General features: G+C 43.3%; 4 protein-coding genes across 6 annotated transcripts; 2 read left to right on the top strand and 2 right to left on the bottom strand.

Moving 5' to 3' along the window:
* Positions 1 to 4,057: 4,057 nt before the first annotated feature.
* LOC115192901 (protein regulator of cytokinesis 1) lies at positions 4,058 to 15,827 on the bottom strand. 2 transcript variants are annotated; one of them, XM_029751841.1, is made up of 14 exons: positions 15,660 to 15,827; positions 14,794 to 14,926; positions 14,420 to 14,542; positions 13,763 to 13,996; positions 12,465 to 12,635; positions 10,380 to 10,529; positions 9,784 to 9,931; positions 9,331 to 9,467; positions 9,055 to 9,150; positions 8,655 to 8,801; positions 8,175 to 8,285; positions 7,702 to 7,815; positions 6,775 to 6,871; positions 4,058 to 4,882 (listed from the first exon to the last, which is right to left on the bottom strand). In XM_029751841.1, exons 1-14 carry the CDS (start codon positions 15,668 to 15,670, stop codon positions 4,854 to 4,856), a joined length of 1,701 nt encoding a protein of 566 aa, XP_029607701.1. In that variant the 5' UTR covers positions 15,671 to 15,827; the 3' UTR covers positions 4,058 to 4,853. The 2 variants fall into 2 exon arrangements, with proteins under 2 accessions (XP_029607701.1, XP_029607700.1); XM_029751840.1 differs by having other exon boundaries at positions 6,701 to 6,871.
* Positions 15,828 to 18,099: 2,272 nt separating this feature from the next.
* spi1a (Spi-1 proto-oncogene a) lies at positions 18,100 to 25,038 on the bottom strand. The gene is made up of 5 exons (XM_029751843.1): positions 24,749 to 25,038; positions 22,846 to 22,939; positions 22,375 to 22,574; positions 19,522 to 19,684; positions 18,100 to 18,609 (listed from the first exon to the last, which is right to left on the bottom strand). Exons 1-5 carry the CDS (start codon positions 24,779 to 24,781, stop codon positions 18,290 to 18,292), a joined length of 810 nt encoding a protein of 269 aa, XP_029607703.1. The 5' UTR covers positions 24,782 to 25,038; the 3' UTR covers positions 18,100 to 18,289.
* A 2,733-nt stretch (positions 25,039 to 27,771) lies between these two features.
* On the top strand, positions 27,772 to 32,108 carry tmem276a (transmembrane protein 276a). The gene is made up of 4 exons (XM_029751844.1): positions 27,772 to 28,508; positions 29,373 to 29,486; positions 30,025 to 30,162; positions 30,914 to 32,108. The coding sequence occupies exons 1-4, from the start codon at positions 28,112 to 28,114 to the stop codon at positions 31,174 to 31,176; spliced, it is 912 nt and encodes a 303-aa protein (XP_029607704.1). The 5' UTR covers positions 27,772 to 28,111; the 3' UTR covers positions 31,177 to 32,108.
* Positions 32,109 to 44,912: 12,804 nt separating this feature from the next.
* LOC115192904 (spermatid-specific protein T1-like) lies at positions 44,913 to 55,262 on the top strand. Of its 2 annotated transcripts, XM_029751845.1 has the most exons (3): positions 44,913 to 45,026; positions 46,612 to 46,683; positions 55,034 to 55,262. In XM_029751845.1, the coding sequence occupies exons 1-3, from the start codon at positions 45,012 to 45,014 to the stop codon at positions 55,229 to 55,231; spliced, it is 285 nt and encodes a 94-aa protein (XP_029607705.1). In that variant the 5' UTR covers positions 44,913 to 45,011; the 3' UTR covers positions 55,232 to 55,262. The 2 variants fall into 2 exon arrangements, 1 of the variants encoding a protein (XP_029607705.1); XR_003878009.1 differs by lacking the exon at positions 46,612 to 46,683.
* Positions 55,263 to 71,565: the final 16,303 nt, after the last annotated feature.

Consider the following 71,565-nt stretch of genomic DNA (forward strand, 5'->3'; position numbering starts at 1 on the left):
GTAATGGCTGCTCAGTGAAACGACCTGTCCTGATTTGTCATAGACACCTGCTAAAAAACTTTAATGAGCAAGCCTTCCTTCATGAACTGGCCTCTGTAAAATGGTATAGAATCAGCTTGATCCCCTCTGTCGAAGATGCTTGGACCTTATTTTTTTTATATTTTCAGTGGTATTGTTACCAAACACGCCCCCATAAAGAAAATTAGAATTAAAAACAAGTTCAGCCCCTGGTTCGACCGTGATCTTGCAGAGTTACTACCACCTCAAGAATTGCATTTGGCGAAAGGCTCGGCACACGCATACTCAGGCTGACTGGTTCTCGTTCAGGCAAATGAGAAATAAGTGCACACAGGCTATCTGGAAGGCCAAAGTTAGTTCCTTTAAGGAGCAGATCTCTCTCTGTGGGTCTAACCTCAAGAAGTTCTGGAAAACGGTTAAAGACCTAGAGAATAAACCCTCCTCCTCACAGCTGCCCATGTCCCTTAATGTTGATGATGTGGTTGTTACTGACAAGAAGCACATGGCTGAGCTCTTTAATCACCACTTCATTAAGTCAGAATTCCTACATGGCTCAGCCATGACTCCTTGCCCATCCAACATCTCCACATCCATTCTAATGCGACTATCACCGATGCTTCTCCCTCTTTTTCCCCCACTACAAAGTTTCTCCCTGCAGGCAGTCACTGAGACCGAGGGGCTAAAGGAGCTCCTCAAACTTGACCTCAAAAAACATCTTCTTTAAGGTTGCTGCCCCTATCATCGCCAAGCCTATCTCCGACCTTTTAACCAGTCTCTCCTCTCTGGGGAGGTTCCTATTGCTTGGAAGGCAGCCACGATTCATTCTTTATTTAAAGGGGGAGATCAAGCTGATCCTAACTGTTATAGGCCTATTTCTATTTTGCTCTGTTTATCAAAAGTGTTGGAAAAACCTGTCAATAATCAACTGACTGGCTTTCTTGATGTCTATAGTATTCTCTCTGATATGCAATCTGGTTTCCGCTCAGGTTATGGATGTGTCACTGCAACCTTAAAGGTCCTCAATGATGTCACCATTGCCCTTGATTCTAAGCAATGTTGTGCTGCTATTTTTATTGACTTGGCCAAAGCTTTTTATACGGTAGACCATTCCATTCTTGTGGGCCGGTTAAGGAGTATTGGTGTCTCTGAGGGGTCTTTGGCATGGTTTGCGAACTACCTCTCTCAAAGAGTGCAGTGTATAAAGTCAGAAAATCTGCTGTCTCAGCCACTGCCTGTCACCAAGGGAGTACACCAAGAATCGATCCTAGGCCCCACGCTCTTCTCAATTTACATCAACAATATAGCACAGGCAGTAGGAAGCTCTCTCATCCATTTATATGCAGATGATAGTCTTATACTCAGTTGGCCCCTCCCTGGATTTTGTGTTAAATGCTCTACAACATCTCCTGCCATGTCACTGATGTGTCGTGAAACAGTGTTGTTTGATGGAGGCATTGTCTGTATAGTTTTTTGGGCCTTTTCCCCCAGCATTGTCCCAGCCATATCTGCGGTAGCAGGAAGAATGAAGTCCTCCACAATAGTATGGGGCTTGCCTGTGCTAGCCACTCGGTAGCTCACAATATAAGATGCTTCTAGTCCCTTCTTATTAATAGTATCTGTTGCTTTTATACATGTCTTACTACTTGTCGTCTTAATTCTCGCTCAAAAAACTCCTGTGGCTTATTTTTCAAATTGCCATGTTTTGTTTCTGAATGTCTGCGCAAGAGTGAAGGTTTCATTGAGTTGTGAGATAGTACTTTTGCACATATAACACACTGTGGCTGAGGAAAGGCACTACTCCCAATATAAGTGAACCCCAAATAAATGTAGTTCTCATCATATTTGCAACTCTTCGATGGTCCAACGTCCCTGTCTGTTGTTTGGTGCTTTCCCTGGTAAGGGGGCAGTAGCTCTTCGGCTGCATCAGCTTCACAACTGTCAGTGTCCATACTAGCTGGGCTAACAACAAATGTAGAATTACTGATGCTAGCATTGGATGTGCTCGTGGAAGCAGAACAACTTGTGTCGTCGACAGGTGCAGGTGTAGCACTAGTAGCAGTACTACCAGTAGACCTGGTATGTGTCTCTATGGAAACGGGCCTTACTTTTTTTTAACCATTTATCAATTTTCAAGTAAACGGAATGAGCAGCAGCTATGTTTGGCTACATACGGACCGTTAGTGAAATTCCCGCGAGAGAGTAACGATTGTGATTGGATATTAATTGTTTGACTAGGCTACCTGTATTTGACAACACTAGTTGGTTTAATTTTATTTTTGGCAGTGAAACAAGGCTAGGCGAGAAAAAAACCTCACCCAAACATATAGCCCCGACTGTATGGACTGTTTATAAATAAATAAATAAAAATACATTATAATATTATTTTACACTTAAAAATAAATGTGAATCACATTTTTATTTGGCGTACCTCCGACGGCATTGCGTACCCCAGTTTGAGAATACCTGCTCTATTGTAATCTCTCCTCTTTCACCCCAGCTGCCAAACTAACCCTGATTCAGATGACCATCCTACCCATGCTAGATTACGGATACATAATTTATAGATTGGCAGGTAAGGGTGCTCTCGAGCGGCTAAATCTTCTTTACAATTCGGCCAATGCTCCTTATAGGACACATCACTGCACTCTATACTCCTCTGTAAACTGGTCATCTCTATATACCCGTCGCAAGACCCACTGGTTGATGCTTATTTATAAAAACCTCTTAGGCCTCACTCCCCCCTATCTGAGATATCTACTGCAGACCTCATCCTCCACCTGTTCTGCCAGTCACATTCTGTCAAAGGTCTCCAAAGCGCACACATATCTGGGTTGCTCCTCTCAGTTCGCTGCAGCTAGCGAGTGGAACGAGCTGCAACAAACACTCAAATTGGACAGTTTTATCTCAATCTCTTCATTGAATGACTCAATCATGGACACTCTTACTGACAGTTGTCGCTGCTTCGCTTGATGTATTGTTGTCTCTACCTTCTTGCCCTTTGTGCTGTTGTCTGTGCCCAATAATGTTTGTACCGTGTGGCTACCTTGCTATGTTGTCTTAGGTCTCTCTTGTCGTGATGTGTGTTTTGTCCTATATTTATATTTTTAATCCTATCCCCCGTCCCCGAAGGAGGCCGTCATTTTCAATAAGAATTTGTTCTCAACTGACTTACATTTTTTTTGTCATTTAGCAGACGCTCTTATCCAGAGCGACTTACAGTAGTGAATGCATACATTTCATACATGTATGCATTAAAGGTTAAATAATCATTTCTCCATTGAGGATCTTTATTCCAAGACTAGGCATAAACTGGGTAGGGGAAACCAGCACATAAATGCAAAATCTTGCAAACGTTAATTACATTGTTTAATGCCACTCCATAATGAATTCTTATTCCAGGCTGGTGAATTCCTGCAGCTCCTGGCTCAGTTCAATGAGATGGGCTTCCAGCAGAGTGCCATCAAAGAGGTTCTACTGGTCCACGAGAACCACAGGGAGAGGGCCCTGGAGGATCTCATGACACAGCACAACTAATGGCTGTTATACCAGAGGTTCTACTGATCCACAGGGAGAGGGCCCTGGAGGATCTCATGACACAGCACAACTAATGGCTGTTATACCAGAGGTTCTACTGATCCACAGGGAGAGGGCCCCATGACCGAACGGAGGGCTCTTTTCATTCCGAAATTCTAAATTTCAGGGCAATGTTTCCGCGTGAGCGGAGATCGCATTCACAGTAAACGCTGCAGATGTCGGCTTAATAGGAAAATACCATTAAATAGAGCCCATTATACCACTGAGAAGTTATGGAGATAAATGTGCAGCAATATAGTAACCTTTTACTGGGTCATGTTCAGTAGGGCACACCGTAGCAGAACATTTTGAAACAAAACAAGTGTGGCAGTCCGTTTATGAACACAACCATGGGTTTTACTCCATCAGAACATAGATTCAAAAGATATTATTGATTTGCAAGTAAACATTTTCACCCCATTGCCTTGACTTTTTCACTTGCATTCACAATAATACAACAGAAATAGATGCTCATTTGGAAACATTTAATCACGGTTTGCAAATCACCAACAGTCAAGGAGTATGCCTTTGTTTTTTGACAATGTGATGTCACATTGGTACCCCCCCCCCCCCCCCAAAAAATGGAAAAGGTGACTATTTAAATGTAGTGTAAAGCCAACGCTCATCATTTGCTACAAGCCCCCATAAGAATATTAAGTACCAACATGGACAATTTATTTTTTTTTATCATTGGAGTGTTATAGAAAGGATGTTAAAAGTTTAATAAACTGTTTTTCCATAGGTCTAGCAAGTCCTCCCAACATTTCATTCAGCTCATAGATCAGAGAAGCTTAAAAATCGAGAAGAATACAAATCTGACAAATGAGTATTTGAGTTCAGTACATTCAGTAGGTGTTGACATCTCCATCTAGACATGTAGAAATGGGACACAGACAATGATAAAACTGAGACTTGAGGCCAGTTCAGAGCCCTCAGAGAGATGGAGGATCACGGCAGTAGCTCAGAGCCCTCGGAGGATTCAGGATTACAGCAGTAGTTCAGAGATGGAGGATTCAGGATCACAACAAGTGAAACCTCAGCAGAGCTAGAAGAACATTTGAGCTGAGAGACGTGCAAGTTTCTGTTCTGATATCATTGCAGTTACATTCAGTAGGTGTTAACAGATTTCCTTCATCTGGACATGCAGAAATGGACCCGGACAGAAACCGTGAAACTCAGATGATTCAGGGACACGTGTGGTTCTGTCTGATCCTTCAGCTCAGAGACGAGTGTCAGTAGAGTTCAGATGTCCTGTCTTGACGTTAGATTTGGAAGCTTTTGAGAGATCTCGCTGTGGAGGAGAATAAAGATACTAATACAGAAGCATACATACTGGTCCTGCACGTTACATGAGGACAAAACACAAGAACACAGGAAGGAAAATCTGTCTTGGAGAAGGTAAGTGGAAAAATACAGATTTGTTTTGAATGGAACATCCCTTTAACTTCCCATGCAGTGTGCAAAAAAAACCCCAGAAGGTTATTATAAATGTGAAGGATAGAAGACAGAATAACATGGCTGGGTGACAATAGTTTAACCAAAAACCTTGTGTTTAAAGTCAACATGAAAACCCAGCAACACAGCCCAGTTCAACAGTGTACGTTTGATCTTCAATAAAAATTTGAATATTGTTCCTCACAAGATGGTTAGGCCAAACGAACCGGACCAGGCTCTCGGCTGCACTCCGTTAGTCAAAGCTGAAAAGTAGGCGCAACTTAGCATGGTGAGCCTCACTGTTACGATGTTAAATAAAAATGTCCATTCATACAGACCTGGTAATGGTGGTGGATTCAACGTTGGCAAAATCCTATGAGACTCCCGATCACGGCCGGTTGTGATCGAACCAGGGTCTGTAGTGACACCTCTAGCAGTGCCTTAGACTGCTGCGCCACTTATAACACTAATATGTGAGAACAAGTGTTTAATTTTGGTGTTATAATAAGGTTGGTAGAAACATTGAAAATCATTGTGGAAATCTGTTGCAGCTAAAGTCGACAACAAAATCCACAATGCAATGCTCTATGGGCTGGCTAACTAGCTAGCAAATGTAGCTACACACATTAATACCAAAGACAATATAAGCATGTAACGTAGCTAGTTAGCTGTATAATCACCGAAACAAACTGCACTATCAATTTAGGAGTCTACAATCTCACCATGTTCAAACTGCAGATCGATGCGCCTCAGAGTGGAATCTAACGTACACAACGGCATTTATACTTTGTACAACATTACAAATCTTTTCCGAGATGTGAGATAATTAACTTGCCATATGCAATATATAGCTTTGGAATCATGACATTATGTACTTTCGAGGAAAATAGGCACATTTCTAGCCATATACACTGACAATGAGATTGCGTTGACGATTAATTTAGCAACCACGTGACGCAGCATGACAACGTGAACGCGATTGGTCAGCAGTTTGCTGGGTGGGGCAGCCCGGCGGAAAAATGTGCTAGACCCTCTAAAATTACACATTGAGGTATTTTTTATTTAACTAGGCAAGTCAGTTAAGAGCCAAATTCTTATTTACAATGACGGCCTACGCTGGGCCAATTGTGCACCGCACTACGGGACTCCCAATCACGGCCGGATGTGTGACAGCCTGGATTCGAACCAGGGACTGTAGTGACACCTCTTGTACTGAGATGCAGTACATTAGACAGCTGCGCCACTCGGGAGCCCGATAAAGAATATCGCAAAAAATATATGATCAATGTCTCATTGGATAGAAGACATCTTCCCGAGGTTTGACATCAGCCAGTATTGAAATCTGACATGTATGATCGACGTTTTAACGATCTAAACGTCGTATTCCTATTAACTTCCAGTGTAGAGAGAGACTTTATCACTGTGGTACGTTAATACAGGACGGATTTCCTCCTGCTTGAACGCCAATAACTCAGATACACATGAAATGACCCAAGGAATCGATAGAACATCAACTCAGAGATGCACAAAAACAATAACATCGAAAATGGGTGAATCTTTCCTTTAAGTGTATAAGACTGGTGCAATTCTCTCACTGTACAGACATACATCTCTGACTGGATTGTGTGTTGCTGGGTTTATGATTGGCAGGTAGGTGATGACCTAGGGAAATTACCGAAAATTCCGAATAGGTGCCGGCCACAGAGTTAACGGTGATGTTACAGCGTGAGGCAGGGGTTCTTAACACACCGCTCAGAGCCGTGCCGTTCAGGTGGGAGATGTTCTCCTTGTTCCGTTCCACTGTGCGGGGAGTTCTTCCAACACGACCAGGGGTCCTCAGAGGAATCTGGGGGGAGGGGGTGTTAGTGTTCTCTGTAAGCAGACAGGTATAATAGGGTCTGTTACTTGTTTTAAGCATGTATGAGTCATGTTGTCACCATGTTCCCTTCTTCAACTGACTCAACATGGATGTTATTTAGACTGGATCCTTATGAGATGACAAGGAAAAACAAACACTGTCGGTGATGATCCTACCATGCTGACAGTCGTAGGTGGTCTGAGGACCGGGGACTAACCTTGCCGACAGTCGTAGGTGGTCTGAGGACTAACCTTGCCAACAGTCGTAGGTGGTCTGAGGACTAACCTTGCCGACAGTCGTAGGTGGTCTGAGGACCGGGGACTAACCTTGCCGACAGTCGTAGGTGGTCTGAGGACTAACCTTGCCGACAGTCGTAGGTGGTCTGAGGACTAACCTTGCCGACAGTCGTAGGTGGTCTGAGGACTAACCTTGCCGACAGTCGTAGGTGGTCTGAGGACTAACCTTGCCGACAGTCGTAGGTGGTCTGAGGACTAACCTTGCCGACAGTCGTAGGTGGTCTGAGGACTAACCTTGCCGACAGTCGTAGGTGGTCTTGAGGACCGGGGACTAACCTTGCCGGCAGACATGGGTGGTCTAAGGACCGGGGACTAACCTTGCCGGCAGACATGGGTGGTCTGAGGACCGGGGACTAACCTTGCTGGCAGACATGGGTGGTCTGAGGACCGGGGACTAACCTTGCTGGCAGACATGGGTGGTCTGAGGACCGGGGACTAACCTTGCTGGCAGACATGGGTGGTCTGAGGACCGGGGACTAACCTTGCTGGCAGACATGGGTGGTCTGAGGACCGGGGACTAACCTTGCTGGCAGACATGGGTGGTCTGAGGACCGGGGACTGGCACATGGTTCCTCCGAAGGCAGAGCGTAAAGTGCTGTTAGGAGTAGAACTGGAGATACTGCTTGTGGCATTCAGCTGGGGAAAGGAGAAAAGCACACATTGCTCCGTTTTCAACCCAGACTAGACATTATGGTTGTTGAGGAGGAACTGCCCCTCACTACCTTCAGGCTCTGCTCAAATCCTACATCCTAAGCCGATCAATCTGTTCTGCCACCTCTGGTCTCTTTGCCCTCCCACCCAGTCAGCCCAGTCCAAGCGCTTCTCTGTCTTGGCACCCCAATAGTGTAAACAGCTTCCCCCTGAAGCTAGGACAGCAGAGTCCCTGCCCATCTTCTGGAAACATCTGAAACCCTACCTCTTCAAAGAGTATCTTAAATAATACCACAGTACCCCACCCCCCTCCTTCCTCATTGGTGTCAAATCAACTGGTTTACCTTTCTTGCTTTGCCGGGCGTAGGCGTCTCTGCAAGGCGTCTTTTAGAGGGGGTTCGTTGAGCAGTACCATATAGCATGTCTTGTTCGATCTGCTGGTTCTTCTTCAGTTGCTGTTTGTTTCACAGAACACAGTCAGTATTCTCATTGGAACCAGATTCACTCTTTACTAGGAAACACTGGAAATAGTCCTTCGTAGTTAAGATTTCTGTTTGAATCGCAACCTTTTCCCCCCTCCCCACTCTTCCTAGAATAAATCACTGCTCTGATTATGACATGATTAGGGAAAGCTGTGGAGGAGACTTTGATTTCAATCTCATCAATGTCTATCTAATCAAGTGAGATCAGTGATTGCCTAAAAGGGAGGAAGGAAGCACATTAAAAGCACCCAAACAGGGCCGCCTGTCTCATCTAAAAGCATTGAAACAGGGCCGCCTGTCTCATCTAAAAGCATTGAAACAGGGCCGCCTGTCTCATCTTACTCTCTCATTCTTCTCTCTCTCCTTCTCCAGCCGCAGTAGTTCCCACTGCTCCTGTACATACTGGAGGAAGCGCTGTCCGTTAACCAGGAACTCTCTGTACTGCTCCTCCTCCCATAGGTTTATCTGGGTCTTCAGGCTCTTCTCCAACTGGAACACATGAGAGAACATGCTTCAAGTTAATGTGCCCCTCTTTAATGGATCCTGAGGTGTCACAATAAAAACACAGAAATATAGAACCAAGATAAATCCTAAAGATATAGGCTACATAAAGAAAAACAGTAAAACAGGCCAGCTATTCAGGTCAGAGAGCCTGTGGGTAGAGAAATAACCAATTAACATTACAATCAGAATTTTTTTTTTTTGTTTAAACATTTTTAAATAAAACACTACTTAGCCTCACCTTTGGCAGGCTTTTCTGCAGGTCAGCCCTCTGCTTCTCCTCTTTAAGAAGGTTCCCTCCTCGGTTGTTAAATCTAGAAGGATCCGTTGCCTTTTTCTGTGGAGAATTCAACCATGTCTTGACAAATACAGTTACTTGAGAAACACACCTGAAACTCATGAGTCAGTGGAAAAGTGAAGGGTGGGGTTCAGCGTGATGACAGATGGAAGGTGATGTCACAATATACACTAAAGATTTGAATTCATATTCCTCACAACAACAACACAAAGTGCTCACCTCCAGTTGTAGGAACAGAGTCCAGCTGTCTTGCCACCTGGTTACTCCTTCAAACAGCTCCCTGTGGTCCTCGTAGTGTTTCTTCAGACTGAGGAGCTCCTCCTGGTGTAGGTTCAGCATCTCCTCAGTGTAGTCATCTGAGGGAATAAAGTATCAGTTTATCATTTATCTAGCAATTTCAGTAGAGGACATGTGTTCACATGTTCATTAGTCACCAAAATGGAAGACAACTGACAAAGGTGGGTACTACCTGGACTATTGTCTAATAAGAAACACCATTTTGGATTTTGGGGGGGGGGGGGTTCAGTTGCACATTTTTTTCTACGATGTACCAAATGAACACCACCCAGTACATTACATTCGTAACAGGGACCAACTGTTCATGAGAAACCCAGTAGTACATTCCAAATCAAAACACATACTACGATACTGTATTTACAAACAACAACTGACCACCATAGTAGGGTGTGAAGGCTCGTCTCTGCTCCAGGCTGTAGTAACACCTCTCCCAGAACAGAGCCACCTCAGCCCTGATGTCTTCTATCACATTCCTCATGTTCTTGATCTTCAGCTGCTCCAGACGCCGGCACTCAGCTTGTAACTGGGGGAAGAAATAAAAACAAAAACTTAATGATTCATTCAATTCAGAACATTCACTCGGCTGAGTAAGATTTCCCAAAGTATTCATTACGCATGGTAAATAAAGTCGGACATAGGGTTCGTCATAGGCATTCTAAAAAGGCAGTCCTTGCAAATGCAAAACGTTTAAAAATTGTAATAAGGGGCTGGATAGGTATAGCGTAGTGCTGGAGGTTCCACCACATCGTTTCCACTTTACAGACCTACCAAACAAGAATTATGTAGGGTTGCAAAATTCCAGTAACTTTCCCATAATTCCCTAGTTCTCCAGAAATCCTGGTTGGAAGATTCCTGGAATCAGGAGGGAATAAGCAGGAAAAACCGGAATCCTCCAACCAGAATTTCTGGGAAAATGTAGAATTTTGGGAAAGTCACCAGAATTTTTTGCAACCTTAAAATGTTAAACTCACAGCATCCATGTTCTTTTTCCTGGACTGGCCCATGTGATCTGACATGCCATCTCTCTCCTCCTGGGGCACCTGCAGCCTCTCCCACAGCTCCTGGATCTTAGTGCGGTAGGAGCTACACACTAGCTCGTTCTCAGTCTTACGATCCTCCAGCTGAGAATAACAACAAAGTATGGTCAGGTGTTGTTTTGATGGAGAAATGGGCTTCTGTGTTACATCTGTAAACATTTATCTGATCGTTATGTAGATGTATCAAATACCACCCAACGAGAGTGAAAACATCCCAAGAGAAAGTTTAAACTAAAACAACACAAGCCTAAAAACAGTCAGAAATTGCTCTTACAATATCAACATTTTATTAGTCACATGCGCCGAATACAACAGGTGTAGACCTTACAGTGAAATGCTTACTTACGAGTCCCTAAACAACAATGCAGTTAAAAAAATACAGATAAGAATAAGAAATAAAAGTAACACGTAATTAAAGAGCAGCAGTAAAATAACAATAGCGAGACTATACACAGGGGGGGTACCGGTACAGAGTCAATGTGCGGGGGCACCGGTTAGTTGAGGTAATATGTACATGTAGGTAGAGTTATTAAGTGACTATGCATAGATTATAACAGAGAGTAGCAGCGGTGTAAAGGGGGGAGGGGGGGGGGGCAATGCAAATAGTTTGGGTAGCCATTTGATTAGATGTTCGGGAGTCTTATGGCTTGGGGGTAGAAGCTGTTTAGAACCTAGAATTGGCGATCCGGTACCACTTGCCATGCTGTAGCAGAGAGAACAGTCTATGAGTAGGGCGGCTGGAGTCTGACAATTTTTGGGGCCTTCCTCTGACATCACCTGGTATAGAGGTCCTGGATGGCAGGAAGCTTGGCCCCAGTGATGTACTGGGCCGTTCGCACTACCCTCTGTAGTGCCTTGCGGACGGAGACCGAGCAGTTACCATACCAGGCAGTGATGCTCTCGATGGTGCAGCTGTAGAACATTGAGGATCTGAGGACCCATGCCAAATCTTTTCAGTCTCCTGAGAGGGAATAGGTTTTGTCATGCCCTCTTCACGACTGTCTTGGTGTGCTAAGACCATGTTAGTTTGTTGGTGATATGGACACCAAGGAACTTGAAGCTCTCAACCTGCTCTACTGCAGCCCCGTCAATGAGAATGGGGGCGTGCTCAGTCCTCTTTTTCATATAGTCCACAATCATCTCCTTTGTCTTGATCACATTGAGGGAAAGGTTGTTGTCCTGGCACCACTCGGCCAGGTCTCTGACCTCCTGCCTATAGGCTGTCTCGTCGTTGATCAGGCCTACCACTGTTGTGTCATCGGCAAACTTATATGATGGCGTTGGAGTCGTGCCTGGCCATCCAGTCATGAGTGAACAGGGACTACAGGAGGGGACTGAGAACGCACCCCTGAGGGGCCGTGTTGAGGATCCCCTCGTCTTACCAGATGCCGCTGTTCTAGCTTGCCCGGTACAGCGTATAACCAGCCAGCTGTATGTTGATAGTGTCGTCATTCAGGCACAACTCCGTGAAGCATAAGATATTACAGTTTTGAATGTCCCATTGGTAGTTTAATCTTCCTCGTAGTTCATTGATTTTATTCTCCAAACATTGCACGTTTGCTAGCAGAATGGAAGGAAGTGGGGGTTTATTCGATCGCCTACAAATTCTCCAAAAGGCAGCCCGCCCTCTGGCCCCTTTTTCTCTGCCTCCTCTTCACGCAAATCATGGGGATCTGGGCCTGTTCCCGAGAAAGCAGTATATCATTCACGTCGGACTCGTTAAAGGAAAAAATGGATTCTGCTAGTCCGTGGTGAGTAATCGCAGTCCTGATGTCCAGAAGTTATTTTCGGTCATAAGAGACAGTAGCGGCAACATTACGCACAAAATAAGTAAAACAAATAAGTTAAACAATGCAAAAAAAACAACAAAAACAATAGGTTGGGGACACGTAGAACGTCAGCCTCTTCTTCTGCGCCATTGTACTCAATATGGCACATCTTTAAATAAATGAAGCATTCTGACACAAAATTACAGAAAATTGTGAATGTACATGAAAGCGCTGTATGCCCAGGTCTCACCTGTCCTAGCAGCAGTTGGAGAGCTGTGATGTTGTCGCTGGACAGACAGAAGGCCTCCTCGTCCTCACACACCACGTCCCTCTCAAAGCTGGTGTCTGGCAGCTGGTCCAGCTCCTCCATACACAAAATGATCTGACGCTTGATACCCACAAACTCACCGTGGCGACGATCCTGGAACATACAATGGAGAGCATAAATCTTAACTTACACAAAGATTGTCTGAATGAACATATAAAAGTAAAGTGTTGGTCAAGTGTTTCAAGAGCTGAAAATAAAGATCCCAGAAATGTTCCATATGCACAAAAAGCTTATTTCTCTCAAATGTTGTGCGCAAATGTATTTACATCCTTGTTAGTGAGCATTTCTCCTTTGTCAAGATAATCCATCCACCTTACAGGTGTGGCATATCAAGAAGCTGATTAAACAGCATGATCATTACACAGGTGCACCTTGTGCTGGGGACAATAAAAGGCATTTCTCCTTTGTCAAGATAATCCATCCACCATACAGGTGTGGCATATCAAGAAGCTGATTAAACAGCATGATCATTTGAGGGAGCATGCAATTGTCATGCTGACTGCAAGGAATGTCCACCAGAGCTGTTGCCAGATCATTTAATGTTAATCTCTACCATAGGCCACCTACAACGTCGTTTTAGAGAATTTGGCAGTACGTCCAACCGGCCTCACAACCGCAGAACTTTTGTAACCATGTCAACCCAGAAAAACTAAGCTCATAGAAAAAAATTATATAACGAAATGGAATTAAAATAATTGAACCCATGTCAGTCAATTTGGTGTTTAAAAAACAAAAAATTACAGAAATGTTGGTTAATCGCTCAGCACTATTAAATATGCATCCGAATTGTATCACTTCATGCCTCTTCAAACATACAGCGCTGCAATTCTCAAATTAATCTAAAATAAATCTGTGTATATTGGGTTTGCTGTGCTTAAGTGACAGGCCCACTTTCCTGTCTATTGTACATCATACCATTCTTAGGGCCATAAATTGTTCATTTTACATTTTAGTCATTTAGCAGACGCTCTTATCCAGAGCGACTTACAGGAACAATTAAGTGGTTAAGTGCCTTGCTCAAGGACACAGACAGATTTTTAACCTAGTCAGCTTGGGGATTCAAAACAGCGACCTTTCGGCTACTGGCCCAACGCCATTAACTACTAGGCTACCTGCAAGCTAACCACAAACTGACCAAGAAAAAAATGCCCCCCCCCCCCCCCCCCCCCCCCCCCCCAAATGGATATGTATGAACACCATGAAGGATGATGCAGACATACCTTCTCTTTAGTGAGATCGTTCAGGTAGGAGTGGTAACTGTCCAACTGTTCCAGGGATGGGACAGAGTCCAGGTCGATACAGAAGGGAACTGAACACATGATGTCACACAGCTCCCGGTCCTGCTTGTACAGAGTCTTCAGCTCTTTAACTCTCTGACTCTTCTGTTTCATCATCACCTCCAGCCGTGACCGAATGTCCTTCTCCAGCTGCAGCATCGTCCTCCCCTCGTCCTCCTATAGACACATCAAGATGGTTGAAAGGAATATTAACAAGATGAAACATTAGGATAATGAAGTAACACATGGCTCTACGCTGACCTTTTTCTACAAGGAGCACATGTGAGCATAATTTGGAAGATGTAGGCACACACAAAGAAATTCAGGAGCACAATGAAAAATATTTGAGGTAATAAAGCTAGAATCCTTCATTTCTATAGTTTAAAAAAATCCAGGTCACATAGCAAAAGATACAAGTAAAATATCTTTACTGTAACAATATTGCGCGTTCCAATTTGGATTCTAAAAGACAGAAAAACGCATATTTTTCATGAGTTTGCGACCTCAAAATACAAAAATCTGGAGCTGCACTCCTAAGGGTCATTGCTCCATTAGTAGCTAGAGGGAATAAGCTTAACTCAAGTCAAGAGAAAAGTGGACCTCAAAGGGGGATAGTTGAAGCTCAGTGCACAGAACATCCAGCTCTTTGCGACAGGACTCTATGCTGCTCATCAATCTCTTCCTTAAACTGTCCTCCTCAGCGATCATCATGTCCAGCAAGCCCTAGTAGAATAGAATAGAACACACACACACACACACAGGTCAAAATACATTCCACTGGTTAATAAGTGAATTACCATCCTGGCTCCAGCTCATTTTGTACCGTCTTGCCATTTGTCAACTACTATGTTCATTGTCACAAAGCATGGAAATGACCAAGGGAGTTTAGTAAGCCACAAGACAGCACAAACATATCTGGTAGCAGGCTAGCAAACTACCTTAATAATCATCTTTTGGAATGAACCCAAACTCACTTTGATATGTTTCTTGACTACATCAGTCCTCTGTAGTCGCTGGTCCTCTGGAATGCCTATTTCTTCCCAGATCTCCTTCAACTGGTTCAGGGCTCGATTCAGACATGCTACAGATTCTGCAGCATGGACTTCACTGTACAGGACATTTTTAATTAAGCAGGTGAAAGCATGTCACATAAATGTCTAATCCAATTTGTAAGTCGCTCTGGATAAGAGCGTCTGCTAAATGACGTAAATGTAAATGAATGCTGCAGCCTGCAACTACAGGAAAGAGTACAGATCAGGTTCACACTCGCCATGGATTATTTTGTGTGCATTGCAGAGCCTGTTGTTGATCAACAGAGTAACTGAGCAGGTTCTCGAAGGTGTCAGGAGACACGTAGCTAACGTTACTGTAGCCAAGAGTTGTCATGGACGTTTTGTCTGAGCAGTAGCTGGTTGATTGACGTTCCTCTTGGCAGGCTAAACAGGTTAGTCGACTACGTTATTGGCTTGCCAAAACAGTCCATCTAGTTAAGCTAGCCACTGTATTTAAAAACATGTTTAGCTAACGTTAGCTCCTCTTTACATATTTTACAGTACCGTTAGCTAGCTAGTTATGGCAGCTTATCGTTTTAATCTCAAACCAAGGCGTTTAACAAACGGTTAGTTAGCTAGCTAGCCAGCCGTGTAGCCCAACTTAGCTAGCCAGATAAAGTTATCTAGTTAGCGTAACTAATGTTAGTTATTACCGACAGGTAACGTTAGCTACTGCAGCATTGTGTGCCAATATTCATTAATGTAACGTTGCTTAGTATGCCATGTTAGCTAGCTAACGTTAACAACAAGCAAGGACAGCAACCCACACACAATTTTGGGGGACTAACCTCCTCCTCATGGTTACGTTCCACCGAAAATGTTACCCGTGTTGCCTTAACTAAATACGTCTGTTTTAACACAATACAACAAAATGAAAGATTGTTGTCTGTGTCCAATCGTCGTTTTCCGTCTGCGACTCTGTTCAAATTTTTGCACCGAAACATTGCCTCGCTTTCTATTGGCCGATATGGAGAATACGTCAATAAACTGCTTTCTGTGGGCGTGGCCACAGCGTTTGACGACATGAAGAGCTCACCTTTGATTTTTGGGGGGACAGCAATCCTTGCTGAATATTTTATTACCTGAAAATAACATATATTAGCTGCCATAGTTATAATATGAATAGTCATTTGTATTTGAATATATGTCTATAAGCCTATGCATTACTGTTGAGGCACTAACTAACTACTGTAACTTACACTCTAAATGAAACTAAAATGAATTAAGACCTGCCATACCCTTTGTTTCAGAACTGTTTCCAAACCAGTATAGGGCTACACCCCAAAACTGACCTGAGATTGGTTCCCTTTTTATCATCTATTGAAGTGATCGGACCGATGAGGAGGTTGAAGGCAGAACATGATAACAGAGGAAAAGAATAATTGCTGTTGTAACAGTGTAGGTTCCGTCCCTCTCTTCGCCCCAACCTGGGCTCGAACCAGGGACCCTTGCACACATCAACAACTGACACTCACGAAGCATCGTTACCCATCGCGCCACAAAAGCCGCGGCCCTTGCAACGCAATGGGAACAACCACTTCAGGTCTCAGAGCGAGTGACGTCACCGATTGAAACGCTATTACCGCGCACCACCGCTAACTAACTAACCATTTCACATCGGTTACACTGTCACTCCTCTGCTCCTTCTTTAGCCATGATAGACTAGTGTTTCCATTGTCTTTACAGATGATAGACTAGTGTTTCCATTGTCTTTACAGATGATAGACTAGTGTTTCCATTGTCTTTACAGATGATAGACTAGTGTTTCCATTGTCTTTAGCCATGATAGACTAGTGTTTCCATTGTCTTTACAGATGATAGACTAGTGTTTCCATTGTCTTTAGCCATGATAGACTAGTGTTTCCATTGTCTTTACAGATGATAGACTAGTGTTTCCATTGTCTTTAGCCATGATAGACTAGTGTTTCCATTGTCTTTACTCATGATAGACTAGTGTTTCCATTGTTTGGGGTTATGATCCATCTCCAATCCACTCACTGATTTTCTAAGAAGTGCAACATTTGCAAAGCATATAGTTTATAGCTTTTTTCCTTCACAGACACAAAGATAGAGAGTCAGGAGCAAGATGATGCAACGCAGAACGTGACAACATGTTGAATTAAGTCGAAACATAAACACGTTTAGGGCTACCTGATTTTCTCTGGAGTATCATTTTAAGTGTGATTGACATAGAATTACAGTAGACAGTCAAATCAAATCAAACTTTATTTGCCACATGCGTCGAATACAACAAGTGTAGACTTTACCGTGAAATGCTTACTTACAACCCCTTAACCAACAGTGCAGTTCAAGAATAAGAAAATATTTACCAAGTAGACTAAAATAAAAAGTAACACAATAAGAATAACAATAACGAGGCTATGTACAGGGGCACCGGTACCGAGTCGGGGGGGGTGTCAATATAAATTGTCCGGTGGCGATTTAAAAAAAATTGTTCAGCAGTCTAACGGCTTGGTGGTAGAAGCTGTTGAGGAGACTTTTGGTCCTAGACTTGGTGCTTCGGTACCGCTTGCCGTGTGGTAGCAGAGAAAACAGTCTATGACTTGGGTGACTGGAGTCTCTGACAATTTTATGGGCTTTCCTCTGACACTGCCTATTATATAGGTCCTGGATGGCAGGAAGCTTGACCCCAGTGATGTACTGGGCCATTCGCACTACCCTCTGTAGCGCCTTACGGTCAGATGCCGAGCAGTTGCCGTACCAGGCGGTGATGCAACCGGTCAGGATGCTCTTGATGGTGCAGCTGTAGAACCTTTTGAGGATCTGGGGGCCCATGCCAAATCTTTTCAGTGTCCTGAGGGGGAAAAGGTTTTGTCCTGCCCTCTTCACGACTGTCTTGGTGTGTTTGGACCATGATAGTTTGTTGGTGATGTGGACACCAAGGAACTTGAAACTCTCAACCCGCTCCACTACAGCCCCATCGATGTTAATGGAGGCCTGTTCGGCCCGCATTTTCCTGTAGTCCACGATCAGCTCCTTTGTCTTGATCACATTGAGGGAGAGGTTGTTGTCCTGGCACAACATTGCCAGTTCTCTGACCTCCTCCCTATAGGCCGTCTCATCGTTGTCGGTGATCAGGCCTACCGCTGTTGTGTCGTCAGCAGACTTAATGATGTTGCTGGAGTCATGTTTGGCCACGCAGTTGTGGGTGAACACGGAAAAGTAATTAAAACTTTTAGATTTGTGTGTATTGTTGTGTATTGTTAGATATTACTGCACTGTTGGAGCTAGAAACACAAGCATTTAGCTACACCCGCAATAACATCTGCTAAATATGTGTATGTGACCAATCAAATTAGATTTTTGATTGTCCTATTTGCACTGCATATCAGTGAGGGTAGACCTAAACCCTGTATGCCTGTATAAAGAGGCATTACATAAACAATCTCTGGTATCCTTAGTGAGGGAAGTGCCTCCTCTCTGTAGTTGAGACTTTCCTCAGTACCTCTGCACTGAACTGGTAGGTCAGTTTCTTCTTGACCTTTTTGATCTCTCCCGTCTTGCTGTAGTTCCGCAGGGCCCTGGCCATCTTCTGGTAGGTCATCTTCTTCCTGTTTCCTTTTTGCGTGCCCCATCGATTGGCCAGAGTCTCCTTGTGTTTAGAAGAGAACTGGAAAATACCTTTCTCTCTTTCCACCCACCACACGCTGTCTTTCATGTCTCCTTTCTTCAGCAGATCCAGCAGGAACTGGTACAGACGGATCTTCCTCTTGCTACCTGGATAGGGAGATATCGTTGGGATATTGGAGATAAGGAATTCATATGGGATTCCATTTTCTCATAATTTCTCAATTTTCAACTAAGGGTAGCTGCACCCCGGAGTAGTGGGCATGTGGAAAGGAGTGGGTGTGTCAAAAGCACTCTGCTATAGGTTAGAGGTTTTGACTAGATGGTATACAGTTTATGTCAGAATTGACTTTTCGTAGCTGGTTAGGAGAACTTACGAAGCAGGTAAGGAGAATTAACGCAGCGAGTTAGGATAATTAGGGTAAGGTTAGGAAAAGTTTTAGGGTTAGCTAAAAGGCAGAGTGGGTTAGGCAGAGCAGTAATATCTGACCAATTAGCTGCTTGCTTTCAAAACGCCCACTCCTTTCGACACACCCACTCGTTTCCACATGCCCATACTCTGGTTAAAATGTATTGTTGGTTATTTTTGGATTATAATTATGATAGTAAATCTTTTGCATTGACAGTGATCCTTGTACGGAATAGGACACTACCCAGACAACAAAACTATTATGGCCCAAATCCAGCCCACATCTACCAGGTATTACGGCCCAGTCAGAATTATGGTCCAGAAGTGGGCCAGATTAGCCATATCAGTCAATCAGTCAGTCAATCAGTCAGTCAGCCAGATCAGTCAATCAGTCAGTCAATCAGACAATTAGTCAGTCAATCAGTCAATCAGTCAGTCAGGCAATCAGTTAGCCAATCAGCCAGTCAGTCAGCCAATCAGTCAGTCAATCAGTCAGTCAGTCAATTAGTCAGTCAATCAGTCAGTCAGCCAATCAGTCAGCCAGATCAGTCAGTCAGCCAATCAGTCAGTCAGGCAATTAATCAGTCAATCAGTCAGCCAGATCAGTCAATCAGTCAGCCAGACAATCAATCAGTCAGTTAGTCAGGATTTACTGGAGTCTCCCCCAGAGGGGATATGGTCTCCGTAGTCCTCCTCTCCCTCAGACACCTCCAGGGTGGGGCTGTGGCCCCCAGGTCCCTCCTCCTCTGAGCAGTAGCGGCTAGGGGACACAGGAGGTTGCTGATGGTAATACACTGTACGGCTGCAATAAGGCATCTGTGGAGAAGAATGGACAGATCATTTGATGGATGGTTATATTGTATGTTTTATTTAGCATCTATATGACATATAACACACATTGGGGAGCCATTTTGAGCACAAGTTCTGGATGAAAGTATGGAAACACTTTATCTAGGCAGGCCCACTGAAATCTAAATATTTAAAATAAAATTGTATTTGTCAACATGTGCCGAACACAACAGATGTAGACTTAACCGTGAAATGCTTGCTTATGAGCACAACAATGCAGGGTTAAAAAAACAAGATCTTGATTCTGTAGGCTTAGTATTGTGTTTGCTTTGATTACTCTGTGATTTGGTGATCACCTACACATCTCCTGTATAAATAACCATTGCTTAGTAGACTGGCCCGAGAGACTGTTGGATTGTGTTACTTTGAAAATGACAAAATGGGCCGGCATCTCACTGAAAGAGGAAGTAGTGGAAGGTCAACTAAATATAATCTAAAAGCAATTGCCAATAGCACAATGGACAGACAGTCGTAAATGAAGTCCAGGCCAAATGCTTTAGAAACTGATTTTTTTTACATCATTCTGTGGGGATTCACTTCTTATCACAAATGCAAAGCCATTCTCCTATAGCCCCCAAAGCCATTATCCTATAGCCCTCAAAGCCATTATCCTATAGCCTCCAAAGCCATTCTTCTATAGCCCCCAAAGCCATTATCCAATAGCCTCCAAAGCCAATTCCCTATAGCCTCCAAAGCCATTCTCCTATAGCCCCCAAAGCCAATTCCCCTATAGCCTCCAAAGCCAATTCCCCTATAGCCTCCAAAGCCATTCTCCTATAGCCCCCAAAGCCAATTCCCCTATAGCCTCCAAAGCCAATTCCCCTATAGCCTCCAAAGCCAATTCCCTATAGCCTCCAAAGCCATTCTCCTATAGCCCCCAAAGCCAATTCCCCTATAGCCTCCAAAGCCAATTCCCCTATAGCCTCCAAAGCCATTCTCCTATAGCCCCCAAAGCCAATTCCCCTATAGCCTCCAAAGCCAATTCCCCTATAGCCTCCAAAGCCATTCTCCTATAGCCCCCAAAGCCAATTCCCCTATAGCCTCCAAAGCCAATTACCCTATAGCCTCCAAAGCCAATTCCCCTATAGCCTCCAAAGCCATTCTCCTATAGCCTCCAAAGCCAATTCCCCTATAGCCTCCAAAGCCAATTCCCCTATAGCCTCCAAAGCCAATTCCCCTATAGCCTCCAAAGCCAATTCCCCTATAGCCCCCAAAGCCAATTCCATTATCCTATAGCCCCCAAAGCCATTCTCCTATAGCCCCCAAAGCCATTCTCCTATAGCCTCCAAAGCCAATTCTCCTATACATATTTGATTTAACGGTTGCATTGTACAGTTGGATTTGATCAGGCTTTCCTCCCCCACTCACTGCAGTGCCCCAGATCATGTCTCAATAAGGAGGTTGAGTAACTGAGGTGTAGCCTAGACTATCCACAGCCCAGCGGTTGGTGGACTAACCTGTGGGGTTAAGGGTCCCAGTCCTGGGTCTACTAGAGTTGGACTAACCTGTGGGGTTAGGGTGAGGGGTCCCAGTCCTGGGTCTACTAGAGTTGGACTAACCTGTGGGGTTAGGGGTCCCAGTCCTGGGTCTACTAGAGTTGGACTAACCTGTGGGGTTAGGGTGAGGGGTCCCAGTCCTGGGTCTACTAGAGTTGGACTAATCTGTGGGGTTAGGGTGAGGGGTCCCAGTCCTGGGTCTACTAGAGTTGGACTAACCTGTGGGGTGAGGGGTCCCAGTCCTGGGTCTACTAGAGTTGGACTAACCTGTGGGGTTAGGGTGAGGGGTCCCAGTCCTGGGTCTACTAGAGTTGGACTAACCTGTGGGGTGAGGGGTCCCAGTCCTGGGTCTACTAGAGTTGGACTAACCTGTGGGGTTAGGGTGAGGGGTCCCAGTCCTGGGTCTACTAGAGTTGGACTAACCTGTGGGGTTAGGGGTCCCAGTCCTGGGTCTACTAGAGTTGGACTAACCTGTGGGGTTAGGGGTCCCAGTCCTGGGTCTACTAGAGTTGGACTAACCTGTGGGGTTAGGGTGAGGGGTCCCAGTCCTGGGTCTACTAGAGTTGGACTAACCTGTGGGGTTAGGGGTCCCAGTCCTGGGTCTACTAGAGTTGGACTAACCTGTGGGGTTAGGGGTCCCAGTCCTGGGTCTACTAGAGTTGGACTAACCTGTGGGGATAGGGTTAGGGGTCCCAGTCCTGGGTCTACTAGAGTTGGACTAACCTGTGGGGTTAGGGGTCCCAGTCCTGGGTCTACTAGAGTTGGACTAACCTGTGGGGTTTGGGGTCCCAGTCCTGGGTCTACTAGAGTTGGACTAACCTGTGGGGTTAGGGGTCCCAGTCGTGGGTCTACTAGAGTTGGACTAACCTGTGGGGTTAGGGGTCCCAGTCCTGGGTCTACTAGAGTTGGACTAACCTGTGGGGATAGGGTTAGGGGTCCCAGTCCTGGGTCTACTAGAGTTGGACTAACCTGTGGGGTTAGGGGTCCCAGTCCTGGGTCTACTAGAGTTGGACTAACCTGTGGGGTTAGGGGTCCCAGTCCTGGGTCTACTAGAGTTGGACTAACCTGTGGGGTTAGGGGTCCCAGTCGTGGGTCTACTAGAGTTGGACTAACCTGTGGGGTTAGGGGTCCCAGTCCTGGGTCTACTAGAGTTGGACTAACCTGTGGGGATAGGGTTAGGGGTCCCAGTCCTGGGTCTGCTAGTGGTAGATGGAGGGTGTCGGTATCGGGGTAGCGATAGGGGTGGAGGAGTTGTTGGGAATGGACACTCTGGAGCTCTGTCAGGTGACTCTCTTGTGAGGGAGTTTCCAACAAGTCACTCTGGTGCATGCCTCTGTCAGAGTGGTAGTCCCAACCGTGTTCTAAACCATAAGAGAGACATAACATATTATAAGCATTGATATAAGACATTATAAAGGCTCATACATGCTTACAACTAGTTAAAAAGCATTTTACTGTCAGGCTTTAAGTAACGTGTTACCGTAATTTATTTTCAATGAGGACAATTGGAATTTCAATTGTTTACTTGCTAAACTGACTGAATTGAATTGATCCCAACCTTATCGGACAGCTTTTCAGTATTTAACGGGTGAAGCTTTATCACCATATTCATAGTGTGTTTTTTCCACCCACCATCGTGAAGTTCTCCAACATTGGTGAGATATGAGTACAACTCTACTGGTGGTCGATAATTCTCGGGATCATATGAGATTATTTCTTCAGATGCCTTTGGGAAAGAAAGATCTCATACATGTCAAAAATGAAGTCAGATTGCAAAAGATGATGTGTTTCAAAGAATGGGTAATTCTATATACTGTAGGCTGAGTACATATCTTACTAGTGATATATATATATATATATATATATATATATATATATATATATATATACACACACACTACCGTTCAAAAGTTTGGGGTCACTTAGAAATGTCCTTGTTTTTGAATTTTTTAAAATAATTTTGTCCATTAAAATAACATCAAATTGATCAGAAATACAGTGTAGACATTGTTAATGTTGTAAATGTCTATTGTAGCTGGAAACGGCTGATTTTTTTTATGGAATATCTACATAGGTATACAGAGGCCTATTATCAGCAACCATCACTCCTGTGTTCCAGTGGCACGTTGTGTTAGCTAATCCAAGTTTATAATTTTAATAAGATAATTGATCATTAGAAAGCCCTTTTGCAATTATGTTAGTACAGCTGGAAACTGTAGTTCTGATTAAAGAAGCAATAAAACTGGCCTTCTTTAGACTAGTTGAGTATCAGCATTTGTGGGTTCGAATAAATGCTCAAAATGTGGAGAAACAAAGGACTTTCTTCTGAAGCTCGTCAGTCTATTCTTATTCTGAGAAATGAAGGCTTTTCCATGCGAGAAATTGCCTAGAAACTGAAGATCTCATACAACGCTGTGTACTACTCCCTTCACAGAACAGCGCAAACTGCCTCTAACCAGAATAGAAAGGAGTGGGAGGCCCTGGTGCACAACTGAGCAAGAGGACAAGTACATTAGAGTGTCTAGTTTGAGAAACAGATGCCTTACAAGTCCTCAACTGGCAGCTTCATTAAATAGTACCTGCAAAACACGAGTCTCAACGTCAACAGAGAACAGGAAACTCCGGGATGCAGGCCTTCTAGGCAGAGTAGCAAAGAAAAAGCCATATCTCAGACTGGCCAATAAGAAGAAAAGATGGGCAAAAGAACACAGACACTGGACAAAGGAACTCTGCCTAGAAGGCCAGCATCCCGGAGTTGCCTCTTCACGGTTGACGTTGAGACTGGTGTTTTGCGGGTACTATTTAATGAAGCTGCCAGTTGAGGACTTGTGAGGCGTCTGTTTTTCAAATTAGACGCTCTAATGTAATCGAACCCACAAATGCTGATGCTCCAGATACTCAAAAGGCCAGTTTTATTGCTTCCTTAATCAGTACAACAGTTTTCAGCTGTGCTAACATAATTGCAAAAGGGTTTTTTAATGATCAATTAGCCTTTTAAAATGATAAACTTGGATTAGCTAACACAACGTGCCATTGGAACACAGGAGTGATGGTTGCTGATTATGGGCCTCTGTACACCTATGTAGATATTCCATTTAAAAAAATCTGCCGTTTCCAGCTACAATAGTCATTTATAACATTAACAATGTCTAAACTGTATTTCTGATCAATTTGATGTTATTTTACTGAACACAAAATGTACTTTTCTTTCAAAAACAAGGACATTTCTAAGTGACCCCAAACTTTTGAACGGTAGTGTGTATATAATATGTATATATATATATGTTTTATTTATTTAAACTTTATTTAACTAGGCAAGTCAGTTAAGAATACATTCGTATTTACAATGACGGCCAAACACGGGCGACGCTGGGCCAATTGTATAATGTAATACACATCTCATTGGATATAAATACAAAGTTTATTATATATTTAACAAAATCAAAACCCACGTTTTGGCATATTTCACATGTACTTTTAACACATTTCTCAGCCACATTTGCAACACACAAAAGATCCCACACAAAATACTTACAGATGAAATGATGTAGCTTTCCATCCTATGCATGAAGATGACTTTAGAAAACCCTTGTGTGTTTAACTCTTAAAAAACACAGTTACATTCATGAAATAACTGAGAAATATCCTTTGATTTAATTCCCTTGAATTTTGATTGAAATCCTTTTTTATAGTTTGAATACAATGTTACAGTTGACCACTATCAGATCAAACAGAGCTGAAAAACAAGGCTGAGAGCATTAAAACAACACCATTACTCTACTTCCACTTCTATCACCTTTAACTAATTCCTGACAGTTGCTGATTTGTCAGAGGATGTGAACCAATCATATTCACATTCATGGGTTTGGTCTCACTGTTTTTTTCTGCCAAGATTTTAAACAATGACTCAACCTATCTTTCAGGATTTTAACTATTATATCTGGTAAATGCACTAAAATAATTGAACATAAAACATGTTTTTACTTGTGGGAGAGTTATAGCAGACCTACTGTATATAACAGTGATATTCTTTGTAACGGTATTGTCAGTAAATACTTTAAAGCATTGACTTAGATAAGAGGTTATTGTTGAAGAGTTTTGAGAGAAGTCTAAACCAAAAGTGAAGTTGGCAAAAGCGCTTGTTCCCTTTTTTTAATTAAAGGTCCTGTCCTATATAATACATTGGAGGAAGTGACACGGTGACACAGTGACACATAGAGCTACAGAGAAATGTATTGTATTAACACAGTGAATAAAAGCATAAAGGTCTGCGTGTTATATTACCATTACTAGGCTGTATGTACACTACCGTTCAAAAGTTTGGGGTCACTTAGAAATGTCCTTGTTTTTGAAAGAAAACTACATTTTTTGTCCATTAAAATAACATCAAATTGTTTAGAAATACAGTGTAGATATTGTTAATGTTGTAAATGACTATTGTAGCTGGAAACAGATGATTTTTAATATAATATCTACATAGGCGTACAGAGGCCCATTATCAGCAACCATCACTCCTGTGTTCCAATGGCACGTTGTGTTAGCTAATCCAAGTTTATCATTTTAAAAGGCTAATTGATCATTAGAAAACCCTTTTGCAATTATGTTAGCACAGCTGAAAACTGTAGTTCTGATTAAAGAAGCAATAAAACTGGCCTTCTTCAGTCTAGTTGAGTATCAGCATTTGTGGGTTCGATTACAGGCTCAATATGTCCAGAAACAAAGACCTTTCTGCTGAAACTAGTCAGTCTGAAGAAGCCCAGTTTTACATACATATATACATACATACATACATACATACATACATACATACATACATACATACATACATACATACATACATACATACATACATACATATACACACACACACACACTCTCTTAAATGAGGAACTGTGATTGAACTAACAGATTCAATTCCTTATGAGATACATGAGTCATGACAATGAGAAAAACAACTGCAAGCTACCACAACACAAAGATGCCTGGGAACCAAGATGCATGGATTAAATTGTATACTTACGTACGTGATGGTACAGCAAGACATCATTATTCTCATGATTGGTGGAAACACAGTGTTTTGTTTTGGACAGTTGTAACATATTGCTGGCCTCAGGCCTGTTGTTATATTGGTTCTTTTTGGACCCCAGATTATTTATTTTTTTAAACTATATTTTTGTAAAAATCTGCTTTATTAAACAAGAGGTTAGTATCATCAGTAACAGAACCTCCTATTAATGCCAATGTGTGAAGATTGTTGTGTTTTTTCCCCGACATGTTGGAGTGTATTTTCTTGTCACTGCAGGAAGTCTGTTAGATCTGCAGAGAACACTGTCTCTCTCTTAGACAACTCTTAAAACATCTCCACAGCAACTGTCTCTCAGTACTCAATGGCACCCTATTCCCTATACAGTGCACTACTTTTGACCAGAACCCATAGGCACTCTTAGAGGGCTTCGTTTGACCAGGGCCCTGTCTCAGTCCCCAATGGTAACCTTTTCCCTGTACAGATGTAGGATCTTAATTTGATCATGTTGCAGGAGATCCTTCCTGCAATGCAGGACATTTTAAAAATTGTAGTGTATTTGAGGTTTAAAAACGCTTCTGAAATTTGGAATTTCCACTTTAAAATTTCAGACTTGATTTTTCCTTACAAAAAATGTATCAACCTCTAGAAATATGTCCAATAATTATAATTCACATAATAATTCACATTTCCTGTTGCTGCAGGATTATTATCCTTTTGTAGCAAACTGGCTCAAATTAAGATCCTACATCTGTATAATGCACTACTTTTGACCACGAGCAATAGGGCATTTGTTAAAAGTAGTGCACTATATAGAGAATAGGGTGCCATTTTGGATGAATAATTTGTCTCAGCTAAACTAATCTTAAATCATGGAAACACAGGATGAGGTCAGTTAGAGAAAACCCCTATATGTCTCTCTCTTTCTCTCATGACTCAAAGACACAAGTGTTGCAGGAGCCATGGCAACCAGACTCACCAACCACCAAACAAACACAACACAGCTCATCTCCAGACAGCCCCACAGAAACAAACATGGCTACCAGAAGGTTGGAGAGAAACAAACATGGCTACCTGAAGGTTGGAGAGAAACAAACATGGCTACCTGAAGGGGGGAGAGAAACAAACATGGCTACCAGAAGGTTGGAGAGAAACAAACATGGCTACCTGAAGGTTGGAGAGAAACAAACATGGCTACCAGAAGGTTGGAGAGAAACAAACATGGCTACCAGAAGGTTGGAGAGAAACAAACATGGCTACCTGAAGGTTGGAGAGAAACAAACATGGCTACCTGAAGGTTGGAGACAAACAAACATGGCTACCTGAAGGTTGGAGAGAAACAAACATGGCTACCAGAAGGGTGGCGATGTGCTGAGTTGTTTGGGTATCAGTCCTATCACTATTCTGTTAGAATGTACTGTAAACTCTATCTCGTACTTTATTTATTTGACTATATGGACAGTGAACATACAATTATATTGTGTTGGCTCATACATTATTATCAAATGTTTGCTCTGTCTCCATCTGCTGGCATCGACAAGTGGACTCGCTAATAAATCCCTCGAGCAATATTGGACAGACCCACAGCAAGAGAGAAGTGAACCAAAATACAGGCCCGTCCTGATATAATCACCGAATGCTTTTTTACAATTTTATACAACGTCATGTTTACTGGTATTTGATCGTGCTGGGACAATTAACGATAGTATTTGTGATCTGTTGTCAATAATGGCCTAGGATTATATCGTTACACGGTCATCACAGTATTATAATCTTGATGCTGCGGCAGAGAGCGACGACATCCCCCCTCACGAACCATTGATTGCTGTCCAGGGGAAGGAATTATCTCTTCTAAACCGCACACCGTGGAACATCATGTCTGCTATGAGGACATTGACGGTGGCTGGACTGTTTTTGTCTTTTTGCGCCTTGGGGCTCATAGCAGTCGCAATATGTACTGACAATTGGTACGAGACGGATGCGAGAAGACACAAGGAACGTTGTAAGAATTATTCCAACAAAAGAAACGACCCTGGATTCATCTATATCTCCAACCAGAATCTACCACTACGCATGCTACCGAAGGAGAATAACGTGGAGAGGAAAGGGTCGAGTGGAGGAGTCCTCCTGCGGGCTAAGCGGCACTTTTTGCCCCCTGCCCCGGCCATGGAGTCCCTCTGCAGTCGGCAGTACAACTCCACCATCTCCGGGCTGTGGAGGAAATGTCATCGAGAGGGATTCGACCTGGAGACAGAGGATCTCATCTTTAAAGGTGTCATCATTTGATCACGTCACACACAATATATTGTTTATATATAAAATGTCAGTGGCATTATAGTCTGTTTACAATGCTCATTGATGTGGTGAATAGAGCGAATCATCATCGGAATTTGAGCTCTGCATGAGGTGCTCTCCGAGGAGCTGATCTAGCGGTCCGCCCACATTCAAGGCCTACGCAGCAACAACAACACGGCTTTTCATCCATCATGTCGTAACACAGTGACTAATTTATTGTATTTTTAACCATTATTTAACTAGGCAAGTCAGTTAAGAACAAATTCTTATTTACAATGACGGCCTATCGGGGAACAGTGTTGTTCAAGGGCAGAACGACAGATTTTTACCATGTCAGCTCGGGATTCGAACCAGCAACCAAACTTTCGGTTACTGGCCCAACGTTCTAACCACTAGGCTACCTGCCGCCCCAAAACGCACCAATGTGACACAAATGTTGACGCTTGATTTATTTGTGTCATCTCAACGTTGTGTCAGTGTGTTCATGGGGTCATATTGTACTAGAATAGGCCCCACTTGTCTGTTTGGTGTTTTTGGAGTTAAACCTATAGGCTACAGACTACAGAGCTGCAACTAAGACCATAGGCCAATGAAAAAAACACTGCATATTAACACTGAATGTGAATATATGTGGTGAAACTATGGTTCATGCTGCTAGTCATGTAATTTTTTATCAGGTAGGCTACATATGCAAAAATATTTCTCATTTCAATATGGCCTCTTCATTTTTTATTTAACCTTTATTTAAACAGGGAGTCACATTGAGATTTAAACAAATCTATTTTCCAAGAGAGCCCTGAACACATTGAAACTATGTGTTGTTTTTATTCCTCCTCTGCAGGTTTGGTTCAACGCTGCACACCAATAAAATACTACTACTCTTCTTTAGCCCTCCCCAGACATCTAAGCATCAATATAACCAAGACTATTGGTCAGGATGAGTGGCATGCACTCCGTAAGTTACCTTAATAACCCCTTTTTCAATCTCCATCTCTATCTGGGGAATTAGAAAGCGCCTACAAAATGACGCCTGGTTGGTTGGAAATACAGAGGGGTTAAGGGGTGGCTGGGAAACCCCCATAACACACCTGGGTCACACTTTATTTACATAGTCTGGATAGCCATACTATCTGTTTATAAGCAACTGCTTACTAAGGTTAGGGTTTGGTTTAGAATAAGGGTTAAGGTAAGGGTTAGTAGATAGTTATTTGAAATTTTACTGCTATTCTGTAGAGCATCTACAGATGGACTATCCAAATCATGTGTTATCCAAATCAGCCCTTCCCCCATCCATTAGAATTGAAATATAAATGTGGGCCCTCCCACAATTGTGAAAGATATTGACATCAATTACTCCCAAGAGACATTGAGCACCCTCAACAGTCAATGTGTAATTCCAACCCTTCAGTCTAACTAAATAGGCACCACCACAGCAAAATAAATGATTTTATACTATGTTGATTTCTTCATCCCAAATTCCTCTCCCTGTGTAGACCTGCAGAGAATGACAGCCAGTTTCATCGGCATGGCTGTGTCCATCATCCTGTTTGGCTGGGTGATCGGAGCTCTGGGTTGTTGTAAGCAGCATGACCTGATGCAGTACGTAGCTGGACTCCTGTTTCTCATGGGAGGTAAGTTCTGAGAGGACACGCGCACACTATGCGTTGCATAGCTGGACTGCTCTTCCTCATAGGAGGTGAATGAGAAATGATGTACGCAGAATACATAGCAATACCATGAAGTACCACTGGGGGGGGGGGGGGGGGGGGGTTACAGTGTTTGTTATGTAGAGTGAGGCTTCATCCTACTGGGCAGACATATTCTGAATCTACCTCTATTCTAGCCCCTATACTCACATCAGATAGGTGCAGTGAAATGTGTTGTTTTACAGGGTCAGCCATAGTAGTACGGCACCCCTGGAGCAAATTAGGGTTAAGTGCCTTGCTCAAGAGCACATCGACAGACTTTTCACCTTGTCTGATCAGGTATTTGAACCAGCAACATTTTGGTTACTGGCCCAACGCTCTAAATGCTAGGATAGGCTAGGCTACCCTGCCCTCTGATTGGCTTGGTGGGAATGTCACCATAGTGCTTCCACCTATCAAATCCTTTCATATCTGCAAGAGTGGCTAGGGAGTAGGGACTAGGGACTAGGGTTTGATTTGGAATTCAGAAGTCATTCTAATACCATCGATAAATGCATGAAACAGTCTTGTATATACTCTCCCTGTCTCTCTTCCTCTCTCTCCCCCTTTTCTCTCTCTCCCTCCCTGTCTCCCTCTCCCATCAGGAACATACTATATCATCTTTGTGTCTCTCTCTCCCTGTCCCATCAGGAACATACTATATCATCTTTGTGTCTCTCTCTCCCTGTCCCATCAGGAACATGCTGTATCATCTCTCTGTGTACATGTGTATCAGGGATCAACTTCCAACTGTCCCGTTATCCTCGCTACATGTATGGGATCCCAGAAGACATCAGTCACGGATACGGTTGGTCCATGTTCTGCGCATGGGGAGGCCTAGGTCTCACCCTATTGGCCGGCTTCCTGTGCACCCTGGCTCCTTCCCTCTACCCTCCCATCCCTCACACTATGGTAGAGAGGCCGCAACGCAAGCCCCGACATGAGAACGGCTGTGTGTGACACCATGGAAATCAAGTACTATTTGAGTTGAACGCGGGAGTGTGTGACATTCAGTGTCTGACAGAATTTCCAGTGACAGGACTCTCATCCCTCCTAAGTCTTGTTTCTTCTATGAAAAAAGAGATGCTTTTCTGTTCTGGCCGGACAGGAGACGTTACCCAGGGACTAAGAACTAAGATCTGTCGGTGTTGTATGTCTGACTGCACAAAGAAAGAAACAGACAGAAAGACATTGGCTCTGGCTCTCCAGCTGGAGGGGAATATGTTGGGGTCGGATGGTGACTGTTTACTGAAGACGAATTCAGTTCTTATTTTCTTCGGTCCTCCTCTTTCCTCCTTAAACCCAAAATGTCAACAGTTACAGAATTATATTTTTTGTCCAATAATGAATTGTTCAGTGTTATTGCTTGCTATTAAAAGAGGAGAGAAGTTACTCTCCTAAAATATCTTCCTGTACCTTTGACCTTTTGATGCTGGTTCTAAAAAAAAATCAAAGAACACAGAAGAACAATAATAGCCAAAATTTAAGGGACGAATTCTAACTTCTACTTGAGTCTATTTTTCACTTACTCTCCCATTGACATCAATGTATGGCCAAGTGAAAATTCGACACAAGTCCCAAGTTAGGATATACCCCTAGTTAAGTTATTAAAATAGCTATTAAAATAATATGGATGTGTATTCTCACATTTTCAAAGGGCAATCGTGTAGTAGTTTTACTGTTTGTACCCATTGAAAACAAAATATGTAAATGTCGATTTAGAAAATGTATGTATGTATGCAGGTTTGCTTTTGTGTGTATTAAAAAAAAAACATGAGCATTAAGATATAAGATTGTATTTGATGGGAAATGTTTTGATGTTCTTGAAGTTTACTGATCATGATAGTACCATCAAGATATTTTTGAAAAATAAAATGATGATACAAACCGTTGCTCCTGTGGTTGTGAATGTAACTATTATACAATAAAAGATAGCCGTTCCATTCAGACTCTGACCCTCTGTGAGAGGAGACAGTGATACTGGCCGAGGCAGATCTATGCATCGTATAGATCTGGGCTCCCGAGTGGCGTAGCAGTCTAATGGCACTGCATCTCAGTCCTAGAGGTGTCACTACAGACTCGCTGGTTTGAATCCAGGCTGTATCACAACCGGCTGTGATTGGGAGTCCCATAGGGCGGAGCACAATTGGCCCATCGTCGTTAGGATTGGCCGGTGTTGTCACACCCTAATCTGTTTCACCTGTCTTTGATTGTCTCCAACCACTTCCAGGTATCACCCATCTTCCCCATTATCCCCTGTGTATTTATACCTGTGTTCTCTGTTTGTCTGTTGCCAGTTTGTTTTGTTCGTCAGACCTACCAGTGGTTTTTCCCTTGCGCCTGTCTTTGCTATAGTTCCTGTTTTCTAGTTTCCCGGTTTTGACCCTTCCTGTTTGCCCTGAGCCTGCCTGCCGTCCTGTACCTTTGCACCACCTATCTGGATTACTGACATCTGCCTGCCCTTGACCTGTCATTTTGCTGCCCCTGTTCGAATAATAAACTTTGTTACTTCGACACTGTCTGCACATGGGTCTTACCTTAAACGTGATAGGGGTAGGATGTCATTGTAAATAAGAACAAATTCTTAACTGACCGTCCTAGTTAAATAGAAAAAAATGTATTGGTCAGAGTTAATGTACATCGCATGGAAGGAAACAAGTCCTCTAGAACCTGTTAAGTTTAATTTTTAAAATATTTTTTATATAACAGCAGTTTGCATTTTGTCTCAATACAATACTGGAGATTTGTGGCTGGCATTTCATGTGGCCAGTTCTAAAGTCTACCAGTGTTTCACAGGCCTGTAACTGTATAACTCCTCTGAGGCATTAGATACAACACCAGTTTATTACTGTTGCGAACACAAGCTGAATGTATAAAAATGGCATATTATTCTCCATGTCCACTGACAGAGAATTTACACATTTGTACGCTGATTTATATACAAAGTATTTCTCTACAATGACGACTCCCCCCCCCAAAATTGACAATAGACACAAGGAAAGTTCTACTTAGCTTGAGTTACAAGGTAACCTTCCCATGAAATCAGTCAGATATCTAACAGTGACAGTACCCCCTCCCTGACGCACGGGTCCAGCCGCAGGACGCCAACCAGAGGGACGGTCCCGAGGAGCAGGCCGGTCCCGAGGAGCCGACCGAGACGCGGGAGCCTGACGGGCCGACCGAGACGCGGGAGCCTGACGGGCCGACCGAGACGCGGGAGCCTGACGGGCCGACCGAGACGCGGGAGCCTGACGGGCAGACCGAGACGCGGGAGCCTGACGGGCCGACCGAGACGCGGGAGCCTGACGGGCCGACCGAGACGTGGGAGCCTGACGGGCTCGCATCCTAGTTGTGTCAGTAGCTACATTTGGACCTAATGTCACCAGTAAAAAAAATATTTAAAAAAATATTAAAAACTAATAATAAATAAAATTCCCTTTTACTTCCTTGTGGTGAGGTGTCATTCTGTAATGTGTACACTAACAATCGGGAAGCAAGAACAGGGAGTGAATTTAATAAATAACAGACAGTAGACCAAAACAAGAACCACAAGTAGCGTACCAACATAAAACACTGTAACAGAATGAATAACGCCTGGGGAGAGAACCAAAGGGAGTGACATATATAGGGAAGGTAATCAGAAAGGTGATGGACTCCAGGTGAGTCTCATGAGGTGCGGGTGCGCGTAATGATGGTGACAGGTGTGCGTAATAATGAGAACTGGCGACAACGAGCGCCAGAGAGGGGGGAGCGGGAGTAGACGTGAGAACTATACTCTTTGAGTACATAAAGATAGAGACATTTAAATCCTATAAAGATGGTGTCACGTCCTGACCATAGAAAGCTGTTCTTTTCTATGGTAGAGTAGGTCAGGGCGTGACAGGGGGGTGTTCTAGTTTAGTTTTTCTATGTTGTCATGTTCTAGTTTTGTATTTCTATGTTGGGTTTTGTTTGGGATGATCTCCAATTAGAGGCAGCTGGTCATCGTTGTCTCTAATTGGAGATCATACTTAAGTAGGTGGGTTTTTTTTTTCCCCACCTGGGTTTATGGGAGATTGTCTTTGAGTTAGTGTATGTTTCACCTCTGCGTCACAGTTTGTTGTTTTGTTATTCAGTTTATTTATATGTATTGCATAGTTTCACAGTGAAAATAAAATGTTGAACGACACACAGGCGGCACTTTGGTCCGCTCTTTTCTATGACAACCGTGACAGAGACATTTAAATCCCATAAAGATAGAGACATTTAAAGAGGTGAAGTAATTTCAAAGCAAGGATCCTACTGTATATAGTAGCCACAACTCCCCTCAGGAGCATGGAATATCAGAGAATAGAATCATGGCTGGGTTGGTATTTGTATTTTATTAGGATCCCCATTAGCTGTTGCAAAAGCAGCAGCTACTCTTCCTGGGGTCCACACAGAACATGAAACATCATATAATACAGAACATTAATAGACAAAAACAGCTCAAGGACAGAACTACATAAAACATTTTTTAAAGACACACGTAGCCTTCATATCAATACATGCACACAAACTATTTATATTGTATTTATTATGGATCCCCATTAGTTCCTGCCAAGGCAGCAGCTATTCTTCCTGGGGTTTATTATGGATCTCCATTAGTTCCTGCCAAGGCAGCAGCTACTCGTCCTGGGGTTTATTATGGATCCCCATTAGTTCCTGCCAAGGCAGTAGCTACTTGTCCTGGGGTTTATTATGGATCCCATTAGTTCCTGCCAAGGCAGCAGCTACTCGTCCTGGGGTTTATTATGGATCCCCATTAGTTCCTGCCAAGGCAGCAGCTACTCGTCCTGGGGTTTATTATGGATCCCCATTAGTTCCTGCCAAGGCAGCAGCTACTCTTCCTGGTGTCCAAACACATTAAATCCCTTTCGTCACACATAAAACAAAAGATAAAACAGTACATCATATAACATTATTACACTACTACAAATGTACAATACAACATGTTTGACACCACCAAACTATCTAGGTCAAACGTTTAATACCACCAAACTATCTAGGTCAAACAGGGGAGAGGCGTTGTGCAGTGAGATGTTGCTTTATCTGTTTTTTAAACCAGGTTTGTTGTTCATTTGACAAATATGAGATGGAACGGAGTTCCATGCAATAATTGCTCTATATAATACTGTATGCTTTCTTGATTTGTGCTGGACCTGGGGGCTGTGAAAAGACCCCTTGTGGCATGTCTGGTGGGGTAAGTGTGTGTGTCAGTACTGTGTGTATGTTGACTATGCAAACAATTTTCAACACATTAATGTTTCTTACAAAAAGAAGTGATGTCGCGCTTTCATGTTTTGCCATCTGATTAGATGAAAGATGGAGTTGAATTTGTCTTTCTGCCCATAATTTCATTTAAAGTACGCCAACGTTTTTTTCCATCATTCTTTATATCATTGATTTTGGCTTCATAATACCGTTTCGTCTTCTTTTTGTGATATCAAATCAAACTTTATTTGTCAACGCGTCGAATACAACAAGTGTAGACCTTACCGTGAAATGCTTACTTATCAGCCCTTCACCAACAGTGTAGCTCAAGAAGAGTTAAGAAAATATTTACCAAATAAACTAAAGCAAATAACGAGGCTATATACAGGGGGTACCGGTACAATGTGCAGGGGTACAGGTTAGTCTAGGTAATTTGTACATATAGGTAGGGGTGAAGTTACTATGCATAGATAATTAACAGCAAGTAGCAGCAGTGTATAAAACAAATGGAGGGGGGTGTCAATATAAATAGTCCAGTGGCCATTTGATTAATTGTTCATCAGTCTTATGGCTTGGGGGTAGAATTTGTTGAGGAGCCTTTTGGTCCTAGACTTGGCACTCTGGTACCGCTTGCCATGTTGTAACAGAGAAAACAGTCTATGACTTGGGTGACTGGAGTCTCTGAACATTTTTGGGGCTTTCCTCTGACACCGACTATTATATAGGTCCTGGATGGCAGTAACCTTGGCCCAAATGATGTACTGGGCCGTACGCACTTTTCTCTTTAGTGCCTTACGGTCAGATGCCGAGCAGTTGCCATACCATGCGGTGATGCAACCGGTCAAGATGCTCTCGATGGTGCAGCAGCTCAACCTTTTGAGGATCTGGGGACCCATGCCAAATCTTTTCAGTCTCCTGAGGTGGAAAAGCTGTTGTCGTGCCCTCTTCATGACTGTCTTGGTGTGCTTGGACCATGATAGTTTGTTGGTGATGTGGACACCAAGGAACTCGAAAATCTCGACCCGCTACACTACAGCCCCGTCAATGTTAATGGGGGCCTGTTCGGCCCACCTTTTCCTGTAGTCCACGATCAGCTCCTTTGTCTTGCTCACATTGAGGGAGAGATTGTTGTCCTGTCGCTCACCTCCTCCCTATAGGCTGTCTCATCGTTGTCGGTGATCATGCCTACCACTTTTGTGTCGTCAGCAAACTTAATGATGGTTGGAGTTGTGCTTGGCCATGCAGTCGTGAGTGAACAGGGAGTAAAGGAGGTGACTAAGCATGCACCTGAGGGGCCCCAGTGTTGAGGATCAGCGTGGCAAACGTGTTGTTGCCTACCCTGGGGGCGGCCCGTCAGGATGTCCAGGATCCAGTTGCAGAGGGAGGTGTTTAGTCCCAGGGTCCTTAGCTTAGTGATGAGCTTTGAGGGCACTATGGTGTTGAACGCTGAGTTGTAGTCAATCTACAGCATTCTCACATAGGTGTTCCTTTTGTCCAGGTGGGAAAGGGCAGTGTGGAGTGCGATTGAGGTTGCGTCATTAGTGGATCTGTTGGGGCGGTATGCGAATTGGAGTGGGTCTAGGGTATCCAGGAGGATGCTGTTGATGTGAGCCATTACCAGCCTTTCATGGCTACCGACGTGAGTGCTACGGGGTGGTAATCATTTAGGCAGGTTATCTTCGCTTCCTTGGGCACAGGGACTATGGTGGTCTGCTTGAAACATGTAGGTATTACAGACTCAGTCAGGGAGAGGTTGAAAATGTCAGTGAAGACACTCGCTTGTTGGTCCACGCATGTTTTGAGTGCACGTCCTGGTAATCCGTCTGGCCCTGCGGCTTTGTGAATGTTGACCTGTTTAAAGGTTTTGCTCACATCGGCTACCGAGAGTGTTATCACACAGTCATCCAGAACAGCTGGTGCTCTCACGCATGCTTCAGTATTGCTTGCCTCGAAGCAAGCATAAAAGGCATTTAGCTAGTCTGGTAGGCTCACGTCACTGGGCAGCTCGCGTCTGGGTTTCCCTTTTGTAGTCCGTAATAGTTTTCAAGCCCTGCCACATTCGCTGAGCGTCAGAACTGGTGTAGTAGGATTCAATCTTAATCCTGTATTGATGCTTTGCTTGTTTGATGGTTCGTCTAGCGGGATTTCTTATAAGTGCCCGGATTAGTGTCCCGCTCCTTGAAAGCGGCAGCTCTAGCCTTTAGCTAGATGCGGATGTTGTCTGTAATCCATGGCTTCTGGTTGGGATATGCATGTACGGAAACTGTGGGGATGACGTCGTTGATGCACTGAGGTGGTATACTCCTCAATGCCATTGGATGAACCCCGGAACATATTCCAGTCTGTGCTAGCAAAACAGTCCTGTAGCGTAGCATCCGCGTCATCTGACCACTTCCTTACTGAGCGAGTCACTGGTACGTCCTGCTTTAGTTATTGCTTGTAAGCAGGAATCAGGAAGATAGAGTTATGGTTAGATTTGCCAAATGGAAGGCGAGGGAGAGCTTTGTATGCGTCTCTGTGTGTGGAGTAAAGGTAGCCTAGAGTTTTTCCCCCCTCTGGTTGCACATGTGACATGCTGGTAGAAATGAGGTAAAACGGATTTAAGTTTGCCTGTGTTAAAGTACCCGACCACTAGGATCACCGCTTCTGGATGAGCATTTTCTTGTTTGCTTATGGCCTTATAGAGTTGGTTGAGTGCAGTCTTAGTGCCAGCATCGGTCTGTGGTGGTAAATAGACGGCTATGAAAAATATAGATGAGAACTCTCTTGGTAGATAGTGTGGTCTACAGCTTATCATAAGGTACTCTACCTCAGGCGAGCAATACCTCTAGACTTCTTTAATATTAGACATCGCGCAGCAGCTGTTATTGACAAATAGACACACCCCCACCCCTCGTCTTACCAGACGTAGCTTCTCTGTTCTGCCAGTGCATGGAAAATCCCGCCAGCTCTATATTATCCGTGTCGTCGTTCAGCCACGACTCTGTGAAACATAAGATATTACCATTTTTTTATGTCTCGTTGGTAGGATAATACTGAGAGTTTTCTGTTCCTAAAAAAATTAATTTGGGTAATTTTGGAGCCCCCGTACAGCACAACAAGGATGAGGAAATTAATCGCTGGTTGGGGTAAGTGAACATTTTTAGGATGCACAAACTATTGAGGCTAAAGGGATATTTGTTGAGGAGGGGATTTATTTGACCCATCTTCTATTTTTTATAATTCTACTTAACTTATAATGCTTATAAGCAGTGGTATAACCCCCCTCCCCCCTCCACACACACAGAGATACCTATGTTCTTTCCAATAGGCCTAATTACAAATGACAAAAACACTGTAACATGTATAGGCTACTACTACACATTGAGATGTTATGTTTTGAGGCAACTCAACCTTGTCCCTTCACTACGAACTATGAGAGAAAACAACAGCTCATGTTTGTCTCTGAGTCCCGTTGAGATCTCTGTTGTCTCCCTCCGTGCATCTTTAACTTAGTGGATAGGCTCCAGGACATTCAGTCATTCAGTTGTCTCACCTCTCTCACATCGTTGTCTAGGCTCTGTTGGAACCTCCAACTCCCTGAGAGATTTATCCATGCTTGTAAAAGCCTCAATGATATGCGTGATCTCCACTCTGAGAAACTTCCCATATCGATCCTCTCTGCTGTCTCTCTGGCTCTCTTTCTGTTCTCAGACTGAATTAACTCTCATCTAGGTTATGTTGTCTCTTTTCTGTTCTCAGGAAAAACGAGAAAAAGGAAAGAAGAGAGAACGGACAAGCTGCAGACAGATAGAGACAGGGAGATGGAAAGATAGACAGACAGACTGACAGACCGACATGATTGGCAGACAGACTGATATACAGAGAGACAGACTGACTGTTAGACAGACAGACTGACTGATAAACATATTGAATGACAGACAGACTGATAGACAGAGAATGATAGACAGACCGATAGACTGTCAGAGAGGACGGACAGACAACCAGACAGACAGAAAGGCAGGCAGGCAGGCAGACTAAAAGCTGAGAGGACAGACAGACAGGTGTATGATTGTACTGTCCTGTTGTCACGTCCTGATCCTAGTAAGATGTAATTTTCTATAGTAGAGTAGGGCAGGGTGTGACAGGGGATGTTTTGGGTTGTTCTATGTTTTTTATTTCTATGTTTAAGTTCTAGTTTTTCTATTTCTATGTTAGGATTGTTTGGGTTGACCTCTAATTGGAGGCAGCTGATACTCATTGCCTCTGATTAGAGATCATATTTAAGTAGGGGTTTTTCTCTTCCTGTTTTGTGGGTGATTATATTTTGAGTAGTGCGTTTTCTTCTCTGCGTCACGGTTTGTTGGTATGTGTATTGCATTCAGTTTCAAGTTTAATAAATATGTGGAACGAAACCGACGCTGCATTTTGGTCCGCTCGTTCAAACAGCCGTGACAGAATCACCCACCACCAAAGGACCAAGCAGCGTGGAATGGAGCAACAGGAGAAATGGACTTGGGAAGAAATCCTGGATGGGAAAGGACCCTGGAGGCAGGCTGGGGAGTATCGCCGACCGAAGGAGGAACTTGAGGCAGCTTGAGGCTTTACTATGAGGCGCTGTACGAGGCAAGTGCGGGAGGCAGCTCCCAATTTTGTTTTGGGGGGGGGCACACGGGGAGATTGGCGGAGTCAGGTTGGAGACCTGAGCCAACTTCCCGTGCTTACCGTGGGGAGCGGGTGACGAGGCAAGCGCCGAACTATGCGGTGATGTGCACTGTATCACCAGTGAGCATTCACAGGCCGGTGCGATCTGTGCCCGCGCCCTGCATTGGTCGAGCTAGGTTGAGCATCCAGCCAGAACGGGTGGCGTCAGCTCTACGCTCGAGATCTCCAGTGCGCCTCCAAGGCCCAGTATGTCCTGTGTCTTCTCCTTGCACTTGCCCTGAGGTGCGTGTTACTAGTCTGGCGCCTACTATGCCAGTCCCACGCATCAGGCCTCCAGTGCGCCTGCCCATTCTGGGGTGTCCTGTTCCTGCTCCCCACACTCGCCCTGAGGTGCGTGTTACTAGTCTGGCGCCTCCTATGCCAGTCCCACGCATCAGGCCTCCAGCGACGCTCCTCAGCCCGGAGCCTCCAGCGATGATCCATTATCTGGTTCCTCCAGACATACAGAAGGGCGGGGATCAGCGGGCGGTGGGGGTAATACGCCCGGAACCAGAGCCGCCGCCATAGACATTAGTCACCCACCCTACCCTCCCTTTGTGTTTTGTGGTTGTTTTGTTGGGTTTTTGTTTTTGTTTGCATTCGGAGTCTGCACCTTTTGGGGGGGGGGGGGGGGGGGGTGTACTGTCACGTCCTGACCCTAGTAAGATGTCATTTTCTATAGTAGAGTAGGGCAGGGTGTGACGGGTGTTTTGGGTTCTGTTTTTTATTTCTATGTTAAGTTCTAGTTTTTCTATGTTGGGATTGTTTGGGTTGATCTCTAATTGGAGGCAGCTGATCCTCATTGCCTCTGATTAGAGATCATATTTAAGTAGGGGTTTTTACTCTTCCTGTTTTGTGGGTGACTATATTTTGAGTAGTGTTTTCTTCTCTGCGTCAGTTTGTTTTATGTTTTCAAGTATTTAAGTGTATTGCATTCAGTTTCGTGTTTATGTCACATCCTGACCAGTAATAGGGGTTATTTGTTATTGTAGTTTGGTCAGGACGTGGCAGAGGGTATTTGTTTTGTGGTTCGGGGTGGTGGTTTGTTTAGAAGGGTGTTTGATTTATTATTTTTGGGTTATGTTCTAGTATTTCTATGTTCTTTCTAGTTTAGTATTTCTATGTTTAGGTGTTGGACTCAATTGGAGGCAGGTGTTTTCTAGTTGCCTCTGAGTCCTATAATTAGGTATGAGTTTGTGGGAGATTGTGCTAGGTATAGCTTAGTTGCCTTACCAGCCTGTTATGCGTCATTGTGTTTTGTGTTTTGTGTATGTGTTTATTTTGGTTTCCCTTTTCCTAAATAAAGATGAGTACACATGATCCTGCTGCATTTTGGTCCGACAATGATTTTTCCTTATCGTCTGACGAAGAAGAATGTGACTGTTTAATAAATATGTTGAACGAAACCGACGCTGCATTTTGGTCTGCTCATTCAAACAGCCGTGACACCTGTGTTCTGTTCTGTTACTGCTAATACATATGTGTTTAATGGAACTCTTGGACATTTTTAATAATAAAAAAACATATTTTATTTAAATGTAACCTTTATTTATAAAAGTAAGTTAATGAACAAATTTCTATTTAGAATGACTGCCTGTCCAGAGGCAGAGACAACAGTGAAATAGAACAACTCAACACAGACATCCAAGTTGACCTGTTTAACAAATGCGATTGGATGATTGCTCTATCGTTTATGGTCTCTGATAGGTTGCTTTAGTTACCGGATATAACGATCGGCTCAGCTAGCCGCCTTCAGCATCGTGGTCAACTGTGCCAGGTTGGTCTGTGAGTAAAGCCAGAAACTAACCATGTAAGACCAATGGTTTAAACCAATGATCTTAGCAACAGTTCAGGAGTCTGGCCCCAGATAATAGTTAATGTTATTTAGACACATTACAGAGATACAAACAGAAGAAAATGGTTCTACTGGTCACTCATTGGCCAGCTTTTGACATTCTTTTTTTGAATGAGGTCGGTATGAATTTGAGTTGCAGTGGTTTGTTCCACTAAACAGCTCTAGTATATACAAATAATGGTTTTACCAGAGACTCTTTCACTTAAAATAGTGAATACTATAGTCTCTGGCTATAAGATGTCATTTTCTAGAGTAGGGCAGGGTCAGGCGGTGGGTATGAAGTTAGGCGCAGGAGAGCAGAGATGAGTGAACGCACTTTACTATAGAAAATAGCACAAAGTAACAAAACCAACGTGCTAACAATGGTTGCCACAAAACACGGGTGAACACAGCACCCGGAACAAACCAGCCGGAAACGTACCAACCCTAACAATAAACACACACAAAGACATGGGGGAAACAGAGGGTTAAATACATGACCTGTAATTGGGAAATGAAAACCAGGTGTGTGGGAAACAGACAAAAATGAAAAGTGGATCGGCGATGGCTAGAAGACTGGCGACGTCGACCGTCGAACACCGCCCGAACAAGGAGAGGAACCGACTTCAGTGGAAGTCGTGACACTGGCTTACCAGAGACTCTTATATTTAAAACAGTGAACACTATAGTCTATGGGTTACCAGATAGACCCTTATATTTAAAACAGTGAACACTATAGTCTCTGGCTCTGGTATTATGCTGGGGGACATCTCTAACAAATGAAAAATACTTGGATAGGTACCTGGAGTCCATGATAAGTCTGTGGACCAGTTGAATTAATACTACTCTTTTCTCTACAGATAGCCAGCCTAACTGCTGAAAATGCTCTACCTCCTGACAAGCATGGGGGGGGGAGTTTAAGTACAATTATTATGAGCTTCTTTTGCCTGATCTGTAGTTTAAACTTGAGATGTTTTGGGCTGCTGGCGAACTATCACACCGACCAGAGTCTATGGTGCCAATGTCAAGTCATTTTAAGGTCCAAAAACAATCACACACAAAGACTACCCAGACCAGGTCAACCCAGCCCTGCAACTGAGGTTGCCTTGTAGGGCTAGTGACGTACATACACAATTCTAGGATCCTGCAAATGTTGCAGTGTGTTTACATTTTGTAAAGTGATTGAGATGGAAGCAGATATGAAGGAGCAGTGGAGACATAGAGAGGAGGACTCTGGGATTGAACCCCTGCCACTAGGACCCGTCTCGAGGCAACACTATGCTACCACTAGATCAGACTAAAACACATCCTGGAACAGATGAAGTCACTATTCTAGAACCTGCCCAGAGGAACACATGAAGGAAAATCAAGGTATTCAACTGAAGAGGCTATTTTTCCAGATTCAGATTAAGCCTAGTCTAAATCTAAAATACCTTTAACGTAAATTCTCTTTTGAGATATTCTGGGATTATATTTTTTGGGTACAAATGTAAACACACCGCAACATATGCAGGATCCTAGAATTGTGTATGTACGTCACCAGCCCTACAAGGCAACTTCAGATGTAGGACTGGGTTGAGCTGGTCTTGGTAGTCTTTTTTTGTATGTGATTGTTTTTGGGTAAACATAAATAAATACTGGGATTGATAGATACAAAACAACAGTGTTGGGGAAGCTACTCTGAAAATGTAGTTCACCAAGCTACCAATTACTTCACACTGGAACAAGTTAACATACACTAAAGCTACATTTATGAAAAATATAGTTTACTGAACTAAAGTTACTTTGAAAAAGTAGTTCACTACATCCAATCTACTTAGTGAAAGATTATCATGTCTAAATCTGAAGGGTTACACAGACTACAAATTGCAAGACAGATTCCTCTGGAGTCAGATGGTAACAGAAAGTATAATTTATTATATTAAAAACAAAAAGTGAGAATTAGACACACAAAAAGTGTTTGAAGTGAGAAATAGTCAGGTCTGATGCCGAAAAAGAAATGAAAGTCTTCCCCACTTCACTTATATTTCATTTTTTCAAAACAGTAGTGTGTAGTTCCAGTAGTTAGCTACACCGCTACATGGTAAACAGTAGTGTGTAGTTCCAGTAGTTAGCTACACCGCTACATGGTAAACAGTAGTGTGTAGTTCCAGTAGTTAGCTACACCGCTACATGGTAAACAGTAGTGTGTAGTTCCAGTAGTTAGCTACACCGCTACATGGTAAAACAGTAGTGTGTAGTTCCAGTAGTTAGCTACACGGTAAACAGTAGTGTGTAGTTCCAGTAGTTAGCTACACCGCTACATGGTAAAACAGTAGTGTGTAGTTCCAGTAGTTAGCTACACCGCTACATGGTAAACAGTAGTGTGTAGTTCCAGTAGTTAGCTACACCGCTACATGGTAAACAGTAGTGTGTAGTTCCAGTAGTTAGCTACACCGCTACATGGTAAAACAGTAGTGTGTACTTCCAGTAGTTAGCTACACCGCTACATGGTAAAACAGTAGTGTGTAGTTCCAGTAGTTAGCTACACCACTACATTTTAAAACAGTAGTGTGTAGTTCCAGTAGTTAGCTACACCGCTACATGGTAAAACAGTAGTGAGCAATTCCAGTAGTTAGCTACACCGCTACATGGTAAAACAGTTATTAATTACTGAAAACACTACCAGGATTTGAATTTAGTTCAACTACCACCAAGCTACTGCAAAATGTAGTTGAATTACTAGTTAAACGACATGTAGTTCACTACTCCCAAACACTGCAAAACAAAAATAAATAACAAATTAATGTAAAAATATGCTTGTCTTGATAAGAATTGTATCAGTTGGCTTTAAACTGGGCGGTCCAAGCATGATGACGTTTCCTTTCTGAATGAGCTCTGTTCCGGTAAACCTGCAACACAGGTAGTCTCGCGATACACCTATATATAGGTATCATTGAAAGGTCCAGTCAGCATCTCTGTTTGTCCATATTGTCGGCAGTTAAGTACGTACCTGTTGCCAACTTGAGTTGTTTTCGATTGAATATTTTTTTTTAACAGCTGGGAAATGGTCACCAATAAAGTAAGTATCTGTTGTAGACCAGAGGCATATCATCGAACTTTCTCTGCTGTGAGGTGGTTTCCATCCTGGTACACGTGGAGGTAGACTAGCCCGCTGACTAACTATGCTTAGCCTCTGCTTCATGACAGATACTACTGATGAATGTTGTACAGATATGTAATGTAATTCAGTTGACATCCTAGCTACAGTACTCTGATCTGATGGTTCTTATATACATCTGAATATTTCAATGATTCAAATGTTTTTTAAAGATTTGGCAGAAGCATGCTTATCGTGTTAAGCAGACCAGCTGACCAAACAGGGGCTAAAGGTATTGTGATTCACTTCTTGAAAAATAAATGATCAGGTGTTTAGATTTGGCCTTGTGTGATGTTCCTGTGAAGAGAATTGGGTGTTTCAGTCATCATTGTCAATCCCAAAAACTAACTCATAGCTGGGACTGACATACTTAGCTTCATGTTTTACAGAGTTTGTAGAGACAATATAGGTCTATTGTTCTGACAGTAAGTGTTGAGGCTAGATACTGCTGTTATATAACAGCATTGTGTATGTTTGGTTCAACTCAGCCAATGTTACGTCTACATTGCATGTGTGTTACTATGTACTCTGTGTTACTGTGTGTTACTGTGTTACTATGTTACCGCGTTTTACTGTGTTACTGTGTGTTACTATGTTATTGTGTGTTACTGTGTTACTATGTTACTGTCTGTTACTATGTTAATGTGTGTTACTATGTTACTATGTTACTGTGTGCAACTGTGTTACTTTGTGTTACTGTGTTACTGTGTGTTACTGTGTTACTATATGTTTCTATGTTACTGTGTGTTACTGTGTGTTGCTATTTTTACTGTGTGTTACTGTGTTACTGTGTGTTACTGTGTTACTGTGTTCCTGTGTGTTACTGTGTTACTATGTTACTGTGTGTTACTGTGTTACTGTGCTACTGTGCTACTGTGTGTTACTATGTTTAATGTGTGTTTCTGTGTTACTATGTTACTGTGTTACTGTCTGTTACTGTGTTACTATGTTACTTTATGTTACTGTGTTACTATGTTACTGTGTCCCTGTGTGTTACTGTGTCCCTGTGTGTTACTGTGTTACTGTGTGTTACTGTGTTACTGTGTGTTACTGTGGTACTGTCTGTTACTGTGTGTTACTGTGTCACTGTCTGTTACTGTGTTACTGTGTTACTGTGCTACTTTGTGTTACTGTGTGTTACTGTGTTACTGTTTGTTACTGTGTTCCTGTGTGTTACTGTGTTACTGTGTTACTATGTTACTGTCTGTTACTGTGTTACTGTGTTAATGTGTGTTACTGTGTTACTATGTGTTTCTATGTTACTGTGTGTTACTATGTTACCGTGTGTTGCTATTTTACTCTGTGTTTCTGTTACTGTGTTACTGTGTTACTGTGTTACTGTGTCTTACTGTGTTACTATGTTACTGTGTGTTACTGTGTTACTATGTTACTGTGTAAATAGCCAGCCAGATAGCCACCTTAACTGCTTAAAATGCTCGACCTCCTGACCAGTATGAGGGGGGAATTTAAGTACAATTATTATGAGCCTGTTTTGCCTGATCTGTAGGTTAAACTTCAGGGCTATAGTCTCAACTGTCACAATTCTCTAAGACAGAACCCAGAAGCAGACCAGGACAAGGTGAGTAAAATGAAGGTGAGTATTTATTGGTAGTCTTGATGTGTAAATTGAATAATCCAGGAGACGGAACGGCAGCGGAGGTGAGTTGATGAGAGTGAATGGGTTGATCCAATGACGTCACTGAATCCACCGACGGCCAGGCAAGGGAGTTGAATGTTCCGGGAGAATGACTGTAGACAGAGTAAACGGGAGTGAGTAACCGGCAACAAGTACAGAATAACAAAACAAACTCAGGAAACATGAGGCTGATACGCTGGCACAACATACTGTTCGTTGCTAACGATCCGGCAGGGAATGGATGTCAGGGCTTATGAAGAGGTGATGATCAGGACCAGGTGTGCAGATGGTTGATGAGATGCAGGTGCGGGTAATCAAAAGTTCTCCCGCCTAGCTTCGTCGCCTGGCAACCAGACAGGGTGCGTTCAGGAACCTCAGACAAAAGACTCCAAAACAAAAAACAGTCAGCTCAGGCAGAAAACAGACTCAGGAAGCGGGATTCCTGACAGTACCCCCCCTCCGACGAACGCCACCGGGCGGACAACCCGGAGCGCCAGGATGGAGGCGGTAGAAGTCACGAAGGAGGGTATCATCCAGGATCTGACGCCGAGGAATCCAACTCCTCTCCTCAGGACCATACCCCTCCCAGTCCACGAGATACTGGAAACCCCGACGTCTGGAATCCATAATGCGGCGCACCGTGTAGACTGGACCACCTCCAATCATCCGAGGAGGCGGTAGCAGAGGACTGAGGTGCACAGGCTTGAGGCAGGAGACATGAAAGGTGGGGTGTACTCTGAGCATCTTAGGCAACTTGAGTCGAACCACAACAGGATTGATCACCTTCTCCACCACAAACGGACCAATGAACTTTGGTGACAGTTTCCTTGACTCAGTCCGCAGAGGAAGATCCCGTGTAGCCAACCATACCTTATCACCGATGGCATAAGCGGGAGCTGGAATCCGGCGACGATTCGCCTGGAGCTGATAACGGTCAGACACTTTAAGGAGAGCCTTTCTGGCCCGATGCCAGGTCCGGTGGCAACGACGAATGTGGGCCTGGACCGAGGGTACAGAGAGATCCTTCTCCTGAGAAGGAAACAAGGGGGGGTTGGTAACTGTACAGGCACTGGAAGGGAGACATCCCAGTAGCAGATGTAGGGAGAGTATTGTGGGCATACTCGACCCATGGCAACTGAGAGGCCCAAGAGGCGGGGTTGGAAGAGACAAGGCAGCGCAGCGTGGATTCCATCTTCTGGTTGGCTCTCTCCGCCTGACCATTAGATTGGGGGTGAAATCCAGAGGTGAGACTGACTGTAGCTCCAATGGCCAAACAGAAAGATTTCCAGACCGCAGAGGTAAACTGAGGACCACGGTCGGAAACAATGTCACTGGGCAACCCGTGGACCCTGAAAACCTCCCTAACCAGGATCTTGGACGTCTCAGAGGCAGAGGGAAGCTTGGAGATAGGTACAAAGTGGGCAAACTTGCTGAATCTGTCCACAATAGTCAGAATGACCGTGTTCCCATCAGAAGAGGGCAATCCAGTAACAAAGTCCAGAGCCAGATGCGACCATGGTCGCCGGGGAATAGGTAGGGGATGAAGAAGTCCAGAGCTGGCCCGATTGGCACTCTTATTCTGTGCACATACTGGGCATGCAGCAACAAACCTCCGGGTATCTTCTCCCATGGCAGGCCACCAAAATCGTCTGCGTAGTAACGCCATCGTCCGAGCCACCCCCGGGTGACAAGCCATCTTGCTGGCGTGGAACCATTGGAGGACGGCAGAACGGACAGATTCAGGCACAAACAACCGACCGGGTGGACCGTTACCGGGACCGGGCTGCGTCCGAAGGGCCGCCAGAACCTCCTCCTCAACCCTAAATGTGACTGCTCCCACGACAAAGTTCTGGGGAAGAATCGTCTCAGTCTTGGCCCCACTCTCATCCGTCTTGGAGAACATCCGGGACAAGGCGTCCGCCTTGCCGTTCTTAGACCCAGGTCGGAACGTCAGGGAAAAATTAAAGCGTCCAAAAAACAAAGCCCACCTGGCCTGACGCGAGTTGAGACGTCTAGCCGATTGCACGTAAGCAAGATTCTTGTGGTCAGTCCAGACAGTAAACGGTTGCTCCGCTCCCTCCAACCAGTGACGCCACTCCTCCAAGGCCAGTTTCACCGCGAGCAGCTCCCGGTTACCCACATCGTAATTCCTCTCTGCAGACGAAAGACGACGAGAATAGAAGGCGCAGGGATGGAGTTTACCGTCAGTGGAGCTTCGCTGGGACAGGATGGTGCCAACCCCCACATCAGACGCGTCCACTTCCAAGACAAACTGCCGAGCAGCGTCAGGCTGAGAGAGAATAGGGGCGTTGGGGAAGCGACTCTTCAAATCCAGAAATGCCCGGTCTGCCTCAGGATTCCAACTGAAGGTCCTGGTGCTAGAAGTCAGGGCAGTTAATGGAGCGGCCACCCGGCTGTAGTCACGGATAAATCTACGATAGAAATTCGCAAACCCCAGAAACCTCTGGAGCTGCAATCTCGTATCGGGCTGGGCCCAATCCAGAACTGCCCTAACCTTCTCTTGGTCCATCTTAATCTCTCCCCGGGAGATGATGTACCGAGGAAGGATGTAGTGTGGGCGTGAAATTCACATTTTTCGGCCTTCACAAACAGGCGGTTCTCCAACAATCGCTGCAGAACCTGCTTGACATGCTGGACGTGGCTGGAAGGCTCCTTAGGGAAGATCAAAATATCATCCAGGTAAACGAACACAAACAAACCGATCATATCTCTCAAGACGTCATTCACCATACTCTGGAATACTGCTGTAGCATTGGTCAATCCAAACGGCATCACCAGATACTCGAAATGACCCATCGGTGTATTGAAGCCAGTTAACCACTCGTCTCCCTCTCTGATCCGGACCAGATGATACGCATTGCGTAGATCCAGCTTAGTGAACATAGTAGCACCCTGTAAGGAGTCGAAAGCAGAGCTCATCAAGGGCAGGGGATACTCATTCTTGACCGTAATATCATTCAACCCCCGATAATCAATACAAGGTCGAAGAGAGCCATCCTTCTTACTCACAAAAAAGAAACCAGCCCCCAGGGGTGATGATGAGGGACGAATGAGACCAGCAGCTAGAGACTCCTTTATGCATGTCTCCAAAGCTTCACGTTCCGGTCGAGAGATACTGTATAACCGTCCCTTGGGATAGGTAGCTCCAGGGAACAGGTTAATGGCACAGTCATATGGTCGGTGGGGAGGAAGTGACAGCGCTTTCTGCTTACTGAATACTTCACCCAAAATCGTGATATGTTTCAGGAATCAGGGACAAATCAGGGGGAGTCGACTCAATAACCTGACTGGGAACAGAATGGGAACAGGCAGTCTTAAGGCAGTTAGCATGACATTCAATGGTCCAACTAGTTACCTTGCCAGTCACCCAATCGAACGTGGGATTGTGTTCTCTCAGCCAGGGGTATCCAAGAACCAGAGGAACCTGGGAAGAAGGCAGAATTAATAAGGAGATAACCTCTGCATGATTCCCTGACAACAACATCTTAACCGGTTCAGTCCAGTAGTTCACTCCAGACTACTGTCGTCTAGAGTGGTAGCTTCAATGGCTTCCGGTAACTTCTCCTTGGAAAGCCCCAGCTGTTCCACCAAGTCGGCATCTATAAAGCTGCCATCGGCACCTGAGTCGATAAAAGCGTTATTCGCTAAACTCTGATCCTTGTTCATGAGTGTAGCAGGAACAAGGGGTCTAACAGGACTGTTGAGAGGTTGAAACTGACTCAATAAAAGACCTCCCAAACTTAGCGAGCCGAGCAGTTTAACGGCCGCTGAGGACCAGCGGAGATGTAATGTCCCGAGTTACCACAATAGAGGCAACCGTTGGTCTCACGTCTACGTTGGCGCTCCTCCTTGGTTAACCCGTGAGGTGAATAATGAGCGACTCGTTCCGGTCCACTTCCTGACCCGAATGGTCCCCGAGTAGCTGATTGATTGGAAGTGCCCCATTGCTTCTCCCTCCTTCTCTCTCGGATTCTGTTATCCACCCGAATAGATAATGCTATCAGACTGTCCAGGTCACAAGGCTCAGGATAGGAGATCAACTCATCCTTGAGTTGCTCCGACAACCCCTGGTAAAAAAACGCTTGTAGTGCTTCCTCATTCCACTCACTCTCCACAGCCAATGTCCTGAATTCAATAACGAAGTCTGCCACACTGCGAGCTCCTTGGCGAAGAGAGAACAAACGTTTAGCTGCGTCCTTACCTCGGACAGCATGGTCATCCATAGCCTTGTCTGTGGCGTAAGAGTGGGGCTGTAGATCAAAAACTAGCCCACACTGCATAAGAAACGAACGGCATCTTCCCAAATCCCCTTCGTACTTATCTGGCGTCGGAACCTTGGGCTCACGAAAGGGAACATCTCCAGAAGCGACAGGTGAGAGAGGTGAAGTAGGTGGTGGATGATCTGCCGGCAAACTGAGCTGAGCCTGGATACTCAGACTAGAAGAAAGGTTCCGCACCGAAAGTGCGATCTCCTGTCATGCTGTGTTGTCCCAACATCTTCTCCTGATGGGAAATGGCATGGTGAACGGAGTCCAGGTCCGCTGGGTTCATTTCTGGCCGGATCGTTCTGTCACGATTCTCTAAGACAGAACCCAGAAGCAGACCAGGACAAGGTGAGTAAAATGAAGGTGAGTATTTATTGGTAGTCTTGATGTGTAAATTGAATAATCCAGGAGACGGAGCGGCAGCGGAGGTGAGTTGATGAGAGTGAATGGGTTGATCCAATGAAGTCACTGAATCCACCGACGGCCAGGCAAGGGAGTTGAATGTTCCGGGAGAATGACTGTAGACAGAGTAAACGGGAGTGAGTAACCGGCAACAAGTACAGAATAACAAAACAAACTCAGGAAACATGAGGCTGATACGCTGGCACAACATACTGTTCGTTGCTAACGATCCGGCAGGGAATGGATGTCAGGGCTTATGAAGAGGTGATGATCAGGACCAGGTGTGCAGATGGTTGATGAGATGCAGGTGCGGGTAATCAAAAGTTCTCCCGCCTAGCTTCGTCGCCTGGCAACCAGACAGGGTGCGTTCAGGAACCTCAGACAAAAGACTCCAAAACAAAAAACAGTCAGCTCAGGCAGAAAACAGACTCAGGAAGTGGGATTCCTGACATCAGCAAAAACAGTAGTGTAGTGTTATCTACACCACTACATGACAAAACAGTAGTGTGTAGTTCCAGTAGTTAGCTACACCGCTACATGGTAAAACAGTAGTGTGTAGTTCCAGTAGTTAGCTACACCGCTACATGGTAAAACAGTAAGTGTGTAGTTCCAGTAGTTAGCTACACCGCTACATGGTAAAACAGTAGTGTGTAGTTCCAGTAGTTAGCTACACCGCTACATTGTAAAACAGTAGTGTGTAGTTCCAGTAGTTAGCTACACCGCAACATGGTAAAACAGTAGTGTGTAGTTCCAGTAGTTAGCTACACCGCTACATGGTAAAACAGTAGTGTGTAGTTCCAGTAGTTAGCTACACCACTACATTGTAAAACAGTAGTGTGTAGTTCCAGTAGTTAGCTACACCGCTACATGGTAAACAGTAGTGTGTAGTTCCAGTAGTTAGCTACACCGCTACATGGTAAAACAGTAGTGTGTAGTTCCAGTAGTTAGCTGCACCGCTACATGGTAAAACAGTTTTTATTTACTGAAAACAGTACCAAGATTTGAATTTAGTTCAACTACCACCAAGCTACTGCAAAATTTAGTTAAATTACTAGTTGAATTACATATAGTTCACTACTCCCCAACACAGAAAAAACAAAACAATCACAAATAAATATAAAAAGAATCTAGTCTTGATAAGAATTGTATCGGTTGGCTTTAAATTGCGCGGTCCAAGCACGATGACGACTGCTTCAGGTAAACCTGCAACACAGGTAGTCTCGCGGTACACCTATATATACATATCATTGTAAGGTCCAGTCAGCATCTCTGTTCTTCCATTTTATTCGGCATCTCTTTCAATCCATTTTGTCGGGACTTTAGTATGTATCTGTGGCCAACAGTTTGGAAACATTTACCACTAAAGTAAGTATCTGTTGTAAACTAGTGGCATATCAGTGAACTTTCTCTGTGAGGTGGTTTCCATCCTGGTACACGTGGAGGTAGACTACTCTGCTGACTAACCATGCTTAGTCTCTGCTTCATGACAGATACTACTGATGAATGTTGTACAGATATGTAATATGGTTATTCAGCAGACATCCTAGCTACAGTACTCTGATCTGATGGTTCTTATATACAATTTAAGTCGGAAGTTTACATACACCTTAGCCAAATACATTTAAACTCAGTTTTTCACAATTCCTGACAGTTAATCCTAGTAAAAATTCCCTGTCTTAGGTCAGTTAGGATCACCACTTTATTTTAAGAATGTGAAATGTTTGAATAATAGTAGAGAGAATGATTTATTTCAGCTTTTATTTCTTTCATCACATTCCCAATGTGTCAGAAGTTTACATACACTCAATCAGTATTTGGTAGCATTGCCTTTCAATTGTTTAACTTGAGTCAAACGTTTCGGGGTAGCCTTCCACAAGCTTCCCACAATAAATTAGATTAATTTTGGCCTATTCTTCCTAACAGAGGTTTAACTGAGTCAGGTTTGTAGGCCTCCTTGGTCGCACACGCTTTTTCAGTTCTGGCCACAAATGTTCTATAGGATTGAGGTCAGGGCTTTGTGATGGCCACTCAAATACCTTGACTTTGTTGTCCTTAAGCCATTTTGCCACAACTTGGAAGTATGCTTGGGGTCATTGTCCATTTGGAAGACCCATTTGAGACCAAGCTTTAACTTCCTGACTGATGTCTTGAGATGTTGCTTCAATATATACACATAATTTTCCTGTCTCATGATGCCATCTATTTTTTGAAGTGCAACAGTCCCTCCTGCAGCAAATCACCCCCACAACATGATGCTGCCACCCCCGTGCTTCACGGTTGGGATGGTGTTCTTCGGCTTGCAAGGCTCCACCTTTTTCCTCCAAACATAACGATGGTCATTATGGCCAAACAGTTCTATTTTTGTTTCATCAGACCAGAGGACATTTCTCCAAAAAGTACGATCTTTGTCCCCATGTGCAGTTGCAAACCGTAGTCTGGCTTTTTATGGTGATTTTGGAGCAGTGGCTTCTTCCTTGCTGAGCGGCCTTTCAGGTTATGTCGATATAGGACTCGTTTTACTGTGGATATAGATACATTTGTACCCGTTTCCTCTAGCATCTTCACAAGGTTCTTTGCTGTTGTTTTGGGATTGATTTGCACTTTTCGCACCAAAGTACGTTCATCTGTAGGAAACAGAACTCGTCTCCTTCCTGAGCGGTATGACGGCTGCGTGGTCCCATGGTGTTTATACTTGCGTACTATTTTTTGTACAGATGAACGTGGTAACTTCAGGCATTTGGAAATTGCTCCCAAGGATGAACCAGACTTGTGGCGGTCTACAATTTTTTTCTGAGGTCTTGGCTGATTTCTTTTGATTTTCCCATGATGTCAAGTAAAGAGGCACTGAGTTTGAAGGTAGGCCTTGAAATACATCCACAGGTACACCTCCAATTGACTCAAATGATGTCAATTAGCCTATCAGAAGCTTCTAAAGCCATGGCATTATTTTCTGGAATTTTCCAAGCTGTTTAAAGGCACAGTCAACTTGTATGTAAACTTCTGACCTACTGGAATTGTGATACAATTGTGAAATAATTTGTCTGGAAAAAATTGCTGGGAAAATTCCTTTTGTCAAAACTATATCACAAAGTAGATGTCCTAACCGACTTGCCAAAACTATAATTTGTTAACAAGAAATTTGCGGAGTGGTTGAAAACAAGTATAAGTAAGTAAACTTCCGACTTCAACTGTACATCTGACTATTTCAATGATTCAAATGTTTTTTAAAGGTTTGGCAGAAGCATGCTTATCGTGTTAAGCAGACCAGATTCTGTGATTCACTCTTCTATATTACAATTCAGCTTTTGAAAAATCAATGATCAGGTGTTTAGATTTGGCCTTGTGTGATGTTCCTGTGAAGATAATTGGGTGTTTCAGTCATTGTCTATCCCAAAAACTAACTCATAGCTGGGACTGACATACTTAGCTTCATGTTTTACAGAGTTTGTAGAGACAATATAGGCCTATTGTTCTGACAGTAAGTGTTGAGGCTAGATACTTCTGTTTTATAACAGCATTGTGTATGTTTGGTTCAATGCAGCCAATGTTACGTCTCCATTGCATGATATTCAGATATATGTTACTGTGTATTATACTATATACAGCAGCGGAGGCGTCAGAAGCGGAGGCGTCAGAAGCGGAGGCGTCGGCTGCGGAGACGCCGGCCGCGGAGGTGCCGGCCGAGGAGGCGTCAGCAGCTGAAGCGGAGGCGTCGGCTGCGGAGGCGTCAGCAGCTGGAGCGAAGGCGTCGGCTGCGGAGGCGTCAGCAGCTGGAGCGAAGGCGACAATGTGTTATGCCTTAAAGGCATAAAAATAAAGAGAGTTACACACACTATATAAAGGCTCCCAGTAATCACTGTGTCTTCTTCAGGGTGATGTCATGAATGTGTGAACCAGGTTATGTAGACAAACAGTGCAATTAGTGCAACCAATGAAAATAGAGAGGGGTGTGTCATAGTAATTAGGGTTGTAATTAGGGTGATGAGGATGACAAAGTGAAACTGTTAAAAAGACAATAGTTTACAGCATGTTGAATTTCTCAGGCTGTTGTTTTCAATATCATATTTCTACATATTGTACATAGTATTAACCTCAACATACAACATTATTTTATTTAATAGACAGTATTTCATTGTTTCCATTTCACTTAATCTTTGTAACACGTAATCTTTTGATTCAAACGTAAAGCATAACAAGCATCATCAACGAAGGGAACATCTTGGGCGCACGCTGATAAACTGTGGAAATAATATGTTAATTTAGAAATGTATAAAAATAGCATGAGATCAAAGTCAATATTCAGACCACTAGGGGGCAGTGTTTTTAGATGAGATGTGTTGTCTATGGTGCTACACTGAATGCACAAAACATTAGGAACAACTTCCTAATATTGAGTTGCACCCCCTTTTTCTGCCCTCTGAACAGCATCAATTCATCAAGGCATAGACTCTACAAGGTGTCAAAAACGTTCCACAGGGATGCTGGCCCATGTTGACTCCAATACTTCCCACAGTTGTGCAAAGTTGACTGGATGTCCTTTGGGTTGTTGACCATTCTTGACACACATGGGAAACTGAGTGTGAAAAACTCAGCAGCATTGCAGTTCTTCACTCACTCAAACCGGTGCACCTGGCACCTACTACCATACCCTGTTCAAAGGCCCTTAAATCTTTTGTCATGCCCATTCACCCTCTGAATGGCACACATACACAATCAATTTCTCAATTGTCTCAAGGCTTATTAATCCTTCTTTAACCTGTCTCCTCCCCTTCATCTACAATGATTGAAGTGGTGACATCAATAAGGGATCATATCTTTCACCTGGATTCACCTGGTCAGTCTGTTATGGAATTTTCCTAATGTTTTGGTCTGTAGCGCAGCACAGCCACCTTGGGAGAGACATTAGTCAACAGGATGAGATCAGAGATAGACCACTTTCCCTTTTATCAGACGGCACCACTTTCCCTGTTATCAGCCAATGATCATGCTAAACCTCTGAGTTATGACACACTGTGGTTCCAGAACTCCCTAACCCCGTTTAAACCTGGTTCTAACATGCGTCCTGTGTCCGGATCATGTCCACATTCTGATTGTGCCCACCTTATTAGACAGGTGTAGATGATGAAAAGACGCATTGTGATCATTGTGATATAAGTGTAAACGGACAAGATCAGGAGGAAGGTCACGGCGTGTTTAGTGGCAGGTATAAACAGGGAATTTGTGTCAGCACATTATCTGTCTAGTTATGGTCCGACACATATTGATGGATGGATGGATTCAACTAGAACTACAATATAATAGGGCCCAATGCATGTGGCACTTTACAATCACACAAAGGCCATTTAGAAAATCATTGATTATATGTACAGCTTCAGTGACAATCACAATGTGATTAATTAACTCATTATTGAATGAGCTGGTAGGGAAAGTCTGTTTGGCAGACATGGTATATGGTGTGCCATGTATTTACTGCAGTCGGTCAAACTTGTGGTCAGTATATCCAGCCCGGTCTCATAGACTAGACGTAGCATAGTAAACGTACAGATGGTAACTTAACCCCTTTAGTTAACCCTTCCCCTAACCTTAACCCTTTTAGTTAACCCTTTTTCTAACCTTAACCCCTTTAGTTAACCCTTCCCCTAACCTTAACCCTTTTAGTTAACCCTTCTCCTGACCTCAAACCTTTAGTTAACCCTTCCCCTAACCTTAACACCTTTAGTTAACCCTTTTCCTAACCCTTCTCCTAACCTTAACCTTAACCCTTTTCCTAACCCTTCCCATAACCCTAACCTTATTGAAACAAAGATGATTAATGACTACATGATAAGGGCAGTAACTCCCATCTCCTACTCACCAACAGTCTAGTTCACACTGTAAAACAAAAGTCATGAAGAGCAACACAGCCGATTTTATTCATTTGTTTCGTTGGCTTTGTATTCCAAGCACTCCAATCGCCTAGAGTGTAAAATGAGGTGTGTGAATATGAAGTAACATAAAATAACATTCTGAGAAGCAGTTGATTTAAAAGAGCCATGATTTATTACAGAAAAAGGGTGATATCCAAATCTGATTATGTTACATCATATGATCATTCTCTTTGTACATATTCTGCTATGCTTTTCCATAGGGATGAAGTGATAACAGTGTTCAGTATTGACATACCTCATGTTAGACAAACGGATGACATCGTATAGATAGTAAATCTATGGTCTACTGTGCTTCCTCATCAAACACCTTTAGGGGCCGTTTCAGGGACACAGATTAAGATTAATCCTAATCCATTTTTTTATGGAGATTCTGCATTGATCTTGCTACTTAGTCCAGGACTAGTCTTAATCTGTGTCCTGGAAATCGCCCCCTGAAGGTGCAAAAATATTTTTTTTGTGTCCTGCGACAACTAAAATCATTCTCATTTCCATGTGACCCACCAGATTATTTGATCTTTGTATTTATATATTTTTATTCATCCTTTTTAACCAGGTGAGTTCTAAAATAATATCAACAAAACAATATTTCCACCCAGATTCCAATTTCCAGTCTTTGGGCTCCTATTTAATCCACATCGTGGAAATTCAGCTTTAATTCAGCTTTACAGCGACACCTCCAAAACATCAGCTATGCGGGTGTCGGCTACCGCCGGTTAACTCTTAATCTGATTGAATCTAGGCCTTAAGCTTCAACCAAGAAAGGTTTCGCTGCGTCCGTCCCAGAAAAACTAATAAGCATTATGATGACATATAAAAATCACTATGCAACAAAATGCTCTTCTTCACAACATGTCTCGGGAAGAAATGTCAGCCTCGTACATCAATCAGGGTATTATACAATCAATCAACAATCCATTATCTTGACTGAGAAACATCATGTATGATCAATCATGATGAAATAAGAAACTTTTTTTTGTAGGACAGAATAGTGAAATGTTTTTCCAAGACACTAATCATTGACTTATTGACTTAACACAGGTAAGCTCTGATTAATGCAGACTCAACACTAAAAAACACTCATAATAAATATCTCCTTTGGACACTGTTCAAGATGGATGCTGTAGTCATGATTACGACATGCATAGATTTCAAATGACCAACCACATCGAAGGGAAGGTGTTTTCAGTCCAATCACATCAAAGGGAAAATGTTTGACCATTCCTCAGCCAATCAGTCACAAAACAAAACAATCCTCAAAAGAATGATCAAATGTGTAAATGTATGATGAAGACTGTGTCTTGTATTTACAGAGATGTATGTGTGGGGTACAGAGATGAGATAGTCATTCAAGAATCATGTTAAACACTATTATTGCACGCAGACGAATCAATGCAATTTATGTGACTTGTTAAGCAAATGTTTAATACTGAACTTATTTAGGCTTACCATAACAAAGGGGTTGAATACTTATTGACTCAAGACATTTCAGCTTTTCGTTGTTAATTCATTTGTAAAGAAAAATCTAAAAACAATTCCACTTTGACATTATGGGGTATTGAGTGTAGGCCAGTGACACAAAATCTAAATTTGATCCATATTTAATTCAATCTGTTCCTAGGCCGTCATTGAAAATAAGAATTTCTTACTGCCCTCCGCATAACCAGCCACACTCTAAGTGCTTCCAGTAGCCAATGAGAAACAGATTCTCTGCTTCCAGTAGCCAATGTGAAAACAGATTATCTGCTTCCAGTAGCCAATGAGAAAACAGATTCTCTGCTTCCAGCAGCCAATGAGAAAACAGACACTCTGCTTCCAGTAGCCAGTGAAAAAACATATTCTCTACTTCCAGTAGCCAGTGAGAAAACAGATTCTCTGCTTCCAGTAGCCAATGAGAAACCGATTCTGTAAATGGAAGTACAGATTTGCCAGTGCACTCACTGCCCTCCAGTGTCTGTACAGTATAGTTCACTACAGGACTCACATGTTGCTGTTGGGTTGGTTTTCTCTACTTGCAGAGCTATCAACAGAGGAAAATAAATGCCAGAATTTGGCAGTTATATTTCCATGTCTTTCTCATCACAACATTCCTCCAAAACGAAATCCTTGGGGGACAGACAGTTCAGTTTGTTGTTGTAAATCATACTGGAGAAAAATTACAAGAAACATTTTCATGCACGTACAGTAAAGCATTTGCAGCACCAACAGGCACGAGTGATGTTTGTGACACATTTTGTGGTTGGTTATTAAAACTGTAGTAATATCCACACACCACATTAACATATTAGCATCCACAACTAAAGACACAGTCAAGCTCAGCAGTTTTATAAATAAATGTCTAACATTGACTTGAATGGGGACGTCCGTTCTAGTCATTCTGTGTCTATGGAGAGTGCTATGAGAGTGAGACGAGAAGAGAGCAGACAGTCAGTAGTGAACTGATCTGCAGCCCTTGTTCTGCATAGTAAACATTACAATTGGATAGGTAGGTCTCTCCCCCCATTCGTATTCAGGACACGACACAGGACAGGCGTGACAGGGAAAAGACAGGGCCTAGGGTCCCTGCTGGATGGAGAGCTGAAAGGGGAGGTGGGGGACAGTAACAGAGATGGTAGCAGGGGACAGGTACAGGGGACAGTAACAGAGATGGGAGCAGGGACAGGTACAGGGGACATTAACAGAGATGGGAGCAGGGGACAGGTACAGGGGACAGTAACAGAGATGGGAGCAGGGGACAGGTACAGGGGACAGTAACAGAGATGGGAGCAGAGGACAGGTACAGGGGACAGTAACAGAGATGGGAGCAGGGACAGGTACAGGGTACAGTGACAGAGATGGGAGCAGGGGACAGGTACAGGGGATAGGAACAGAGATGGGAGCAGAGGACAGGTACAGGGGACAGTAACAGAGAAGGGAGCAGGGGACAGGTACAGGGGGTAGTATCAGAGATGGGAGCAGAGGACTGGTACTGGTTACAGTAACAGAGATGGGAGCAGAGGACAGGTACAGGGGACAGTATCAGAGATGGGAGCAGAGGACAGGTACTGGTTACAGTAACAGAGATGGGAGCAGAGGACAGGTACAGGGGACAGTATCAGAGATGGGAGCAGGGACAGGTACAGGGGACAGTAACAGCGATCGGAGGAGAGGACAGGTACAGGGGACAGTATCAGAGATGGGAGCAGGGACAGGTACAGGGGACAGTAGCAGAGATGGGAGCATGGGACAGGTACAGGGTACAGTAACCGAGATGGGAGCAGGGTACAGGTACAGGGGACAGAAAATGGTTATGGGGACAGGGACAGGTACAGGGGATAGAAAATGAAGATGGGTATGGGGACAGGGACAGGGGATAGTGAAAGAGGATGGGTAAGAGACAGGGACAGGGACAGGGGATAGTGAAAGAGGATGGGTATGGGGACAGGGACAGGGACAGGGGATAGTGAAAGAAGATGGGTATGGGGACAGGGACAGGGACTGGTACTTGGGGCAGTGACAGAGGATGGGCACAGGGGACAGTTATGGGGACAGGGACAGGTATGGGGACAGAGGATGGGTATGGGGACAGAAGAGGGGGAATGGAGACAGGTACTGGGGACAGGGACAGATACGGGGGACAGGGAAGGGTACGGGGGACAGGAACGGATGGTGGGAGGGCCTCAGGTCCATTGACAGAAGAGGGCCTCTTTAGCATGCATAAGGGAACATGTGATCTGTGTGTATGTGTGTGTGTGTGTGTGTGTATTAAGTGTATTGTGTGTGTGTGTGTGTGTGTGTGCACAGTGCATTCGGGAAGTGTTATTTTGTTAGGTTACTGCCTTATTCTAAAATGGATTAAATAAATGTTTTCCCTCATCATTTTACACACAATATCCCATAATGACAAAGTGAACACATGTTTTTAGAAAGTTCTTTTTTTAATGTCTGCATCATTGAAGGTCCTCAAGAACACAGTGGCCTCCATTATTCTTAAATGGAAGAAATTTGGAACAACCAAGACTCTTCCTAGAGCTGGCCGCCGGCTAAACTGAGCAATCGGGGGAGAAGGGCCTTGGTGAGGGAGGTGACCAAGAACCCGATGGTCACTCTGACAGAGCTCCAGAGTTCCTCTGTGGAGATGGGAGATCCTTCCAGAAGGAAAATCATATCTGCTGCACTCCACCAATGGCGCAGCGGTCTAAGGCACTGCATCTCAGGGCTAGAGACATCAATTCAGACCCTGGTTTGAATTCCAGGCTGTATCACAACCGGGCGTGATTGGGAGTCCCATAGGGCGGAGCACAATTTGCCCAGAGTCATCCAGGTTAGGGTTTGGCCAGGGTAGGCTCTCAAAAGACGACAGGTAGCCTAGTGGTTAGAGTGTTGGACTAGTAACTGAAAGGTTGCAAGATCGAATCCCTGAGCTGACAAGGTAAAAATCTGTCGTTCTGCCCCTGAACAAGGCTGTTAACCCACTGTCTCAGGCCTTCATTGAAAATAAGAATTTGTTCTTAACTCACTTGCCTGGTTAAATAAAACAAATCAGGACTTTATGGTAGAGTGGCCAGACGGTAGCAACTCCTCAGTAAAAGGCACATGACAGCCTGCTTGGAGTGTGCCAAAATGCACCTAAAGGACTCTCAGACCATGAGAAATGAGATTCTCTGGTCTGATGAAACCAAGATTTAACTCTTTGGCCAGAATGGCAAGCGTCACATCTGGAGGATACCTGACAGAATCCCTTCCGTGAAGCATGGTGGTGGCAGCATCATGCTGTGGGGATGTTTTTCAGCGGCAGGGACTGTGAGACTAGTCAGGATCGAGGGAAAGATGAACGGAGCAAATTACAGAAAGATCGTTGATGAAAACCTGCTGCAGAGTGCTCAGGACCTCAGACTGGGGCGAAGGTTCAACTTCCAAAAGGACAATGACCCTAAGCACACAGCCAAGACAATGCAAAATCAGCTTCAGGACAAGTCTCTGAATGTCCTTGAGTGCCCCAGCCAGAGACCGGACTTGAACCTAATCGAACATCTCTGGAGAGACCTGAAAATAGCTGTGCAGTGACCCTTCCGATCCAGCCTGACAGAGCTTGAGAGGATCTGCAGAGAAGAGTGGGAGAAAGTCCCTAAATACAGGTATACCAAGCTTGTAGCGTCATACCCAAGAAGACTGGAGGCTCTAATCGCTGCCAAAGGTGCTTCAACAAAGTACTGAGTAAAGGGTCTAAATACTTATATAAATGTCATATTTCAGTTTTTTATTTGAAATACATTTGCTAAAATAAAAATAAAAACTATTTTTGCTTTGTCATTATGGGGTATTGTGTGTAGATTGATGAGGAAATATATAATTTAATCAATTTACGAATAAGGCTGTAACGTAACAGAATTTGGATAAAGTGAATACCTTCCAAATGCACTGTAGTTGGGTGATTTTGGAGCCCCCGTAGTGCACAACAAGCATGAGGAAATAAATTGCTGGTTGGGGTCAATTTCTCAAAAACAAGTGAACATTTTTGGGACGCACAAAACTATTTAGGCTACAGGGATCTTCGTCGAGGAGAAGATTTAATATCTCTGCTGTAACCAAGAAGCTTGATCTTGACATCTAGCCCCTTAGCTAGCAACAGAGACAACAGTGAAATAGAACATCACAGAGATATCACACATCCAAGTTGACCTGTTTAACAAATGCGATTGGATGGTTGCTCTACCGTTTATGGTCTCTGATAGGTTGATTCGTTATTTAGTAACTGGATATAATTATATTTAGAATTATCTGCTCAGCTAGCCGCCTTCAGCATTGTGGCTAACTGTGCCAGGTTGGTCTGTGAGTAAAGCCAGAAACTAACCATGTAAGACCAACGGTTTAAACTAATTGTCTTAGCAACAGTTCAGGAGTATGGCCCCAGAGAATTATTAACGTTTTTACTCACATTACAGAGATACATTACAGAGATACAAACAGAAAAAATGGTTCTACTGGTTACTCATTGGCCAGCTTTTGACATTCTTTTTTAATGAGGTCGGTATGAATTTGAGTTGCTGTGGTAGTTTGTTCCACTAAACAGCTCTAGTATATACAAATAATGATCTTACCAGATAGACTCTTATACTTAAAACACTGAATACTATATTCTCTGGCTTACCAGATAGACTCATATATTTAAAACAGTGTTGGATTCAACATTTTGAGCATTGAGATATTAAATAAATGATAGAAAAGAAGCATAGAATCAAAGGAGAAAGAGACTGGGCCTATGTAGAAAGACAGATAGCTGTGGAATGTTTTGGAATGGGTTTGGGGAAGAGAGTAGAGCAACGGTTGAGATAGGTGAGAGAGATGGACATCTGTGGACTAGGGGAAGGAACGGTTGAGATCAGGAGGTGAGGTCAGGTCCCCTTAAGGGAGTAATCAGGGTTTAGTATATGGTTACCTTCTTCCTGTTGAGCATAAAATGTAAGGATTGGAGAGAAGGGGGAGTGTCTTAAGTGGGATATAAATATCTGGATGGGACAAATGCTGGGTTGTCTGAATACAGCTGTGCAGAACCTTTGGGAAGAATTAAACTTGGGTAAAGCTTCTCTAGCGTCCGTGAGTTATTTACTCTGAAAATAAGAACCTAACAGATGGCGTTGTCGGCAGGATTCACCACGATTTGTAGTCAAACCAAAGAGTCCAGATCAGTGGAGCAGAGCTGGCAACAAATAATGTAGGCTAGTTCCTATATCTGTTTCCACTCATTTTGACATCTTGGGGAGATGAGACCTGGAGAGCCTAAGTTTAATTCTATAGGCCCATTGTGTAAACGACCGGTCGTAAATATATGGTGTAGGGTAGGTTCCATAAGGATAGGTCCCGAGTGGGGGTAATTCTCTGCGAGATCCATAGCGCAAGGTAAATATATGGTGTAGGGAGGTTTTTCTCTGTGAGAGCCAGGCTAATATATGTGAAGGGTAGGTTGCATATAGGATAGGTCCCTAGTGGGGGTATTCCCCTGTGAGATCTGTAAAAAGGACAAAAGTCCCCGTTGCAGTGAGTTTTTTGTTTAAGACGAGAGTTCTAGAAGATAGTGAGTTAAAAAAAACAAAAAGAAAAGATAGGATATTCGAACACTGTTTGATTTACGTGTAGTAGCAATATCAATATGGAGAGAGGTTGGTTTATGCCCTATGAAGAGGGGGCACGGTGAGAGATGATGTGGGTTATCAATAATAGTGATATTTGAGGAAGTACTGGAATAGGACATAAAGTCCTGTCCGTATTCTCCAGTAATAAATTCGCAGACGCTATGGTATCGATTCTAATACAAAGTATGAAGTACCATGACCAATGAATTATTAACCCGGGGAAGTGTGTTGTGCTGTCTTAGAAAATAGTTAATAGAAGGTGTGTATTATAGACGGGAGTGAAGAAATCTAAAATACCCTGAACACCGATGGGAGTGTTTAGGGAATAATAACTAGTGATATGGTGACAAACGGACCCGTTACTCCCTGTAATATAGAGATAGTGGAATTTAATAAAGCCATGGAGGCGCTAAAAGAAGCGCACGAGTATTCTACCAATTCGGCTGGAATATGGAAACATTTTTGCAAATGAGATAAAATTGGACAACAATTTCCTGCTGATGGTGAATTCAAATCAAATAAAGAATTCAGGGAGGCAATTATGACTTGGCACAAGGACATAAAACCAGAATCAACGGGAATGTATTGATAGAATTTGTGCTTCTCCTTTGATGACGGGGTTGAACCCTCTGATCTAAACGGTAATTGCGGGGGTAGTAGATTTAATTCAAGTCAATGTTTTGAGAGTGGAATATGACTCCGCTCACCTCCCAGACATGCGAGGTGTTAATAGGACCATAGAGAAAATCGCTAAATATATTTATGTGGCCGAGAGAGTCTCCAGAAACGTATCTCTAAGTGTCATCCTGAGGGGAGGGGGTTTGTGTGGGAGACTCACTGGATGATAGGTTGGGACAACCATGAAAGTTGTTTTTTGTTTTACCCTGTATTCAAAATGTTTATGTTACATCGCATCAATGAAGGGTGCTAAGTTATTAAACATGTACTTTGTTACTCTTTTCGTTTCAAGTCAATATGTTTTTAGGTTTCGTGGAACATGAGGGTGTTCATTGTTCCAGAGGAGGGAATGATGTATATTGACGAACTGATTTGAGAAGGTGGTAGTATGTTTAGAACTGTAGAAAATGCATTAGGAGTATAGTGTGTTATGGGTTAGATGTAATGATAGAGGAGTATCATTCCCAGAGACTGAATATTGTTACAGGAGATAGCTCATAGAAGGATAGCAGCTAACTGTACACAATATGGGGATTTAATTGAACATTACACAAACAAAGATAATGGTGAAAGTAGCAGAGATAGTGTTGTCATTTCAGACACTATTGTCAAATTTCAGTATTAAGAAACATGTGACTCAGAGTTTTTTACGGTTGGATATTCTTCCAATGCCACTAATCTCTCCTCCATTTCTGACAGCTAGTAAACACCACTAATCTCTCCTCCATTTCTGACAGCTAGTAAACACCACTAATCTCTCCCCCATTTCTGACAGCTAGTAAACACCACTAATCTCTCCACCATTTCTGACAGCTAGTAAACACCACTAATCTCTCCCCCATTTCTGACAGCTGGTAAACACCATTAATCTCTCAATTTCTGACAGCTAGTAAACACCACTAATCTCTCCCCCATTTCTGACAGCTAGTAAACACCATTAATCTCTCAATTTCTGACAGCTAGTAAACACCACTAATCTCTCCCCCATTTCTGACAGCTAGTAAACACCATTAATCTCTCAATTTCTGACAGCTAGTAAACACCATTAATCTCTCAATTTCTGACAGCTAGTAAACACCACTAATCTCTCCTCCATTTCTGACAGCTAGTTAACACCACTAATCTCTCCCCCATTTCTGACAGCTAGTAAACACCATTAATCTCTCCCCCATTTCTGACAGCTAGTTAACACCACTAATCTCTCCCCCATTTCTGACAGCTAGTTAACACCATTAATCTCTCCTCCATTTCTGACAGCTAGTATACACCACTAATCTCTCCATTTCTGACAGCTAGTAAACACCACTAATCTCTCCATTTCTGACAGCTAGTAAACACCACTAATCTCTCCTCCATTTCTGACAGCTAGTTAACACCACTAATCTCTCCTCCATTTCTGACAGCTACTAAACACCATTAATCTCTCTTCCATTTCTGACAGCTAGTAAACACCACTAATCTCTCCCCCATTTCTGACAGCTAGTAAACACCACTAATCTCTCCCCCATTTCTGACAGCTAGTAAACACCACTAATCTCTCCCCCATTTCTGACAGCTAGTTAACACCATTAAACTCTCCATTTCTGACAGCTAGTAAACACCACTAATCTCTCCCCCATTTCTGACAGCTAGTAAACACCACTAATCTCTCCTCCATTTCTGACAGCTACTAAACACCACTAATCTCTCCTCCATTTCTGACAGCTAGTAAACACCACTAATCTCTCCATTTCTGACAGCTAGTAAACACCACTAATCTCTCCTCCATTTCTGACAGCTAGTAAACACCACTAATCTCTCGTCCATTTCTGACAGCTAGTTAACACCAATAATCTCTCCTCCATTTCTGACAGCTAGTTAACACCACTAATCTCTCCATTTCTGACAGCTAGTAAACACCACTAATCTCTCCTCCATTTCTGACAGCTAGTTAACACCACTAATCTCTCCTCCATTTCTGACAGCTAGTAAACACCACTAATCTCTCCTCCATTTCTGACAGCTAGTAAACACCACTAATCTCTCCTCCATTTCTGACAGCTAGTAAACACCAGTAATCTCTCCTCCATTTCTGACAGCTAGTTAACACCACTAATCTCTCCATTTCTGACAGCTAGTAAACACCACTAATCTCTCCATTTCTGACAGCTAGTAAACACCACTAATCTCTCCATTTCTGACAGCTAGTAAACACCACTAATCTCTCCTCCATTTCTGACAGCTAGTAAACACCACTAATCTCTCCTCCATTTCTGACAGCTAGTTAACACCACTAATCTCTCCATTTCTGACAGCTAGTAAACACCACTAATCTCTCCTCCATTTCTGACAGCTAGTTAACACCACTAATCTCTCCTCCATTTCTGACAGCTAGTAAACACCACTAATCTCTCCTCCATTTCTGACAGCTAGTTAACACCACTAATCTCTCCTCCATTTCTGACAGCTAGTAAACACCACTAATCTCTCCTCCATTTCTGACAGATAGTAAACACCATTAATCTCTCCTCCATTTCTGAATACTCTGTAACAAGGTGTTTACAAACGGGTGGGGGGGGGGGGGGGTGTACCTACCTTGAGCACAGGGATGTATGATCTGCAGGTACCAACTGTAGCAGAACACAGGAGGTCATTGGAGATGTTGGTGGCTAGAGACCAAGGGATAAACTGGGAAATGGGTAGGGGGTATCTGAAAGGTTCAGTCCTAGACTTCTCAGTAAAACACAAAGACAATAGGAGAGCAGGAGACAAATTCCGAGCAATAGCTATTCTCATAGCAGTCGCTGTAGGGACAGTAACAGAAGGAGCGGTAGTAGAAGCGCAGGAGGCTGTAGTGACTGCATGGAATTGGACTACTGCGCAAAGGAGGGGTATTGTGTGAGACTTTAGTCATGGGTCATGTTGGAAGAAGCAATGGTTACTTTAGTAGCATTGTTGGGATATCAGTTTATGATAACTCATGTCACATGGATTGGTTACTGGTAACTGGGGGAACGATGGAAGGACAGGGGATGCGGTTATTCAAATATCACAAATTATGTTGTCAGGAAATGTCCCGTGTGTTGCAGTGTGCATATCCTCAGGTGGAAGCAGAGTTATAACCAAGGGCACGGGCTGAATTCTGGAGATTACATCAAGAGACACCAGGCGGGGGTGTTGGAACAGCATTGGTTTGAGAGACACACTACTTGGAACAGTACCTGCAGTGGTTAAGATCATCATGTCTCTCCTTGGGGGGTACATAGTTCTCACGTGACGTGAGGAACAGCTGCATAATGGGTGAGTGAAGACACCATGACAGAGGAAGCAGAGCGAGAGAGAGACTAGAGGCCACTCTAAGACATACATATGGGTTGGGTTTGGGAACTACTATAAACATCATAGTTGGTTTGGGGTTTAGCTGCTTTATGGGTTAATGCATCATATGATAGAGGATAGAGGGGTAATTGTACTGTGAACAAAATGTTGAAGGCATTGATGTGAAAGCATATACAGCGCTGAGTTACCTCAAGAGGATGTAATGTGGATTAGGGACACGCACTTGCATATGAGGTGATGTGCCTATCAGGTGAAATGGAGAAGATGTGGAACAAAGTGAAAATGACATGACTTGGGAACACCTCTCGGAACCTGGTGCCAAAAGGGGAAGACAACATGGGCCTAAAGGGGAAGACTGGGTGAAAGCATGAGGAAGCTTTTTAGATCTTTCATTTTCGTGGAACCCAGCAGGAAATTATCCTGGAGGCATAGAGTCAAGTGAAGAGAGAGTGGGAATATTCATGGTTTCAGACTTTGGTTTTCATGCATATATAAATATGCATAGCTTATCACATTGTTAATACTGTTATGTTTTGTGTATTTTTGTTGCTTTCCAAGTCTTGCGCTATCACTCTCTTAGGAACCAGAAGGGGGAAGTGGAGAAACTAAAAGCTGCTCCATCTGCTATTGAACAAGACCGCAGATTCAGCTGGAATGGCATTTTGTTATGTGATGATAGATGGGAATAAAATTATGTGATCATAGTACACAGGCCATAAGTCTCTCACATATGTAAACCTCGCGGTGAATGTTGTTTATTGTTTGCTCCATTTGTAAGATTGTTTAATTCATATTTTATAATAATTTGTTAGTTTGTTTTGTAAATTCATATTTTTTTATCATTGTTTATACATTCATTAGTAATTTCCAAGTTTATATGAATTGAACATTAGGATGATATTGTTCAAGAGGAGGGACTGTTGGGTTCGACATTTTGAACATTGAGATATTAAATAAATGATAGAGAAGAAGCATAGAATCAAAGGAGAAAGTTAAGGGTTCTCTGTAGAAAGCCAGAAGGCTTTGAAATGTGTTTGATGGAGGAGAGGAGAGCAACGTGTTGATATAAGGAAGACAGATGGATATCTGTGGATTTAGGTGAAGGAGGGGTTGAGGTCAGCAAATGACGGGTGAGGTCAGTTCCCATTAAGGGTGTAATCAGGGTTTTGTATCTGGTTACCTTCTTCCTGTTGGGCATAAACTGTAAGGATTGGAGAGAGGGACTGTCTTAAGTGGGATATATATATATCTGAGTGGGACACATTTTGGGCTGTCATTACAGCTGTACAGAACCTTTGGGAAGAATTAAACTTGGTTAAAGCTTCTCTAGTGTCCGTGGGTTATTTACTGAAAAATAAGAACCTAACACACCCAAGGCAGCTGACGGATGTTTTTTGGTAACCTCTGAGTTCATTTGCCACTGAGTACATTTGCATTGGAGTATATTTGCATTGGATCAGCTGATTTGAAACCATTGCACTGGCCAGATCTGTTGTTACTCAAACTTGTAGGAAAACTTCAGAGTTCGAGCACCTCTTTTTTTAAACATTTTGTTATGTTATTGAGATGGAAGCAGATATAAAGGAGCAGGGGAGACATAGAGAGGGAGACTCTATGATTGAACCCCTGCCACTAGGATCCGTCTCGAGGAAACACTATGCTACCACTAGATCAGACTAAAACACATCCTGGAACAGATGAAGTCACTATTCTACAACCTACCCAGAGGAACACATGAAGGAAAATCAAGGTATTCAACTAAAAAGGTAGTCTAAGACTAAAATACCTTTAATGTTAATTCTCTTTTTGAGAATGTGTGGGATTACATTTTTTGGATACAAATGTAAACACATTGCAACATATGCAGGATCCTAGAATTGTGTATGTACGTCACCAGCCCTACAAGGCAACTTCAGATGTAGGACTGGGTTGAGCTGGTCTTGGTAGTCTTTTTTTGTATGTGATTGTTTTTGGGTAAAAATAAATAAATACTGGGATTGATAGATACAAACAACAGTGTTGGGGAAGCTGCTCTGAAAATATAGTTCACCAAGCTACCAATTACTTCACACTGGAACAAGTTAACATACACTAAAGCTACATTTATGAAAAATACAGTTTACTGAACTAAAGTTACTTTGAAAAAGTAGTTCACTACATCCAATCTACTTAGTGAAAGATTATCATGTCTAAATCTGAAAGGTTACAGACTACAAATTGTAAGACAGATTCCTCTGGAGTCAGATGGTAACAGAAAGTATAATTTATTATATTAAAAACAAAAAGTGAGAATTAGATACACAAAAATTGTTTGAAGTGGGAATTAGGCAGGTCTGATGCCTGTATTTTATTTGAGCAAAAACACTAGTGTGTAGTTAACTCCACCACTACATGGTAAAACAGTTATTAATTACTGAAAACACTACCAAGATCTGAATTTAGTTCAACTACCACCAAGATACTGCAAAATGCAGTTCCCTTACTAGTTCAACTAAAGACTAAATACTCCCAAACACTGCAAAACAAAAATAAGTCACAAATAAATGTAAAAAGGAGCTAGTGTTGATAAGAATTGTATCGGTTGGCTTTAAATTGGGCGGTCCAAGCACGATGACGACTGCTTCAGGTAAACCTGTAACACAGGTAGTCTCGCGATACACCTATACATACGTATCAGCATCTCTGTTCGTCCATTTTTGTTAATTCTCTCTGTTCGTACATGTTATTTTACATCCTCCGCCATCCATAACTTCAACTTCAACTGTTGACAACTTCAACTTCAATTTATTTTAACAGTTTGGAAATGTTCACCAGTACAGTAAGTATCTGTTGTAAACTAGTGGCATATCAGTGAACTTTCTCTGTGAGGTGGTTTCCATCCTGGTACACGTGGAGGTAGACTAGCCCGCTGACTAACTATGCTTAGCCTCTGCTTCATGACAGATACTACTGATGAATGTTGTACAGATATGTAATGTAATTCAGTTGACATCCTAGCTACAGTACTCTGATCTGATGGTTCTCATATACATCTGAATATTTCAATGATTCAAATGTTTTTTAAAGGTTTGGCAGAAGCATGCTTATCGTGTTAAGCAGACCAGC

Source organism: Salmo trutta, chromosome 4 (assembly GCF_901001165.1).
Source record: "Salmo trutta chromosome 4, fSalTru1.1, whole genome shotgun sequence".
Classification (NCBI taxonomy): domain Eukaryota; kingdom Metazoa; phylum Chordata; class Actinopteri; order Salmoniformes; family Salmonidae; genus Salmo; species Salmo trutta.

Coding starts and splice junctions, on each gene's coding strand:
- LOC115192901 (XM_029751840.1), bottom strand. Junction 9,932..10,379: donor GGAAAAAGAACATGGATGCT/GTGAGTTTAACA, acceptor TTCTTCCCCCAG/TTACAAGCTGAGTGCCGGCG. Junction 9,468..9,783: donor CTTCACACCCTACTATGGTG/GTCAGTTGTTGT, acceptor TTATTCCCTCAG/ATGACTACACTGAGGAGATG.
- tmem276a (XM_029751844.1), top strand. CDS start 28,112: ATGTCTGCTATGAGGACATTGACGGTGGCTGGACTGTTTTTGTCTTTT. Junction 28,509..29,372: donor AGAGGATCTCATCTTTAAAG/GTGTCATCATTT, acceptor CCTCCTCTGCAG/GTTTGGTTCAACGCTGCACA. Junction 30,163..30,913: donor ACTCCTGTTTCTCATGGGAG/GTAAGTTCTGAG, acceptor CTGTCCCATCAG/GAACATGCTGTATCATCTCT.
- LOC115192904 (XM_029751845.1), top strand. Junction 46,684..55,033: donor CAGAAGCAGACCAGGACAAG/GTGAGTAAAATG, acceptor TACTATATACAG/CAGCGGAGGCGTCAGAAGCG.
- spi1a (XM_029751843.1), bottom strand. CDS start 24,781: ATGCATAGGATGGAAAGCTACATCATTTCATCT. Junction 22,940..24,748: donor AAAGCTACATCATTTCATCT/GTAAGTATTTTG, acceptor TCTTTCCCAAAG/GCATCTGAAGAAATAATCTC. Junction 18,610..19,521: donor CCCCTCTGGGGGAGACTCCA/GTAAATCCTGAC, acceptor CTCCCTATCCAG/GTAGCAAGAGGAAGATCCGT.